General features: G+C 33.8%; 4 protein-coding genes and 1 non-coding gene across 5 annotated transcripts; 3 read left to right on the top strand and 2 right to left on the bottom strand.

The window, feature by feature from the left end:
- Positions 1-12,145: 12,145 nt before the first annotated feature.
- Positions 12,146-13,672, bottom strand: LOC112768992 (cyanidin 3-O-galactoside 2''-O-xylosyltransferase FGGT1). The gene has a single exon (XM_025813374.3). The coding sequence runs from the start codon at positions 13,556-13,558 to the stop codon at positions 12,176-12,178; it is 1,383 nt and encodes a 460-aa protein (XP_025669159.1). The 5' UTR covers positions 13,559-13,672; the 3' UTR covers positions 12,146-12,175.
- A 1,158-nt stretch (positions 13,673-14,830) lies between these two features.
- On the top strand, positions 14,831-15,551 carry LOC112769629 (protein C2-DOMAIN ABA-RELATED 7-like). Its single transcript, XM_025814118.1, has 3 exons — positions 14,831-14,947; positions 15,056-15,151; positions 15,246-15,551. Exons 1-3 carry the CDS (start codon positions 14,831-14,833, stop codon positions 15,549-15,551), a joined length of 519 nt encoding a protein of 172 aa, XP_025669903.1.
- An 11,817-nt stretch (positions 15,552-27,368) lies between these two features.
- Positions 27,369-27,476, top strand: LOC112773337 (small nucleolar RNA R71). The gene has a single exon (XR_003187893.1). It is a non-coding gene; the product is annotated as a small nucleolar RNA R71 (small nucleolar RNA).
- Positions 27,477-31,034: 3,558 nt separating this feature from the next.
- Positions 31,035-32,273, top strand: LOC140181253 (uncharacterized). The gene is made up of 2 exons (XM_072224779.1): positions 31,035-31,038; positions 31,741-32,273. The coding sequence occupies exons 1-2, from the start codon at positions 31,035-31,037 to the stop codon at positions 32,271-32,273; spliced, it is 537 nt and encodes a 178-aa protein (XP_072080880.1).
- Positions 32,274-34,868: 2,595 nt separating this feature from the next.
- Positions 34,869-36,757, bottom strand: LOC112769628 (cyanidin 3-O-galactoside 2''-O-xylosyltransferase FGGT1-like). Its single transcript, XM_072225160.1, has 3 exons — positions 35,941-36,757; positions 35,442-35,854; positions 34,869-35,105 (listed from the first exon to the last, which is right to left on the bottom strand). The coding sequence occupies exons 1-3, from the start codon at positions 36,755-36,757 to the stop codon at positions 34,869-34,871; spliced, it is 1,467 nt and encodes a 488-aa protein (XP_072081261.1).
- Between the last annotated feature and the right edge of the window lie 26,526 nt (positions 36,758-63,283).

Genomic DNA, 63,283 nt, shown 5'->3' with positions numbered 1-63,283 from the left:
TATAAATAATATCTATGCGAGAATTATTCACTTAATTATTTTTATTTTTAAAACTAAATAATATCTTTTCCTATTTTAAAATAAAAAATAATGTTTAAATCAGAATTAATTAAAGCAATTCGTGCGTCTTCAATTGATGAATGTGGACCACTTGCTTCGTAGGAAGGCACGCCTAACTTGGCATGGAGCTGCGCCTTACTTGGATATATCATGCGTCTAACTTGAAAGGAGTAACTTCTCTTGCATGTTGTTGTTGAGCATTGCGCCTAACTTGAGAAATCTCAAGTTAGGCGCAGCCTAGGAAGAGCTTCTTAGGCGTTCTTCTTTCATCCTTGCGCCTAACTTGAGAAATCTCAAGATTTCTCAAGTTAGGCGCAACCTTGGCTGCGCTGGTGGAGAAGAAGTATGAAATATTATACATTGTTGGAAAGCTCTGAAAGTTAGCTTTCCAACACCACTAAAATCATGTTCATTGGACCTCTGTAGCTCGAGATATTTAGGTTTGAGTGCAGAGAGGTCAGGGTTGACAGCATCATTCGCCTTCTCTTTTTCTGCGGAAACTCCATCAAATCCAGCCAAATGCTATCTAAAGTAAACAGAATTTCACACGACTCAAAGTAACATCCATAGTGGCTAAAAGATAATTAATTCTTGATTAAACTCAATAAATTAAATGCAAATTCACTAGGAAAAGATAGGAAAGATGCTCACGCATCACAACACCAAACTTGAATTGTTGCTTATCCTCAAGCAACCAAACTAATATAGGCTTAGGATGTGAATTTGCATGAGAATGAGAGTTTGATTAAGCTCATGTCTCTTCTTATAGTGGGGTTTACAACTGCAATCCTGAATAGTTTTGGCATCTCACCCTCCTTTGAATCAGAAGAATGTCACTGTCATTCGGAATTAGAATCCAGATAATATTTTGAATTCTCTAATCTTTTGTACTTCAATTTAATCCTTGAACACAGTAAATTTCCTTTGATTTTCTTTTCTTTGGTGCTTTGCACCTTGAGCCTAGCCGTGACTTTAAATGTTTTGTCTCAAGCTTCACTTGACACAAAAACACCACAAGCACTTAACTGAGGAACTCTCTTTAAGTTCTGATTTTTCTTTCAGTTACTCCCAGACAGTGGTGCTCAAAGCCTTTGGCATACTGACGATTGGATTGTTGACGGTTTAGAATTTCACAAATGAATCTTCGTTGTAAAGTATAGTTTCTAAACCAAGCAATAATCCTTTCATACAAAAAGTTGTTTGTCACTAGTACAAACCCCTAAAATTTATAAACCGAAGTATTGGACCTCGGGTCGTTCTCCCTAGGACTTACAATGAAATGTCTTGTTATTGGTTATGAGTTATTTTGGGGTTTTGGATAAGGAGCATGAAAAGTAAATGGCAATGAAAATAAACTAAAAACTATAAAAGGCTCTTGGAAAGGTGTGAGAACTAGAAGTCCTATCCTAGTTATCCTTTTCAATTGTGATGAGAATTGTTCATTGCTACCACTTAGTTAACCCTTACTAATTAAAGGAAAGTCAAGTGGATGAATTAACTTGAGCCACAAGTCCTAACCAACTCCCAAGGAAAGACTAGATTTAGTGCACTCCAAACTAATTAGCAATCTCTTCAATTATCAATCAACAAAGGAATTAGATAACTCAAGCGTCACTAATTACTCTACCTAGGCCAAGAGGAACAAAATCTACACTAAAACTAAAAGAGACATTTCAACAAACACATAAAGTGCAAGAGGAGTAAACATTATTAAATGCAAGAATTAAAGGAATCTACAACTACAAAAACAAGAGATCAACAATAGAAAAGCAAAGAAGAACAATTATTATGAATTACCTCTTATTGAATTGGAAGAAAAGTAGAAGGAACAATACTAGATCTACAACAAAATATAAGAACAACATAAAGAAAATTACAACAAGGGAATAGAAGGAGATTGAATGTAGCAACAAAGAATTGAGAGATAGAAGTGGAGAAAAGCAAAGATTAAAACCTAGATCTAAGAACTAAACCTAATCCTAATCCTAATTCTAGAGAGAAGAGAGAGCTTCTCTCTCTAACTCTAACTACTTCTAAAACTAAACTATGACTAATGATTAAAAGTATATTGATTCCTCTTCAATTCTTGGCTTAAATAGCATCAGAAATGAGTTGGATTGGGCCCACAAGGCTTCTAAAATCGCTGGCCACGTGTTGCATTAAGTGGGTCATGTGCCACCATCGGCGCGTCCGCGTACCGTGCGCGTGCGCGCCCCTATGCGCGATGCAACTATGGCAAATCTTATATCTTTTTGAAGCCCCGGATGTTAGCTTTCCAACCCAACTGGAACCGCATCATTTGGACCTCTGTAGCTCAAGTTATGGTCGTTTAAGTGCAAAGAGGTCGGCTTGACAGCTTTTCGATTCTTTCATTTCTTCATGAGTTCTCCAACTTTTCATGCTTCCTTTCTTCATTCCCTTGATCCAATCTTTGCCTCCTAAACCTTAAATCACTTAACAAACATATCAAGGCATCTAATGGAATCAAGGTGAATTAGATTTAGCTATTTTAAGACCTAAAAAGCATGTTTTCACTCTTAAGCACAATTAAAGGAGAATATACAAAACCATGCTATTTCATTGAATAAATGTGGGTAAAAGGTTATAAAATCCCCTAAATCAAGCATAAGATAAACCCTACAAATGGGGTTTGTCACATACTCTTGTCAAATGCATTTGATCTCGACTCTTAGTGTTCTGTCTCAAGCATTACTTGACACAATCACACCACAAGCATATGACCAGGAAAACAAATCTTTGAGCTTTTAATCATGTCTAACCTCCCTAGTCATTGATGCTTAGAGTCTTGGACCTTGCTTTTATTTTTCTTTTGCTGTTTCTTCTGCTTCAAGGATTAAACTTTCACTTATTGCAGAGAATTCATAATAGTTTTCTAAATTCCTGTTCCTTATACATCAACATCTTTTGATTCAAATTCAAATATGCACTGTTCATGTCATGTATTTAGAGTCACAGAAAATACCACCACATTTGGATAAATGAGACTACTATTAAGAATAAACTCAATTTCTCACACATTACATTCTCTTTTTCTTCATTCTTTTTTATTTCAAGCTCAGTGAGTAATACATGAGACACTTTCCAGAATTAAAGCAAATAACAGAAATTTTTAAAAATAACAGACTTAAACTAAAACCTAGGAACTTAAATAATAAAGGATCATGCAGAAACCAAGTAAAATAGCAGAAAACAGGAATATAACATAATAAGAACTGGAAAAAATATAGAACGAAAGGAACTCAACCACCTCAGTTATCCTAGTGGCCGTCTCATTCTTCAGGTTGTGCTCCTCCGTGAAGATAATTCGCCTCCTTGAAAGGAGGGGGCTGTCCTGTGCCTAACTTGGGCTTGCACTGCGCCTTACTTGGAGTCTCCCGAGCCTCCAGGAATCCTTGGCCTTCACCCTTGTGCCTAACTTGAGAATTCTCAAGTTAGGCGCGGACCAGGCAGAGAATAATCTCCATTGTACGCGTCATGTGGCACCTAACTTGAGATTTTCAAGTTAGGCGTCACCCAAATCTGAATCAATATCCTCCCGGGTGTCTGAAACTCTGTATTCAGGAACCTGTTTCTATTTCAATGACTCTACATGATCCAAATACACATAAAACAAAGGAAAAATAGTAAAAACTCAACTAAAACTAAATAAATAACAAAATCAAACCAACAGAAATCAAACTAAAGGATACAAAAACATCGGGTTGCCTCCCGACAAGCGCTTCTTTATCGTGACTAGCTTGACGGTCAGCTCCTCTAGGGAGGAGGATCATAGGGGCTCAGCTCTTCACCCCTCACTTTGAACTTCTTTTCTGTGTCTCCATAAAGTAGCTCAATATGCTCCAAAGAGAGGATTCGATTTACTGTATAAGTCAACACTGGATTGCTAGTCAACACCACCTTCATTCTTGGGGAGAAACCTTCAGTGGGGATCTTTTTGTTTCTCCATCCTCTGGGTACTTTCTTTTTAGGACCCTCCTCCTTGGTGGATGATGCATTCCTGACACCAAACTTAGGTTTGATGTTAGGAAGAATTTTATTGATTGTCACCAAAGGAGGTTTGAGCTGCAGATTCTGCTGTGCAACATCAAGAGGTTCTTGAAGGTTTGGATTAATAAGCTCAATTTGCATGCACCTCTCTTCTTCACCTACTGAATGTATATCTTTGAAGACGTGAAAGACTAGTTGCTCATCATGCACTCTAAGCACTAATTCACCCACTTCTACATCAATTAGAGCTCTCCCAGTGGCTAGGAAGGGTCTTCCTAGAATTATAGAGGCATTCTCATCCTCTCCTGTGTCAAGAATCACAAAATCTGCTGGGAGGAAGAACTTACACACTTTGACCAAGATATTATCCACTAATCCGTATGCAGGCTTTATAGATTTGTCTGCCATCTGTAATGCTATCCTTGTGGATTATGCCTCTTGGATTTGCAACTACTTCATCACAGACAAGGGAATTAAATTTATGCTTGCCCCCAGATCACATAGGGCTTTCTCAAAAGTAGTGCTCCCAATGGTACATAAAATTTGAAAGCTCCTTGGATCTGACATCTTCTTTGGCAAGTTATTCTGAATTATGGCACTACATTCCTTAGTCAGGACCACTGTCTCATCTCCCTTTAAAGGCTTCTTCTTTGACAACAACTCCTTCATGAATTTGACATAGAAAGGCATTTGCTCCAAAACCTCAGCAAAAAGAATATTGATTTGCAACTTTCTGAAGACTTTCAAGAACTTCGAAAACTGCTTGTCCTTGGTCTCCTTTTGAAGTCTCTTAGGAAATGGCATTTTAGGCTTGTACTCATGAGCCTTTGACAATGTAGGATAAGTGTCAAGAGAATCTGGGAATGGGTTGTCTGCACGCTTTGGAGGGACGTGCTCTACTTCTTCCTTTTTCTCCTCTGGAGCTTATTTTTCAACTGGCTCCTCATGAACTTGTGCTTCTATACTTGCCACATGTTCACTTATCAAGGTGATAGCCTTGCATTCCTCTCTTGGATTCACCACTATATCACCAGGAAACGCAAAGCGAGGCATCTCAGGTATTTGCTTGCTCAACTGGCCTACCTGTACCTCCAAGTTTCTGAGAAAAGCTCTAGTTTTCTGCATAAAATGATTCATTACTGCTTCCATATCAGTGTTCTTCTGGGGCTGAGAATTTTCCTGCTGAGGTGGTTATTGATGATGAAACTGAAACTGGCAGTTATTATGATTATTCTGCTGAAAACCGCCCTGAGAATTATTGTTAGAATTTTGTGATCCCTGAGGTTGCTCTCTCCACCCAAATTTTGGGTGGTTTCTCCACCCCTGATTATAGGTCTTAGAGTATGGACCATTATTGGGGTTTCTAGGAGCATTCCCCATATAATTGACCTGTTCAGAAGAAAATTGAGTATAATTATAATTCTCATTTTGCATAAAATTATCTGTCATGTCATAAGGGACCTCTTGAGGTGCATTCTGAGTGTTGACAGCTAAAACCTGCATCCTACTCAATTGTTGAGAAATTAAACTCATCTGCTGACTCAAAATTTTATTCTGAGCAAGGATAGCATCAAGAGCTTCTACTTCCATAACGCCTTTCTTTTGAGGGGTCTCAAAGTTCACAGGATTCCTGTTAGATGAATATAAATATTGGTTGCTAGCAACCAATTCAATAAGCTCAGTAGTTTCCTCCGGTGTCTTCTTCATGTGCAATGAACCACCTGCAGAAATATCTAAGCACATCTTGGACATTTCACCCAAGCCTTCATAAAAGATATCTAGTTGGGTCCATTTAGAGAACATGTGTCCGGAGAGCATTGCCTAATCAGCAACTTGTACCTCTCCCAAGCTTTATAGAGGGTCTCACCATCCTTCTGTCTGAAGGTCTGAACCTCCACCCTAAGCTTAGTCAGCTTCTTTGGTGGGAAAAATGTAGTAAGGAATCCAGTGACAATCTTTTCCCAAGTATCCAAACTCTCCTTGGGTTGGGAATCTAGCCATAGTTTTGCTCTATCCCTCAAAGCAAACAGGAAGAGCATGAGTTTTTACACCTCAGGGTTCACTCCATTTGTCTTCACAGTATCACATATCTGCAGAAAATTAGAAATAAATTGATTTGGGTCTTCTTGGGGAAGACCATGATACTGGCAGTTTTGTTGCACCAGGGTGACCAATTGTGGCTTCAACTCAAAGTTGTTTGCAGCTATAGGAGGCACCACAATGCTTTTTCCATAAAGATCTGTAGTAGGAGCAGTGTAAGAGCCAAGCACTCTCCTAGGTTGTTCATTCCCATTCGGATTTGCCATATTGGCATTAGCAGCATTATTAGGATCCATAGTGGATTCTGCAGTCTTGTAAAGTCTTGCTTGTTGCAAACGCCACCTGAAGTTCTTTCAGGTTTAGGATCAAAGTCTACGAGAGGTTCCTTGTCTCTGTTCCTGCGCATAAACAGACAGGAGACAAGAAAAGATGGAACTCTCTATGTCAGAGTGCAGAGAATTCCAAGTGAAGTAACCTATGTAAAGAGATAAAAATATTGAATAAAATAAATGCTAAAATTCGAACATTATTATTAAAAATTAAGACTAAAATTTTGAAATTATTAGGTAAATTAAATAAAAAAGTTTAAAATAAGACTAACTAGGAAACACCAAACTTAATTTCAAAAATTAAAAAAAATGGTTGAGCAAAATTTCAAAAATTTATAGCTTAAAATTTAAATGAAATTAATAAAATAAAAAAAATAAAAATAATAAAGGAAAATAAGGAAGGAAAAACGAAGATGAACTAAAATAGAACAAAGAAACGAAAGAAGGTGGAAAACAATCACAATTTGAAGTTAAAGAAAAAAAGAAAAGAAACGAAGACAGGGGCTAGAAGAACGAAAAGGAAAGAAAAATGAAAAATAAAAAATAATAATACTAAAATAAAACTAATTAAAAGAAAAATTATCTAATAAACAACAAATAGTTATCAATTATAGTCAATCTCTAGCAACGGCGCCAAAAATTTGGTGTGGAATTTATACTCACAAACTAACCGGCAAATGCACCGGGTCGTACCAAGTAGTACCTCAAGTGAATGAGGGTCGATCCCACGAGAATTGATGGACTAAGCAACGATGGTTGATTAAATTACTTTGTTAGACAAACAGAAAAGAGTGTTTGGGTCTCAATTGCATTAAACAGTAAATTCAGAAAATTAATAAAGTAAGCAGTAAACAAGTTGTGAATAATATATGGAGAAACAGTTAAGGCTTCAGAGTTATCTATTTTCCGGATTGACTTTTCTTACTAACTATTTTAATCATGCAAGACTTAATTCATGGCAAACTACATGTGACTAAACCCTAATTCCTTAGACCTTTTTAGTCTCCTCTAACTCTCATCAACCGCCAATTCTTTGGTCAATTAATTTCAATTAGAGGGTGAAGTTTAATTCTAATTATATGCCACAGAAATCCTAATTACCCAAATATAAGAGGATTATATGTCACGTATTCCGTTAAATCCAGATAATTAGAAATTTAGGAGAATATGTTTTCAAGCTGTTATTCAAGTAAAGAGCTTTTCCAAGTTATACAAGAACTCAATTAGAAAGAGTGTCATACTTCCGTTCCACCCAAATTCATAAGATAAAGAACGAAAATAATTCTTGAAATATAAATCAGTGCATGAATTAAGATAGAAAAAACAATAGAATCAATCCATACAATAGACAGAGCTCCTAACCTTAACAGTGGAGGTTTAGTTGCTCATGGTTCAGAGAGAAAAACTAGGATTCAGGTAAACTGTAATTTATAGAATGAGGTGGAATAATCTCCAGAAGATAAGTTTCTTTTCCCTTTTATATCTGATCCTAATTAATTTTAAATTATAATTTTTAAAACTAAATAATATCTTTTTCTATTTTAAAATAAAAAAATAAAGTTTAAATCAGAATTAAATAAAGCAATCCGCGCGTCTTCAATTGATGAATGGGGACCACTTGCTTCGTAGGAAGGCACGCCTAACTTGGCACGGAGCTGCGCCTTACTTGGATATATCATGCGCCTAACTTGAAAGGAGTAACTTCTCTTGCATGTTGTTGTTGAGCATTGCGCCTAACTTGAGAAATCTCAAGTTAGGCGCAGCCTAGGCAGAGCTTCTTGGGTGTTCTTCTTTCATCCTTGTCCCTAACTTGAGAAATCTCAAGTTAGGCGCAATCTTGGCTGCGCTGGTGGAAAAGAAGTATAAACTATTATACATCGTTGGAAAGCTCTGGAAGTTAGCTTTCCAACGCCATTGAAATCATGTTCATTGGACCTCTGTAGCTCAAGATATTTAGGTTTGAGTGCAGATAGGTCAGGGTTGACAGAATCATTCGCCTTCTTCTCTTTTTTTGCGGAAACTCCATTAAATCCAGCCAAATGTTACCTACAGTAAACAGAATTTCACACGACTCAAAGTAACATCCATAGTGTCTAAAAGATAATTAATTCTTGATTAAACTCAACAAATTAAATACAAATTCACTAGGAAAAGATAAAAAAGATGCTCACGCATCAGTCTCACGAAAATATGGGACAGGAGCTAATTTGTCATTTTTGTTTTACAATTGTCACAATATCCTTTGAAATAAAGGACAGAAATCGGATTAGGTGTTCACTCAAACAATTATTATTCTAATATTTATAAATAATATCTATGCGAGAATTATTCACTTAATTATTTTTATTTTGCCTTCAAAATTCCCAAAATATAGTTGTATATTATGCAAAGTTGCAAACAAATTGATCTATCATCTTAATGAAACAATTTTTTTTTTAAGTTTAATAAACTTTCACAAAACTTTTATTAAATGAATTCATGTAGTTATACAAAAATTTCTAGAATTAACTAGGATGAATTTTTCGGGACCTCGTGATCTTTTTCACACAAATTGAAATTGATGCTTGCAAATATGCTTCCATGTCTAAATGAGTAAATAATTTTTGAAAATGTATTGAGCATAAAAAGTTATGTACCTTTTTTATTAGATTTTGATTTATTTTATAAAATTAATTTTCAAGTTAACGACTTTATGTTTTTATTGGAATTAATTAACTTTATAAAACAAGTCAGAATCTAATAAGAGAAGTACCACTTGAATTTTGCATCATAATTGCTTTGATTTACTCTCTTCAAAATCTCTTTTGCATGATATTCAAGATCTGTTAAGTAGTTGAATTGGTCTCTCGTTTAGACTAAGTACCGAAATAAATTTATAAATTTATATGTAAATAAAAAATATAGGTGAACAATATATATAATAAATAACATAAACAACGAATTAAAAAAATTAAATTAATTTTAAATTTTAACAAATTCAAAATTAATTAATTTTTATCAGATTTTATAGTTTAAAAATTTAAGATTAACATTCATAAATACATTCACATTCGCAGTATATATATGTACGGTTACTCCCAATTTTACTGTAACAGAATTTCTGACGTTCGCTGCGCAACTTACACAGAATCTCTCCGGTCCACATCCATAATTCGATGTCATCATTGGAGGCAGCTTTGTAGCGAGGTGCCTCTCCTTCCAAGAGTGTCGTTGTCTTCCGCACTCTGTGCAGCCATAACCGTAGTTGTTTCACGATCTTGTATTCCTGCCTTCGTTGTGGTTCACGACCCCAGGACCGTTTCGGATGTTTATTTTTCATGCAGATGATTTGCTTACCATTATCAGAAGTGTCGGGGACGGCTTAGGGCTCACGGTGCGACAACGCTAGATGGGTTCCTTCCAAGGGCCGACGATGGTGGCACCATCGATGGTAGGGATGCAGTTGGTGGCGCTGCAGATGGGAAGGGCAGTAGCTCAGGAAAATGGTGATATGGACTAGATGAAGGGTGGCGGTGCTAAGGTCCGGCACAGCAACAATGGCTGCACGACGGGAACGACACAAGGCGATGTTGACGTGCATCTCTGACGGTGAAGATGACGGCGCAACAGAAAAGAAGAGTTAGCGATGATGTAATAGCGCGTCAGAAAAAAATGAGTGGGCATTTGTAAATTGGGAGACTGCTGTAAAAAAAAGTTACAGTTTGATGTGAGTTAGAGGTTTTTTATGATTATTGAGCCTGAAATTTATATAAGGAAAAAGTTGGGTAACCAAAAAGTTTTAGCCATAATTAGCTAAAATTTTCTATAATATACTTCATTTACATCATTTAATAACAGTTTTATTTTTTAGCCCACTCTCTTATCATTTCACTTATCATATTCTTATCAACTCCATTTGTTAATGATATTAATTATAATATCATATTTCTTACTATTAGACATTTTTGTAATCAATACTTAATATTTCTTTTTATAATTTAATTTTTATATTTAAAAATATAATAAAGATTAATAATAATAATTAATAACGGTTATAATTTATCATTGTAATTGATTTTTGCTCTGCTCCTTCGCCTAATGGAGATACGATAATATCACATAAATTCAATAATTGTAATTGATTATTATCATAAACACTTTTTTGTTTTATTATTATTATTATTATTATTATTATTATTATTATTATTATTATTATTATTATTATTATTATTATTATTATTATTATTGTAATTAATTTTCTGTGTTTGTTAAGTCATTTATCATCATTTAATGGAGAGATACAAAATCTGAAAGCTACCCTAATATGATTTTGTTTCCGTTAATTCAATTATTTTCATTCAAAATTCACAACTCTAATACCATTGCAAACACAATTAGAATAGGTTAAGGAATTTTACAAGAAATCATATTTGTCATTACAAATAGTATGTCATTTGAATTCTATCTTAATACGGTACCTATGGTAGAAAGTGCTGAAGAATTTGAACATACAACAGATGGACTCACTCGACCAGGTTGTTGTCAGTCAATCAATTTTCGAGAATATGAAAAACTCAACTAGTTTTGATGAGGTATGGTAATAAACTGATTAATTTTTTTTGTGTGTTTTTATGTGCATTTATAATTATATTGTACTAACTAAGTTCATACACATAACATTCATACGTTTATATACATAACATCCATAATTATATACAACTAACATCTAAAAATTAAATTTATGTTTATTAGATATTACATCCATACACATATCATTTTTTAGTTATTGCTTAAGTAACTATAAAATTAACATATTTATTTTTAAATTTTATCATAATTGAATTTAAAAAACGTCAAATTCTTAAATTAATTTATTCAATTCATAAATTTACTCATAACATCCATAAATTCATACATGTAACACCCATAATTTCATATTAATAACATTCATAATTTTGTACTCATAATTTTCATAATTTCATACATATGATATCTATAATTAATAAATTTTTATAATCAATATTATTAAATTTTAAACTATACGTCTTATTGTATTCTTCAAATTATCTCATATGTGTACTAATATGTCATGATTTTAATTATTTTAATATTTTTATTTAATATTTGTATGTATACTTATTTATTGATTTTAATACGACGAGATCATAATTGTTTTTAAAAATTTATTTTTTTTGTTTATATTTTTTAATAGTCTATATGTAAAATATAAATTATATAGTAGAAGTTGTTAAAAATTTTTAATTTAACTTCTATAATTTTTGTAAAGAATTATTGCATTTTAATGGATAATAATGTGATTGAGAGATGTTAGTGATTTGAATTAGAAAAAACTGAAATTGATTTTGGAAAGAAAATTAATGACTTCAAACATGCAGCAAAATGATAGGTGATAAAAAGAATAAGTAATAAAGAGATGTATATCACTTACTTATCAAGAGAATAAAAATTTTTATATAATATTTTTATATTGTAATTATTTTTTGGTTAACTAGCGCTCCTCTTTATATAAATTATGCAAACTCTACATAGTACATACAAAAATTTATATATATAAAAAAAAGTATAAATAAGTACACACATAAATTTAAACACTTTTTTTATAAATATTAAATTACATATACACTAAAATTAATTATTAATATAAAATAAATATTAAATTATAAAATATATATATTAAAAATAAATTAAACAATAAATATATTTACACATGCATTTTTTAATAGCTAAACATTAGCCTGTTAAAGCACATCCTGAAGCTGACGAATGAAACCATCAACACAAGAAGATTCAAAATGTGGAGCTAAGAAGAGATTCCTAATTTTGCTATGATTTTCTCTCACATCTCTTCCAACTTGATTCTCATCATCCATAACAGTTTTAACAGCTTTGCACACACTTTCTTTGCTAAACAAGCCATCTTCTTGTCCTTTTTCGACTTCAACCCCAACCCTCAACTTCCTTCCCAGAATTCTTGCATTTATCACATGATCTCCGTACGGCCCTGGCAACAACACAAGCTGGCACTTATTCACAAGTGCCTCCGTCACAGAACCCGCCCCGCAGTGTGTTATGAAGCATCCAACACTAGAGTGCCCCAATATCAATTGTTGCGGCACCCATCCTCCGTGTACAACACTTCTTTCTTTTGTCCTTTCTTTGAATCCTTCTGGTAACACTTCTTCAATGGAATCATATCCCATAGGGGGTTTAATTACCGCAAGGAACGGAAAACCTGTTAGTTCAAGTCCAAGTAACAATTCCTGCACTTGGTTTTTCTCCATAGGGCTTTCAGTTCCAAGTGCACAGTAAATAACTGAACCGGATTTAAATTTACTAAGCCATGATTCCCATTTTTCATCTAAGGCAGTGTTTGGTTGTTCAGGTAAAAGAGGACCCGATAGAATAACGGGTTTTTTGTATTGGGATTCAAGATAATCCACGTATGGACCTTCAATTTCTCTGCAACTTTTGAATGCAACTGCATCTGATAAATCCGCACCGGTGCTGAGCCTATCAAAGAAGAGAACACCGCTTCCGAATTCCCGTTTTCTAAATGCAACCATGTTTCGAAGCTCGTGGGCACGAAGATCGATTATTGAAGCTTCAGGGAAATCTGGAGATGGTGGGTTATTGAGATCTGATTCGGTTATGTTTCTTCCTTGGCGCATTCTAGCTGGGGATGCAAGGTAAGCTATAGTTGCAGGGTTAACTACGAAGTATTGGACACATTTTATGCCATGACTTCTTGCAATGTTTGGAAGCCAGTGTTGGAAATCAAAGATAACGATTTGTGGGTTTAGATCCTTGAGGAGAAGCTCTATGACATTGTATGTGAGGTCCATGGCAGTAGCGATGTGTTTGATTGAGGAGAAGGGGACATCTGAAGTGGTTTCAGCTTCATGGGGGAGGCCAGGGCATTGAGGAACAATGATGGGAATGAAGGTGATGAGTTGTGGGTGGAGGTTTAGATGTTGAAGCTTTGATATTGTTCTTTTGGGTATGAAGAAGGAGATTCTGTGGCCTCTGTTTGCAAGCTTGTTGGAGAGGTGAAGAAATGGGGTGAGGTGCCCCATGGCAAGCCATGGATACATTACTATGTGCAGAGAAGAAGCTCCATCCATGGCAGCAGAAAAATGAATTGATTATTTGTTGTATTTGTTATTATATTAAACTTAATTATTCAAAGGCCAAAACAATAAACTATGATAACATGCGCACCAGTTCATAGGGCTCTATTTCTTTTTGGGTGGTTGGACTGCTCGTATTAAAAGGGTAATTTTTCAAATGTTTTTAAAAAAAATTATGTTGACTAATTTAATTTTTAATAAATTTTAATTAACAAATTAATTTTTTTTTCTTTATTTTGTTAAATATATTACTTTTTGTATCCAATTTTAATAAAATGTTAGACAATCAATTTTGTCATTATTATTTAATAGAAGATATAATAATTTGTTTTTAAAAAAATTAATCTCTTAATATAAACGAATAATTTTATAATAAAATTTATTTATTTAATAAAATAAAATTTATAAATTAATTTAGTGATTAAATTTATTAAAAACTAAAATTTCTCACTAAATTTGTTAAGTAATGACTTAAAGTATTACTCATTATTTATATAAAAAAATAGCTAATAAACAAGTCGCCGATTACACCAGACATTATTGAATATTATCTTTCTTCACGTCGTAGTATTGCCATGGCTCCATCTAATTCATTGTGAGGTCAGTGGAGTCCACGTCCACGGTCCACTTTCTCATTAATTAAAGAGGTTAAAATAGATGATGATTTTTTTTCATAATATAGATCCTAATTATCTATTAGCACTTTTTTTAATTTATTTAGGAATATTCTTGCGGTCACCAACTAAATGAGTGTTCAACAATATACAGTACAAATTAAATAGTAAAAAAGAATGCACATTGTCGCATAAGCTAACTATGGACAGTATTCCATTGTGGGAAAGGCACGACCAGAATAACCATTTGTGGAACGACGGACCCATTTTGGCTCAGTCTATAACGGAACTTTTAAAGTTAATATTTTAGATCAGTAAAAATCGGACAAGCAAAAACATTGTATGCACATACATGACACTAATTAGTAACTACATATTCTTTTAGTTGGGTTCAGTTGTTAACGTTTGTATTTTGAGATTCTTTTGCTGAACTGTCAATTCTATTTAAAAGATTAGTGTAACTGTGCAACATATTCTTGTTTAGTCTGTGGTTATCACTTTCTTCTTGATTTTAGTTAATGTTAATATATATTAAAGATAGCTATACGTCAAATTCAAATTATCTCTTGGTAGATAAACAATAGCATCATCATCAAGAACGTAATTATTATCCCTCTGGTGATTTTAAGTGTTGGTGTCTACGACAAGGAATATGTCAGTGGAACATATACTTGGTGCTATCAAACTTAGGATTAAAAGAGGCATTAATCTCGCAATACGCGATACTTATTCTAGTGACCCTTATGTTGTTGTCAAAATGGAAGAACAGGTCAAAAATCTATTTTTTTTTCTCATTGAATATACTTATATACATGCTTAAATAATACAATATTGTAGCAATGCGATAAATTGATTATTTAATTTGATACATATGCAGAAGTTGAAAACCGCGTACATACGGAAAAATATTAATCCAGTATGGAATGAAGAATTGACTCTTTATGTTAAGGATGTTGCAACTCCAATAACTATGGTACGTGTTATACATTCAAGAAAATTAGTGCAGAAGCTTTTTCATTTTTGTGATTTACATTTATGATGATTGTCATATATGTTTGACTATGCAGCAAGTTTTCGACAAAGACATATTCACTGCAGACGATGAAATGGGCGATGCATTTATAGACATAAGGCCGTATATTGGGTGCCATTTGATGGGATTAAAGAGTTTGCCAGATGGATGTGTGGTGAAGAAAATTCAACCAAATAGGACTAACTGTCTAGCTGAAGAGAGCACATGCTTTTGGCGCAATGGGAGTATAGTCCAACCTATGATTTTAAGACTGAAAAATGTTGAGTGCGGTGAAATAGAATGTGAAATTGAGTGGCGTAATATTCCCGGTTGTAAAGGTTTATCAGGACTAAGATCTTGAATCAACTCATTATTATAAAAGGTGTATTATTGTATGAGAAAATATAAAGAGAAAATCTCTACATACAAATGTTTTACGTTTATAAGCTTTACAAGTTTGAAGAGAACAAAATCCACTAAACGCGTTGTTTGTGTTACGTGCTTTTTTAACAGACTTTTAAATTAATTCAAATCAATTAACGCGTAAATATATAACTTCCATTTTTCAAAAGATTTCGTTTCTTTTTTTCGAGTTGCTTGTCAAATTTGTTGGATCTCCTTCGTGCGTTTTCTCTTTGTTTTGTTTTTTTTTTTTTCGATTTTCATGGTTTCTGAAATCAAGCTTTAAAATCGTTTTGAAGATAATGGAACTTCAGAAATATACTCAAACGATTACATAAATACACTCAAACGATTACAGAAATACACCCAAACGGTTACAGAAAGGATTACAGAAATACACCCAAACAGTTATAGAAATACACCCAAAGGATTTAAGAAATACACCCAAAACAGAGGGAGACAGTATATTTCTTCTTGAAATCTTTTAATGTTTTGCTGGTTAAGGATGAGGCATATGACAGAGACAATCTAGAAGAAAAACCTAGAAGAACAGTAAAACAGTACTTTGAATAATGTTTCTTCGTTTTTTCTGGTGATTTTTGATGGAGATTTGTATCTTTTCTTCTTGATTTCTTTTACTCTTCGCGAGGAGTTGGAACGTTTCTGCAGAATCGTAGTTTGTTTCGAATGTCCCTTGAATCTTGACGGTTTGCGTTTTGATTGAGGAAGAAGAGGAAGAGTGAACGTGTTGTGGAAGGGTGATTAAGGCGCATGCGTTGGACGCTTGATTCTAAAAGAGTGGCGCGTGTGTTTTTTTCTTAGACTTAGAACAACTTGTATACCTTGTAAGCCAAAAAGACTTGTATGTATAACAGACCTAAAATATAAAATCAAGATTACTGGACACACCAGTCACACACACACACACACATATATATATATATATATATATATATATATATATATATATATATATATATATATATATATATATATATATATATATGTGGAAACAGTGAAAACAGTGACGTTTGTCCATTTAAATAAATGTTAGAGATTTACTTTTTTATTTGGACAAAAATATTCTTCACACTTCTTTTTAAATAAAGTTTTTGTTGTGTCTAGTAGTGAAGAAAATAAAAATTCTCTTTTGATATATAGATAGTTAGATAGTTATTTAGTTAAATATATTATTTTGTTTTTATTAATTTTTAAGATAGATTATACACTCTTTTCTATTTATACACAAATTAAAGGTGTTTTTATTATAGAATTGGCCAAAAAATTAAATAATAAAACGGATTTGAATTTTTTTTTTATGAATTTATAGATCGATTTTGTTAGGTAGATAATGATCTTTGTAAATAATATGAACAATGAATTTTAGAATTGGTCTAATAAAAGTAAAAAAACACTCTACTCCAAATTATCCCCTAATCCCTAATATTAGGATAACCATCCGCACACCTAGTGAATTGAACATTCAGTCATTGTTAATTGTGCATGAATAAATCGAATCAAAAGAAATAATCATTTAATTAAGAATCAACATAACCATATGCATACCTATTGAATTGAACATCCGGTATATGTTACTAGTAACTACTTAATCAAACCAGCTGCATAAGTATTAGACTAACTATCCGCATACTTAGTAAACTGAACATCTGACTTATTATTCATTGATGACTACGTGTGAATGTGAGGAATTGTCGTTTGTGAATGACAATGGGCATCACAAAACGGTTCATCGAAGTTGAACTCCATTTACGTGCATATGATGGTTATGCACGTATGAAAATGTAGCAACGTATGGCACTGGACGTTGACGACACTACCGCACACAATGTGAGGCTGCGATGGGGCTGCACGGCCGGCGTCGGATGAACAATGGGAAGGAGGATGCACGGGCTGCTGCGGCGCAATCTCACATCACAACAGAGCGCAAAATGAGATAGGAGAGGCTGGTGGGCGGCGTCGGCGGGAGACTGGGCGGCATTGGATCGAACAACAGGGAAGTGCAGCGGGCCGGGATAACTCTGCGGACCGGAGATCGCAAATGGAGAATGGAAGATTAGGAGGTATTGGAAATAATCGTGTCAATTGTGATTCGATTTAATTGAAAATCTCTATTTTGCAAAATCTGAAATTAAAAATAATTAATTAATAATCTGATTTATTATTTTAATTTTAATTTTTTTACTTCATTGTTCACATTATTTAATATTCTCATTGTCTTTTTATACTTTTTTTTTTATCAATTTGTAAAGAATAAAAAATACTAAATAATTTTTTGAGAAAATTTTGCAGTTGATTTATATGTTTCTAGAAGGAAAAATATATTAAAGAAGACCTTGAAAATTTGTAGTATTAGATTTATAGGTCTATGACAAAATAACAAATTACAATTTTTTAAAATTTTATAAAATTTTCAACAATAATGTTAGGTGCATATTAAAATTAACTATTAAAATTAATTATTAGTATAAAATATATATTAAAATATAAAATATATATAAAAAATAAATTAAATTACATTTATATTTATCTATAATAATTTATTTTAGTGACTACTTTTAATATGTAAATTATATTTTTTATATTTAAATTTTTCATAAACTTATTTGATGCTTTTATTTTTCTCGTAAACCTATAGATTTATCTTACATTTTTTTGGAGCCTACTTATTTTATTAATAAAAGAGAATAATCTTTATCTATTGAATTGAATATTTTTCTTTATTTTATATATATTTATATATATATTTTTGGTCACACACTAATACACTCAGTCACTTACACACACATATAATATATGGCTCTTCAATCATCCCCAGACCCCAGCTAGGTTCGAGCCTGGTGTGACATATTAGAAAACAAACACCTTTGCCATTAGTACACAGCCCCAACCACTTTATATTTTGATATTTAAATTAAGCAGAAGCCAAATTGAATATTTTATTTTTTAGTTTTTATTTTTTATTTTTTACTTTTTACATGAATTGAATATTTTATTTAAGTATCTCATCCGTTTTTTTTATTGGACTTGAGTAGATCCGGACAGAGTTGACCCGACCCAAATACAACCATACCAATTCACATGATTCAAACAGTGATGACAAGCACCAACTCCCTGCCTCTCTTAACTTAGATTCACGTCACCTAATCCTCATCAATGTCTAACAGAGCCTTCACTCTCGCCCCTCTATCGAACATGGCAGCTGCATCGTCCTACTGTCCAAGGAGTGCCGATCTGAGGGAAATCGACATTGATCCTTGGTTAAGAGGACCAGTGATTTGATTATTTTATATTTATTGAACTACAAGCATCCCCTATTGGATAAAAATAAGCCAATAATAATAAGTGTTGATTTTGTTGAAGTAAAAAGAGTCCTCTTAGGGAGACAATGAAGTATATATACAATGGCTATAATGGACTGTTTATTTGGCCTAATATCAATAAAAAATGAAAACCAACTCATCTTTCACCTTAATTTTAAAAATCTTTGGTCTATGAATAAAATGAACATCACCCATACTATCCAGAATAACCATCCAGATACTAGGGATAATAAACATCTCATGTCATAAAACCACTCATCCCAAAACCTTAAGCTGATTTTGGAGTTCACCAAGAATCGAACTCTTGACCTTTTGGATCTAGAACTCTAATATCATATCATGAAACCACTCATCCCAAAAGCATAACCTGACAGGACAATGTAACACTAATGGTCATATCTCTAATACTTCCTAAATCTCCATTGTACACATTGTACGCTTAGGCCATTGGCTCCCTATACTTATTCTTAGTTTTATTTTAATTATAACCATCTAGTCCCTAATTCAATTTTTTCCCAATCCCTTTCTTTTTTTAGCACCGACGACAACCCTCTTACCCAACCCTTGAGACCTCTCTTGACCATCCCATAGCAGTGGCGCCGAGTGACCCCGCACCTCCATCAGCGCCGACCAGACCCCTACTGCTCACCCTCCAGCGCGCGCCTCCTACGTCGCCGGTCACAGCCAGTTCGCTCGCCCTCCGCTTTCCGTCGCAGGTCTCGCGTGGGCTTCGCCGGAGAGACTCATCGTCGCCATAGTTGAACGTCGCAGAGCCTGGTTCCCGGCTTGCCTCAGCGCAAATACCGAGACCATTGTGGGCGCCTCTTGCTTCCTGCATCGTTCGTCCTGTGTCATCCCCTTGAAGCCGTGAAAATCGAACGGGTAGACCTCGTTGCTGTTACAGCGGCCAAACCCATTCCGTGGTCGATGAGTTACTGGAGGTTAGTGGGTTGATTTATTGCTGTGATGATATCTGTTTCTCTTGCTACTAGCTGTACATGCACTGAATCTAGCTGAGGTGTTTGATTGTTCATAGTGAAGAACTCTGTTGTTGCAATGTCATTGTGTTGGAACTTGTAGAATAAATTGTTATTATAGATGGTTGCAATGAATTTAGTATGTTCCTGGATGTTTGGTTTCTATTGAAATTATTCAGTTGTTTTTGCTTTAGATACGAGTATCATAACTGCATACCCATATTATAATTCTATGTTTTCAATAATGTTAGGCACTGAACTTGAACCCCAACAACAATTTGACACATCCAACAAGTTAATCAAATCCTTAAAACAACATAATTTCACTCCTGATTTGGTGAATGGCGGGAAAGCTTTACCTGATGAAGAGACTCTACTTTTGGCTTCATGTAACTATGAAACTAACACTAAATAGGGTCAAGAGGTAATAAAGATTAAGAATATCTATGTTTTTTTTTTCATTAACACAGTACCTTTCAGTGTGGTTATTCCTTATTGCAGATTGGATTCTTGTATGGTACTGTATGTGAAGATGTTCACACTGGATTCATGCTGAATTGCAATGGTCGAAATTCAGTTTTTTGTGATTCAGCTAAGCCACAGTTCCTTCGAAACAGTACAACTAACTTGAATGAATTGCTAATTCAAGGAACAAGATGGGGTTCTGGTCTGCTTGACATTGGTTGAAGCAGGTTCTGGCCTCTTATATATGGATTTTAATCAAGAATGTAATAATTGAACAAAAGTTCTTAATTTATTAGATGTTTATTATCAACTAAAGTAGATGTTCATTTTACTATGTATGTAGATGGTTCTTGCAGAGAGTGAAAAGGATTATTCCTCCTCACTACTTGATGCATTGTGACAAAGATGGCTGGTGCACGAAATTATGATGTCCAGGCTCAAACAATCCCTGGCAACGTGAGCAACTTGGTACGCGTAATCGTGATTACACTTTAATTATGTAAAATTCATGGCTCTTTCTTTCCCTGGAAATAGCGCCAAGAACATGGTGCCAATACCATGGTTCACAACTTCGATACAACTAACCAGCAAGTGCACTGGGTCGTTCAAGTAATACCTTACGTGAGTAAGGGTCGAATCCCACGGAGATTGTTGGTATGAAGCAAGCTATGGTCACCTTGTAAATCTCAGTTAGGCAGATATAAATTGATAATGGAGTTTTCGAATAATAATTAATAAAATAGGGATAGAGGTACTTATGTAAATCATTGGTGAGAATTTCAGATAAGCGAATGGAGATGCTTTTCGTTCCTCTGAACCTCTGCTTTCCTGCTATCTTCATCCAGTCAGTCTTACTCCTTTCCATGGCTGGCTTTATGTGATACATCACCACTGTCAATGGCTACTTTCGGTCATCTCTCGGGAAAATGATCCAATGCCCTGTCACGGCACGGCTAATCGTCTGGAGGCATCACCCTTATCAATGGCTTCATCTTATTCTCTCAGTGAATAATATGCTCACGCACCCTGTCACGGCACGGCTATTCATCTGTCGGTTCTTGATCATGCTGGAATAGGATTTACTATCCTTTTGCGTCTGTCACTAACGCCCTGCAATCGCGAGTTTGGAGCTCGTCACAGTCATTCAATCATTGAATCCTACTCGGAATACCACAGACAAGGTTTAGACCTTCCGGATTCTCTTGAATGCCGCCATCATTCTAGCTTACGCCATGAAGATTCTGGTTAGGAGATCTAAGAGATATTCATTCAGTCGAAGGTAGAACGGAAGTGGTTGTCAGGCACGCATTCATAGGGAATGATGATGATTGCCACGTTCATCACATTCAGATTGAAGTACGAATGAATATCTTAGAAGCGAAACAAGATGAATTGAATAGAAAAACAATAGTACTTTGCATTAATCTTTGAGGAACAGCAGAGCTCCACACCTTAATCTATGGAGTGTAGAAACTCTACCGTTAAAAATACATAAGTGAAAGTCCAGGCATGGCCGAGATGGCCAGCCCCTATGGTCTAAGAACAATGCGTTCCAAGATTAAAAGCTGATCAAAAGATACCTAATACAATAGTAAGAGGTCCTATTTATAATAAACTAGCTACTAGGGTTTACATGAGTAAGTAATTGATGCATAAATCCACTTCCGGGGCCCACTTGGTGTGTGTTTGGGCTGAGCTTGAGTGTTACACGTGCAGAGGCCAATTGTGGAGTTGAACGCCAGCTTTTGTGCCAGTTTGGGCGTTCAACTCTGGTTTTGGCTCCTTTTCTGGCGCTGGACGCCAGATTTGGGCAGAGAGCTGGCGTTGAACACCAGTTTACGTCGTCTATTCTTGGCCAAAGTATGGACTATTATATATTGCTGGAAAGCCCTGGATGTCTACTTTCCAACGCAATTGGAAGCGCACCATTTTGAGTTCTGTAGCTCCAGAAAATCCACTTTGAGTGTAGGGAGGTCAGAATCCAACAGCATCAGCAGTCCTTCTTCAACCTCTGAATCTGATTTCTGCTCAAGTCCCTCAATTTCAGCCAGAAAATACCTGAAATCACAGAAAAACACACAAACTCATAGTAAAGTCCAGAAATGTGAATTTAACATAAAAACTAATGAAAACACCCCTAAAAGTAACTAGATCCTACTAAAAACATACTAAAAATAATGTCAAAAAGCGTATAAATTATCCGCTCATCACAACACCAAACTTAAATTGTTGCTTGTCCCCAAGCAACTGAAAATCAAATAGGATAAAAAGAAGAGAATATACTATAAATTCCAAACTATCAATGAAACAGAGCTTCAATCATATGAGCGGGACTTATAGCTTTTTGCCTCTTGAATAGTTTTGGCATCTCACTTTATCCATTGAGGTTCAGAATGATTGGCATCTATAGGAACTCAGAGTTCAGATAGTGTTATTGACTCTCCTAGTTCAGTATGATGATTCTTGAACACAACTTCTTTATGAGTCTTGGCCGTGGCCCTAAGCACTTTGTTTTCCAATATTACCACCGGATACGTAAATGCCACAGACACATAATTGGGTGAACCTTTTCAGATTGTGACTCAGCTTTGCTAAAGTCCCCAATTAGAGGTGTCCAGGGTTAGCCGCTTAGACCAGGATTTTATTCCTTTAGGCCCTCCTATCCACTGATGCTCAAAGCCTTGGGATCCTTTTTATTTGCCCTTGCCTTTTGGTTTTAAGGGTTATTAGCTTTTTGCTCTTACCTCTTGGTTTTAAGAGCTTTTGGCTTTTTCTGCTTGCTTTTCTTTCTATATTTTTTTTCCGCCTATTTTTTTTTTCTGCAAGCTTTGTTCTTTGCTTCTTTTTCTTGCTTCAAGAATCATTTTTATGATTTTTCAGATTATCAAATAACATGTCTCCTAGTCATCATTCTTTCAAGAGCCAACATATTTAACATTCTTAAACAACAACTTCAAAAGACATATGCACTGTTCAAGCATACATTTAGAAAACAAGAAGCATTGTCACCACATCAATATAATTAAGCTAAGTTCAAGGATAAATTCGAAACTCATGTACTTCTTGTTCTTTTGAATTAAAACATTTTTCATTTAAGAGAGGTGGTGGATTCATAGGACATTCATAACTTTAAGACATAGTTACTACTACTAATGATCATGTAATGAAGACACAAACATAGATAAGCACATAACATAGAAAACGAAAAACAGAAGAAATAAGAACAAGGAATGAATCCACCTTAGTGATGGTGGCGTTTCCTTCTTGAGGAACCAATGATGTCCTTGAGCTCTTCTATGTCTCTTCCTTGTCTTTGTTGCTCCTCCCTCATTGCTTTTTGATCTTCTCTTATTTCATGAAGCATGATGGAGTGCTCTTGATGTTCCACCCTTAGTTGTCCCATATTGGAACTCAATTCTCCTAGGGAGGTGTTGATTTTCTCCCAATAGTTTTGTGGAGGAAAGTGCATTTGAGGCATTTCCGGAATCTCATGGTGATGAGCTTCATACGCCTCTTGAGCTCCATGAGTGGGCTCTCTTGCTTGCTCCATCTTTTTCTTAGTGATGGGCTTGTCCTCTTTAATGAGGATATCTCCCTCTATGTCAATCCCAGCCGAATTGCATAGGTGGCAAATGAGGTGAGGAAAGGCTAACCTTGCCGTGGTGGAGGACTTGTCAGCCACCTTGTAGAGTTCTTGAGGTATGATCTCATAAACTTCCACCTCTTCTCTAATCATGATGCTATGGATCATGATGGCCCGGTCTATAGTAACTTCAGACCGGTTACTAGTGGGAATGATTGAGCATTGAATGAACTCCAACCATCCTCTAGCTACAGGCTTGAGGTCCAATCTTCTTAGTTGAACCGGCTTGCCTTTGGAGTCAATCTTCCATTGAGCTCCTTCTACATAAGGACTTGGTCCAACCTTTGATCAAAGTTGACTCTTCTAGTGTAGGGGCGTGCGTTCTCTTCCATGTTTGGCAAGTTGAACGCCAACCTTACATTCTCCGGACTAAAATCTAAGTATCTCCCCCGAACCATTGTAACATAGTTCTTTGGATCCGGGTTCTTACTTTGATCATGGTTCTTGGTGATCCATGCATTGGCATAGAACTCTTGAACCATTAGGATGCCGACTTGTTGGATGGGATTTGTTAGAACTTCCCAACCTCTTCTTTGAATTTCATGTCGGATCTCCGGATACTCATTTCTTTTGAGTTTGAAAGGGACCTCGGGGATCACCTTCTTCTTGGCCACAACATCATAGAAGTGGTCTTGATGGGCTTTGGAGATGAACCTTTCCATCTCCCATGACTCGGATGTGGAAGCTTTTGTCTTCCCCTTCCCCTTTCTAGAGGATTCTCTGGTCTTAGGTGCCATCAATGGTAATGGAAAAACAAAAAGCTTATGCTTTTACCACACCAAACTTAGAATATTGCTCGCCCTCGAGCAATAAACAAAAGAATAGAAGAAGAAGAAGAAGAAATATAGAGAGGGAGAGGGAGATGTGGTTTCGGCCAAGAGGAGTGTAGAGGGGTGTGTTGTGTGAATTTGATGAAGAATGGAGGGCTTTATATAGGGAAGGGATGGGGTGAAAGGTTTCGGCCATATGGGTGGGTTTGGGTGGGAAATTGGTTTTGAATTTTTGAAGGTAGGTGGAGTTTATGAGGTAGGTTTATGGGAAAGAGTGGATGGATGTGAGTGGTGACGAGGTGATGGGGAAGAGAGTTTGTGGGGTTGTGTGAAAGAAAGTGGTGAGAAGAAGTGAGTGGAGGTAGATGGGGATTCTGTGGGGTCCACAGATCCTGAGTGGATCCTGTGGGGTCCACAGATCCTGAGTGGATCCTGTGGGGTCCACAGATCCTGAGGTGTTCAAAGATTTACATCCCTGCACCCATTAGGCATGTAAAAATGCCTTTGCATACAACTCTGGGCGTTCAGCGCCAGGTTGGTGGCCATTTTGGGCGTTCAACGCCCATTTGTGTGCCATTTCTGGCGTTGAACGCCAGAACCATGCCTGTTCTGGCGTTCAGCGCCCAGAAGCTGCCCATTTTGGGCGTTCAGTGCCAGAACCATGCTCTGTTCTGGCGCTGAACGCCAGACAGATGCTCCTCCAGGGTGTGATTTTTCTTCTGCTGTTTTTGACTCCGTTTTCAATTTTTATATTTATTTTGTGACTCCACATGATCATGAACCTAAGAAAACATGAAAAACAATAATAATAGAGTTAGATAAATAAACATTGGGTTGCCTCCCAACACGCACTTCTTTAATGTCAATAGCTTGACAGTGGGCTCTCATGGAGCCTTACAGATGTGCAGAGCTTTGTTGAGACTCTCCAACACCAAACTTAGAGTTTGGATATGGGAGTTCAACACCAAACTTAGAGTTTGGTTGTGGCCTCCCAACACCAAACTTAGAGTTTGACTGTGGGGGCTCTGGTTGACTCTGCTTTGAGAGAAGCTTTTTCTGCTTCCTCTCCATGGATGCAGAGAGAGATCCTTGAGTTGTAAACACAAGGTTGTCCTTATTCCATTGGAGGACTATTTCACCTCTGTCAACATCAATCACAGCTCTTGCTGTGGCCAAGAAAGGTCTTCCTAGGATGATGGATTCATCCTCTTCCTTTCCAGTATCCAGGACTATGAAATCAGCAGGGATGTAAAGGCCTTCAACCTTTACTAACACGTCCTCTACTTGTCCATAAGCCTGTTTTCTTGAACTGTCTGCCATCTCTAATGAGATTTTAGCAGCTTGCACCCCATAGATTCCCAGTTTTTCTATTACAGAGAGGGGCATGAGGTTTATCCCTGAACCAAGGTCACATAGAGCCTTAAAGATCATGGTGCCTATGGTACGGGGTATTATGAACTTTCCAGGATCCTGTCTCTTCTGAGGCAATGTCAGTTGATCCAGATCACTTAGTTCATTGATGAACAAGGGAGGTTCAACTTCCCAAATATCAATGCCAAATAATTTGGCATTCAGCTTCATGATTGCACCAAGAAACTTGGCAGTTTGCTCTTCAGTAACATCCTCATTCTCTTCAGAAGAGGAATACTCATCAGAGCTCATGAAGGGCATAAGGAGGTTCAATGGAATCTCTATGGTCTCCAGATGAGCCTCAGAGTCCTTTGGTTCCTCAGAGGGAAGCTCCTTATTGATCACTGGATGTCCCAGGAGGTCCTCCTCTTTGGGATTCACGTCCTCCACTCCTTCTTTGGGTTCGGCCATGGTGCTTATGTCAATGGCCTTGCACTCTCCTTTTGGATTCTCTTCTGTATTGCTTGGGAGAGTACTAGGAGGGATTTCAGTGATCCTTTTACTCAGCTGGCCCACTTGTGCTTCCAGATTTCTAATGGAAGATCTTGTTTCATTCATGAAACTTACAGTGGCCTTAGATAGATCAGAGACTAAGTTTGTTAAATTAGAAGTATTCTGTTCAGAGTTCTCTGTCTGTTGCTGAGTGGATGATGGAAAAGGCTTGCTATTGCTAAACCTGTTTCTTCCACCATTATTAAAGCCTTGTTGAGGCTTTTGATCCTTCCATGAGAAATCTGGATGATTTCTCCATGATGAGTTATAGGTGTTTCCATAAGGTTCACCTAAGTAATTCACCTCTGCTATTGCAGGGTTCTCAGGATCATAAGCTTCTTCTTCATGAGAAGCCTCTTGAGTACTGTTGGATGCAGCTTGCATTCCATGCAGACTCTGAGAGATCATATTGACTTGCTGAGTCAATATTTTATTCTGAGCCAATATGGCATTCAGAGTATCAACTTCGAGAACTCCCTTCTTCATAGGCGTCCCATTACTCACAGGATTCCTTTCAGAAGTGTACATGAACTGGTTATTAGCAACCATGTCAATGAGTTCTTGAGCTTCTGCAGGCGTTTTCTTTAGGTGAATGGATCCACCTGCAGAAGTGTCCAGTGACATCTTTGATAGCTCGGATAAACCATCATAGAATATATCCAGGATGGTCCATTCTGAAAGCATGTCAGAAGGACACTTTTTGGTCAACTGTTTGTATCTTTCCCAAGCTTCATAGAGGGATTCACCTTCTTTCTGTCTGAAAGTTTGAACATCAGCTCTAAGCTTGCTCAGCTTTTGAGGAGGAAAGTACTTGGCTAAGAAAGCCGTGACCAGCTTATCCCAAGAGTTCAGGCTGTCTTTGGGTTGAGAATCCAACCATAATCTAGCTCTGTCTCTTACAGCAAAAGGGAAAATCATGAGCCTGTAGACTTCAGGATCTACTCCATTAGTCTTAACAGTATCACATATCTGCAAGAATTCAGTTAAGAACTGAAAAGGATCTTCAGATGGAAGTCCATGAAACTTGCAGTTCTGCTGCATCAGAGAAACTAATTGAGGTTTCAGCTCAAAATTGTTTGCTCCAATGGCAGGAATGGAGATGCTTCTTCCATGTAAATTGGAATTAGGTGCAGTAAAGTCACCAAGCATCTTCCTTACATTATTATTATTTTCGGCTGCCATCTCCTCTTCCTGTTCGAAAATTTCTGAAAGGTTATCTCTGGATTGTTGTAATTTAGCTTCTCTTAATTTTCTCTTCAGAGTCCTTTTAGGTTCTGGATCTGCTTCCACAAGAATGTTCTTATCCTTGCTCCTGCTCATATGACAAAGAAGAAGGCACAGAAAAATAATAATAATAATAGAGATCCTTTATACCACAGTATATGGATTCCTGTGTGAGTAGAAGAAGAGGGGGAGACAAAGAATGTAATATAATGGAAGAAACACAACTGTGAGGATGGCAGAGATGTGAGATGAGATGTTAGGATATGAATGAATAAATAGAATAAGATGGGAGAGAGAGAATTTTCGAAAAATATTTTTGAAAAAGAGTTAGTGATTTTTGAAAATAGTTTTTGAAAAATGTTAGTAATTTTCGAAAATTAAGATTTAAAAATTAAAATAATTAATAAATTAAAAAGAAATTTTGAAAAAGGGGGAAGATATTTTCGAAAATGAGAGAGAGAGAGAGTTAGTTAGGTAGTTTTGAAAAAGTTAAGAAACAAACAAAAAGTTAGTTAGTTAGTTGAAACAAATTTTGAAAAGATAAGAAGTTAGGAAGTTAGAAAAGATATTTTGAAAAGATATTTTTGAAAAAGATAAGATAAGAAGATATTTTAGAAACTAATTTTGAAAAAGATTTGATTTTTAAAATCTCAATTAATGACTTGATTCACAAGAAATCACAAGATATGATTCTAGAACTTAAAGTTTGAATCTTTCTTAACAAGCAAGTAACAAACTTCAAATTTTTGAATAAAAACATTAATTGATTATGTTATTTTCGAAAATTTGATAAAAATAAGAAAAAGATTTTTGAAAAATATTTTTGAAATTTTCGAAAATAACTAAGAATTTTGAAAAAGATTTGATTTTTGAAAAAGATTTTGAAAAAGATAAGATTTTTAAATTGAAAATTTGATTTGACTCATAAGAAACAACTTGATTTTAAAAATTTTTGAAAAATTCAACCCAATTTTCGAATTTGATGAGAGAAAAAGGAAAAGATATTTTATTTTTATTTTTTTTTGAATTTTTATGATGAGAGAGAAAAACAAGTAAAATAATGCAATGCATGAAATTTTTAGATCAAAACAATGAATGTATGCAAGAATGCTATGAATGTCAAGATGAACACCAAGAACACCGTGAATATCATGATGAACATCAAGAACATATTTTTGAAAAATTTTATATGCAAAGAAAACATGCAAGACACCAAACTTAGAAATCTTTCATGTTTAGACTCTAATAAACGAAAGATGCACATGTAAAACAAGAAAAGACACAAAACAAGAAAACATCAAGATCAAACAAGAAGACTGACCAAGAACAACTTGAAGATCATGAAGAACACTATGAATGCATGAATTTTTGAAAAATGCAAGATGAATATGCAAGTGACACCAAACTTATGATATGACTCAAGACTCAAATAAGAAACACAAAAATATTTTTGATTTTTATGATTTTCTAAATTTTTTTTTGTTTTTTTCAAAAATTATTTGAAAAACAAAGATAAGGATTTCAAAATCTTTAATATGAATTCCAGGAATCTTGTCATGTTAGTCTTAAAGCTCCAATCAAAGGGTCAGGCATGGCTTAATAGCCAGCCAAGCTTTAATAAAAATATGAGTGTAATTCAGACATGACAAGCCTGACATACCCTATCCAGAAGGATTGGGCATGACTCCACTGAGGTGATTAGCCAATCCCAAAGCAGTTTGGGTATGGCTTTACAGCCAGATAGGCTTCAACATGCTTCATGAAACACTAGAATTCATTCATAAAAATTTTGAAGCCACAGAATAATTTATTTTTGAAAACATTATTTTTAGTAAATTTTTTTTCGAAAATTGGTGAGAAAATTTTGAAATATTTTTGAAAAATTTTTTGAAAAGAAAACAAAAAGAAAATTACCTAATATGAGCAACAAGATGAACCGTCAGTTGTCCAAACTCGAACAATCCCCGGCAACGGCGCCAAAAACTTGGTGCACGAAATTGTGATGTCCAGGCTCAAACAATCCCTGGCAACGTGAGCAACTTGGTACGCGTAATCGTGATTACACTTTAATTATGTAAAATTCATGGCTCTTTCTTTCCCTGGCAATGGCGCCAAGAACATGGTGCCAATACCATGGTTCACAACTTCGATACAACTAACCAGCAAGTGCACTGGGTCGTCCAAGTAATACCTTACGTGAGTAAGGGTCGAATCCCACGGAGATTGTTGGTATGAAGCAAGCTATGGTCACCTTGTAAATCTCAGTCAGGCAGATATAAATTGATAATGGAGTTTTCGAATAATAATTAATAAAATAGGGATAGAGGTACTTATGTAAATCATTGGTGAGAATTTTGGATAAGCGAATGGAGATGCTTTTCGTTCCTCTGAACCTCTGCTTTCCTGCTATCTTCATCCAGTCAGTCTTACTCCTTTCCATGGCTGGCTTTATGTGATACATCACCACTGTCAATGGCTACTTTCGGTCATCTCTCGGGAAAATGATCCAATGCCCTGTCACGGCACGGCTAATCGTCTGGAGGCATCACCCTTGTCAATGGCTTCATCTTATCCTCTCAGTGAATAATATGCTCACGCACCCTGTCACGGCACGGCTATTCATCTGTCGGTTCTCGATCATGCTGGAATAGGATTTACTATCCTTTTGCGTCTGTCACTAACGCCCTGCAATCGCGAGTTTGGAGCTCGTCACAGTCATTCAATCATTGAATCCTACTCGGAATACCACAGACAAGGTTTAGACCTTCCGGATTCTCTTGAATGCCGCCATCATTCTAGCTTACGCCACGAAGATTCTGGTTAGGAGATCTAAGAGATATGCATTCAGTCGAAGGTAGAACGGAAGTGGTTGTCAGGCACGCGTTCATAGGGAATGATGATGATTGTCACGTTCATCACATTCAGATTGAAGTACGAATGAATATCTTAGAAGCGAAACAAGATGAATTGAATAGAAAAACAATAGTACTTTGCATTAATCTTTGAGGAACAGCAGAGCTCCACACCTTAATCTATGGAGTGTAGAAACTCTACCGTTAAAAATACATAAGTGAAAGTCCAGGCATGGCCGAGATGGCCAGCCCCTATGGTCTAAGAACAATGCGTTCCAAGATTAAAAGCTGATCAAAAGATACCTAATACAATAGTAAGAGGTCCTATTTATAATAAACTAGCTACTAGGGTTTATATGAGTAAGTAATTGATGCATAAATCCACTTCCGGGGCCCACTTGGTGTGTATTTGGGCTGAGCTTGAGTGTTACACGTGCAGAGGCCAATTGTGGAGTTGAACGCCAGCTTTTGTGCCAGTTTGGGCGTTCAACTCTGGTTTTGGCTCCTTTTCTGGCGCTGGACGCCAGATTTGGGCAGAGAGCTGGCGTTGAACGCCAGTTTACGTCATCTATTCTTGGCCAAAGTATGGACTATTATATATTGCTGGAAAGACCTGGATGTCTACTTTCCAACGCAATTGGAAGCGTGCCATTTTGAGTTCTGTAGCTCCAGAAAATCCACTTTGAGTGCAGGGAGGTCAGAATCCAACAGCATCAGCAGTCCTTCTTCAACCTCTGAATCTGATTTCTGCTCAAGTCCCTCAATTTCAGCCAGAAAATACCTGAAATCACAAAAAAACACACAAACTCATAGTAAAGTCTAGAAATGTGAATTTAACATAAAAACTAATGAAAACACCCCTAAAAGTAACTAGATCCTACTAAAAACATACTAAAAACAATGTCAAAAAGCGTATAAATTATCCGCTCATCAATGGCCTAACAGCTAATGATGTTTTGGAAATGGAGCATCAGGATATGCACAAAGAGGCAAAGTGCTGGATAAAGGAGACAGCTCCACAGTAGCAGTTCTTGTTGCCGCAGTTGTCTTGGCTGCTGCCTACACAATCCCAGGTGGGAGTGAAAACGGCACACCAGTGTTCTTTGGCTCACGAGTCTTCCTCTTCTTCATTGTCACAGATGTTGTAGCCCTTGTGAGCTCACTTGCCTCAGTGGTGATGTTCCTTTCAATCCTAACATCGCCATTCGAGCTATGGGATTTCTACAAGTCCCTCCCAAGAAAACTCAATCTGGGATTTGCACTGTTGTTCTTCTCATTGGTGTGCACAATGCTGGCATTCACCGCAACCGTTTTGCTGACAATTCAGTTGGAGAACACAAAATGGACTTCTGTTTTGTTCTATTGTGCTGGATTCCTTCCTGTGGCTATATTTGCATGGATGCAATTCCCACTCTATATGACTCTTCAAAAGTTAATTAGGAGGCTTTACAACGGTGTTAAGCAAGTGGTTGCCAATTACATTGATCAATTATTTCAAAAGACATAAATGATATTAATTAATTCACCAATGGCTAGATAGATGGGGACTCTGTTTGGTTAGTAAGTGAATGATGTTATTATATCCAATAAGCTCAACTTTTTTGCTTGAGTTTATGTGTTACCGGATATAAACTAGTATATTTGTAAGGTGTAAATATCGTGAAAGCATATATATATTAGACCTCACCATTGATTCAGAATTAAATTAAACTAGTAGATTTGAAATCATTGTAGAATTGTACTAATTTTTTATTTTATGTTAGATATAGATTGCTCATTTCTAGGGCCATATTTTAATGGATTCCAATTTCATATAATATTAGTTAGATAGTCATAGAATCTGTGTGGATTGCAAAATTTCAATTCTTTTCATTGTTCTTCAAAAGGTCTTGCCAATTTGAACATGTTAAATTTTATTATGGTATTGCTGCATATATTAGAGATCATTAAACTAAATCTAATTCAACCCACATAATAAAAAAATTTGCAGGGCATGTGCAAACAAAATGCAGGAAATCAAGTAAAGGACAAATAATATACCGAAAATAACCACCTATTTTAGAATGGAAAGAACCATCTATAATTATAGTAAAATGAACATCCGACTTAGTTTAAATGGCTAAAGAAAAATACAATCTAGTATTTGTTTTACAAATCTAAATATCACATAACCCTGTTCTAACTTAATCACTTATATCTAATTGCAACAACTCCAAGCATACTTGAACTCAGTGAATGGTACACTAAATCCAATTCTACAATATGACTAAGTTCTGTCTTATCAGTTTCTAGCTCAGTCACGTCCATCACGTCCATGACCTGCAATCGAACACAAACAAAAAACCAACCAAAGGAATTAAGTGACATATGATACTACGACATAAATATCAGCAATATAAACCACCAAGAAAATGACTAACTTAAACAGGATTAAGCGTGTTAGTAAAATTTTAGTTTATAATAGACACCATGTTCACAATATTTTTTTAACAAATTCTTCTAATAAGGAAAAATTATATTAAATTCAATCCAAATCAAATAAACATCCAAATTAGAATGCAAATAACTATCGACCTACCTAGTAAAATGAACATCCGACCTAAACTTTGGTGAGAAAATTGTACTTGGGAAGAGAAGAAGCCTTCGCTAGCATTCTTTGGATGAAATGGCCATTGTGAAAGCTTTTATCGGAAATATCAGAACTAAACTTTTCCAAGGGATAAGAGAGATTGGTATTTTTTCCATCTTTGTAAAGGGCATATCCAAAGACTTATTGTGCATCAATTTCATCCACACAATCTGCAACAACTCATAACATTCATTCTGTTAAGAGCCTTAAATTTGATGAGCAGAGTTAGAGGAATGTGTTCATACCTAAGATTGAAATTCTTCAATAATTTGTCACCAAAAAACCTTATCATCAATCAGGAATTTAACATTGAATAAATTGTATCTACTTAAAATTCAATCCAATCAACTAAACATCTACCTAAATATGAAAATAAGCATCTGCATACCTGGTAAAATGAACATCCAATAATAATGAATCGTTCTCATTCTATTGCAGCTAATTTTCAACCATTGAATTTGGTTAATTTCAATATATTCCATAGTTGTTATTGGCTAGTGTAGTTTAGTTCAATGAAAGAATATGGTGGTCAAAAATATTTTTCTGATGATAGCACTGGTTTAGAACAGAAGGCAAGAACTTTATCATTATGTGATACAACTATACAAGAATTGCCATAAAAATTTCAACTGACCATATTTTTATATAAAACATCAATTCCTGTCCAGTTTGCAGTAAGTATTTTAATGATTAGTTAATCACTTCATCAATGAATATTCATCCACAAAATAAGCAAACAATCCTGATTCGATACCTGTTGGAAACCAAGAGGACCCAAAGACCTTGGCTCTTCTTCAATATCATCCCAAAAGCTTTGGTCTTCTGAAAGTTACAAAGTAATAATTTCTATAAATTTCATCCATGGAAAAAAAATTTCAATGAGTAAATTAAACATCCTACCTCATGAGAAAGAAACCCCAAAACATAGAAAAAATAAAATATTTTAGACTAAAACAATAAAGAAGGACGTTTATTATTCCACAAAATTCTCATGATTTGTTGTGATTTTCTAGAAAGGAAAGAGATAAAGGAAGAAGAAAGAAAGAGACTTCAACATCATTGTGTCTGGGATAAAACAAAAAATGAGCAACAGGACAACAAGCCACAACAAAATTAAGAAAAAAAATATGGTGAATAAAAGATTTATTTTAACGGTTTAAATAGTAATAATTTTGTTCTCTATTCATGGTCGAATTCATATTCATGTTTAGGCAAAAACAAGAACTTATTTGTTGCAAATACAATAATGATAAAAATAATATACAAAAAGATAGATAGATACAGAGACTTACAGAGCCATTAGTAAGAGAGTTGTGATCAGTTGGTCCTTGAGTTCCCATGACTAATCAAAATAATGATAAAAAACCCACAAAATATCTAACAAACTTTTATTCAAATCTGAAAAATTAATGACACTAAAAACATACAAATTGAAATAGCACTACAGAGAGAAGATTATCGTGTTGGTGAGTATCAGTCGCGGAGAGCAGAATCGCAATATGCCCGGTGGTGAGCAGGGGGGAGGCCATCGGGCAGCAAACGGTGGCGAGCTTCAACGCTCGCGCTAACTATGGTCGGGGTCGTTGTATCATGGTGGAGAGAGACATGAGGGAGGACGCGCCCACTGAGGCACGATTGAGGAGGGCGACGCGAGGGGAGCTTGGTGCGGTGGATGATGGCAACATGATGGAGGAAGAGGGGGTGCCGGTGCTGAAAGGAAAGAAGAAGAAGAACACCTTAGAAAGGAAATTAGAATTAGGGCTGCTGTTTGTGTTGAGGTCATTGAGGAGAATCCTAATTTTATTCAAATTTTAAATATAAAATAATTAATTAGTTATCCATAGTTTAATTTTAATTACAATTAAACCCTCCATTATATGCATTGTATAATTAGAGTATTGGCTCCTCATACTTTTCCAAGTAAAAATAAAATGTTTCCATTTATGAACACACATATACATAATCTTAAAGCATATCCTGAAGCCGGAGGATAAAATCATCAAGACAAGAAGACTCAAAATTGGGAGCTAACAAGAGGTTCCTAACTTTGGTATGATTATCTCTGATTTCTCTTCCAACTTCATTCCCATCATCCATTACAATCTTAACAGCCTTGCACACACTCTCTTTGCTAAACAACCCATCTTCTTTGCCTTTTTCCACTTCCACCCTAACCTTCATTTTCCTTCCCAGAATTCTTGCATTTATCACATGGTCGCTGTACGGCCCCGGCAACAACACAATCTGGCACTCATTCACAAGTGCCTCTGTCACAGAACTTCCTCCACAGTGTGTTATGAAGCACCCAACATTAGGATGCCCCAATAACAATTGTTGGGGCACCCATCCACCGTGTACAACACTTTTTTCTTTATTCCTCTCTTTGAACCCTTCCGGTAACACTTCTTCCATGGAATTAAACCCCGCAGGGGTTTTAATTGCCGCAAGAAACAGAAAACCTGTTAGTTCAAGTCCAAGTAACAATTCTTGGATTTTTTTTTCTCCATAGGGCTTTCAGTTCCCAGTGCACAGAAAATAACTGAACCGGATTTGAAATTACTAAGCCATGATTCCCATTTTTCATCCAAGGCAGTGTTTGGTTGTTCAGGTAAAAGAGGACCCGCTAGAATAACGAGTTTTTTGTATTGGGATTCAAGATAATCCACGTAAGGACCTTCAATTTCTCTGCAAATTTTGAATGCAACTGCATCTGATAAATCCGCACCGGTGCCGAGCCTATCAAAGAAGAGAACACCGCTTCCGAATTCCCGTTTGCTTACTGCAACCATGTTTCGAAGCTCGTGGGCACGAAGATCGATTGAAGAAGCATCAGGGAAATCTGGAGATGGCGGTTTCTTGAGATCTAATTCGGTTATGTTTCTTCCTTGGTGCAATCTTGCTGGGGATGCAAAGTAAGCTACAGTAGCTGGGTTAACTATGGCGTATTGGATACACTTGATGCCATGGTTTCTTGCAATGTTTGGAAGCCAGTGTTGGAAATCAAAGATAACGATTTGTGGTTTTAGATCCTTGAGGAGAAGCTCTATGTCATTGTGTGTGAGGTCAATGGCGGTGGCTAAGTGTGTGATTGAGGAGGGGGAAACATCTGCAGTAGTTTCAGCTTCATATGGAAGGCCATGGACGTGAGGAACAGTGATAGGGATGAAGGTGATGAGGTGTGGGTGGAGGTTTAGGTGTTGAAGCTTTGAGATTGTTCTTTTGGGAATGAAGAAAGAGATTCTGTGGTCTCTATTTGCAAGCTTGTTGGAGAGATGAAGAAATGGGGTGAGGTGCCCCATGGCAAGCCATGGATACATTGCTAAGTGCAGAGAAGAAGCTTCAGTCATGAGCTTGCTGTTCATTTGTTTTGATCATTTGGTCATTAGATAAAGTCATATTTATTTTGATGACTTCGAATAAAGTGCAAGTCCTTTATTGTGGTGGTTGTAGTTGGCCATAGGAACGAGAGAAGAGGCCATAGCATGGCGATGAAAAAAAAAGAGGCTAAATAATTTTAATCTGGAAAAAAGAGGTGAGTTTTATTTGAAAATGGAAGTTTTTGATGTATATACAGGTGAATGAATGTTGCAGAGATGCAGGCACAACACGTAGGTAACAAGTTCATTCAATACGCACCTAACGTATTGGACATGTGTCACAATCGCACGCAACACAGGTAACGTGGTTCACACGTGGCAGCATGGCAGGAAACATGCATCTTGCGTGTTGCACACGTGGTGAATGCTGGTTGAATGCGTTGCAACACGCAGCCTGCGAGGTGAGTCTTTTGCCTAATCGTTTTGCTTCATCGTGAGAGAAGTGTTATCCTTCAGGGACGGTACCTATGAAGCACGAACACTTCGCTGAGTTGCTGTGTTTGCGTGTCGGACATATTTTGCCGGTGATGAGGACGAGGACGGCGATGGGGAGGTGAGGCAATGGCGAAAACTTTAGTGGTTTCAGCCGCAGTTAGTCAACCGATGGACGTTCCACCTTTTATGCGTAGCTTGGATATTGACGCCATGCATGCACCAGAGTTTTCCGAATATGCAAACATAGGTACGTGAACAGTGGGTAGTATGTTTACTTGAATTTTGTTTTAACGGATCGATGAGCGACAAATTTGTTTTCTTATAGGTGTTGCCGATCTTAAGGATGGGGAGTTTAGAATCGGAATGGAATACGGTTCAATAAAATCAGTCATTGCGATAATTCGGAATTACACTATCTCCAGAGGAGTCGATTATGTTGTTTATGAATATGAGTCACAGACGTTCTATGCAAAGTTCAAGAATTATGGACGTGGGTGCGACTGGCTTATCCGAGCCATCTTGATACAGAAGAAAGCCTGTTGGGAGATCCGGAGATACAACGGGAGTCACACATGTTCCATGGGAACGATCTCACAGGATTACTCCAAGTTAGACTCGAACACGATTGCTGAGGCTATGAAGCCATTGGTTGAATCCGACCCATCCATAAAGGTGAAATTTATAATTGCAAAAGTCTAGGCATGATTCAATTACACTATTAGTTACCGGAAGGCTTGGCTGGCAAAGCAAAAGTCGATAGCCAAGGTTTTCGGTGGATGGAAAGAATCTTAACAAGCTTTGTTGTTGTGGTTCTTGGCAATGGTTCAGAAGATGCCTGGCTCACAAGTCCAAATAGAAACACGACCCTTGTATAACGGGAGTCAAGAGGTGGACCGTATTAGGATACTTCATCGGGTATTCTGGAGTTTCAATCCATGCATAAGAGATTTCAAATATTGCAAGCCGCTGGTTCAGGTTGACTGGACCCACCTATACGGAAAATATAAAGGTTTCCTTTTGGTTGTAATTGCACAAGATGAGAATTAAAACATTGTATTGATTGCTTTTGCCATTGTAGAGGGTGAAACTACTGATGCATGGTACTTTTTTCTCAGTAATACAAACACATGTTGTAAGAAGGAACGGCGTGGGTATAATCTCCAATCATCATGAGTCAATCCGGGCCGCAATAAATCGTAGTGCAGGTGATTGAAAACCTCCGAAAGTATGGTGAATGTTTTATATTCGGCACATTGGTAGCAACTTCTTAAGGGAATTCAAGGTCCCATACTTGTAAAAACTTGTGGTCAACATCGGATATTCAAGGACAGTAGAGGAGTACAACGTTAATTACAGGAGGTTGCAAGAACGAGGCAAGGCATATGTTCGTTGGTGCGACAACATCGAACGTCCCTAGTGGGTGTTGGCATTTGACAAGGGACATCGATGGGGTCACATGACGACGAACCTTGTCGAGTGCATTAAGTCGGTGTTGAAGGGTTCTCAAAATCTTCCTATCTTGGCGTTCGTCCAAGCAACATATTATTGGTTGAACGAGTTGTTTATGCGGAAGAGTACTGAGGCTTACCAGCGCAAGCGTGCTGGATTTACTTTCTTTGAGTTTGCCACTCAGCGGATAGAGGCAAACATGCAGCATGCAGGAAGCATCGTTGTGCACCGGTTTGATAGAAGAAACGAGGTGTTTGAGGTGCGCGAAATGCCTAGTGAAAAAGTGTTAGTTGTTGATCTCTTGCGCGACGGAGGTGTGACTGTGGGCATTTTTAGGTGGAGCGACTTCCATGTCGCCATGCTATTGCTTGCTGTGCTAACTAGCGACTGGATTGGCAGGTGTATGTCAGCGATGTATACAAGATGCCAGAGATTCGCAAGGTCTCCAGAGTTGAGTTTGACCCGTTGGACGACACAGAGACATGGCCTGATTACCTGGGGCCGACAATGGTCGCGAATCCTGCCTTGAGACGAAAGTCAAAAGGTCGTCCCAAATTGACTCGCTATCTGAATGAAATAGATTCACGGAAAATGCATGGTCTCCGGGTATGTTGTCTTTGTGGGAGATATGGTCATAATCGTAGTGGATGTCTTTAACGTGCTGGACCAAGGGGGGTTGGTGGCAGTGGTGGTTCATAGGGTTTTGTTTCCAATGGTGGTTCGTAGGGTCATAGTTGTAGTAATTTTAATATCTATGTAATTTGAGTTAATGTATTTTAATTCTGAATTTCAATGTACTAATTTTTAGTTAATGTATTTCAATTCTGAATTTCAATATCTATGTAATTTTAAGTTAATGTATTTGAGTTAATACATTCAATTCTAAGTTTAACTCAAACTAAAAGTTAATACAACAAATAGAACGATGAAATCAACGAAGTTCGACTAACTGAAAATTAAAACAAGAATTATAACGATGAAATAAACAAAGTTCAACTAAATTAAAAACTAATACAACAAATGCAACGATGAAATCAACAAAGTTCGACTAACAGCTTACAACTTCTTCTTAAAAAACCCCATCGCCTTGTTCGCTATCCCTTTAACACTTGACGGTGTAAACCTGGTTGGTGAACGGACATCTGTCCGCAGGTTGTTCTGATGGCTTCGACCAACTGCCTGCCCTCTATCGGACCGGACCTACTTCCCTCTGCATGTCCCTCTACTGGACTAGACCTACCTGCCTCTGCCTGTTCCTCTATTGGACCGGACCCACCTGTTGGGGCGGAAGGACTGGGGACATACTCGCCAACAAGCTCCCGTGTCAGCTCATTCAAGTCTAGACCGATCGACGACTGTCAACGAGCATTCATACGACCTCGATCGATCCCAATATGTGACTCGATGCATACACTGGATCGACTATCAGGTGTGGCCGGTTGATGGGTTCGATGAGAGAAACCGTCGACCGATGCCCGGTGGGATTGCGACAACTGCTATGATGGGATGGTTGGGATGAAAGCATCATCAAGAAGAGGACCACCGCTATCAAGGAATTGATGGATGATATCGTAGTCCCCAAATGTATCTACCTGTGGTGAGAATGGGAGAATGTCTGCGAGCTTGAATCCAAGATCGCTATGCTGGCTGTGCTAGCTGTGCTGTCTGTGTTGATTGTGATGTGATCTGTGATGAGACTAAATGGTTATGATACAAGCTGTGATGGCTCGACTGCCTATGATTCGAGTTGTCGTGCTGAAATGGCTGCGGGCGATGATAAGAAAACGGCTGAAACACTACATAAGGCTGTGCTAGCTGCTGGGGGGATGCTGTACTGGCTGCTGGGGTGAATATGGGGTGACTGCTGCAGTGGCTGCTAGGGTGGATGCTGAGGAATGACATCCGACAGCCTCAGATACATCCCATATGATTCAATGTACCAACTCCGATAATCGGCAAATGGGGTGATATTTATATTTTGATGAGTAAAAAATATTTATATTTTTTGTATTTATATGTTTTATATTTTTAATTACGTAAGTTTGATTAATTTAAGTCTTACTAATATAAATAAATATATAATGTGATAGACATGTATTTAGAATTATATTATTTATTTTGTTTTTATAAAAAAAAATATTGAAAAAATAAAAAATTTAATATTTTCATGTATTATATATAATATTTTAAATAAATTATATTTTTAAAATATTTTGATAAAAAATTATATTATATAATAATATCTTTAACAAAAGTAGTTAGTTAATAAATTTTGAATATAATAATCTAATTATTTCTTAAATAATATAAAATAAAATTTTAATTATTTTATATTTTTATGTTATAGTTTAAAATATCATTTTAATATAATTTTTTAATATTATAAAATTTTATTGCATAATAATTAATTTTAATGAATAAAAAATATTCATATATTTTGTATTTATATATTTTATATTTAATTATTTAAAATAAAAGATTTTATTGCCATTTAAAATATTATGTATTAAAGTATTATCATTTAAAGCATTTAATTATGTTATAGGATATTCTGTATTTATTAGAGTTCATCAATGCTCTTTTTTATATTAATCTTTGATTTTTATCTAATATAATCTAATGGTTTATATAAATGTGATATATCTAATAAACATATAATTGTTGTACTGATTTTAGACATACCCAAGTGATAATGTTGAATTATTATTGAAGAAGGTTAGAAAGATAGAGAACTGAAGTTAAGTAGATCTACAACCTGAAAATCAATTGAGATGTGTATCACATGAAGTTGATATTTAACACAAAGACACAAAAGACAAGACTTTTGGTGTAGGATAATAATCCAAAGTGATACTATCTGATGTGTAATGAAGAATCTTTTTAGGACCTTCCAATGATGTTGTTTTGGATATTTTAAAAATTGGCTGACTTTGTTGACTGAGAATGCTATCTCAGGATGTGTGTGAGTTACAAATTGTAACCCCCAACTAAGGACCTATACAATATTGAGTTCTCAAAATTCTCAGTGCCTTGAGACCCAAGTTTGAGTGAGGCCAATATTGGTTGAGACATGCTTCAATTGACTTATTTCTGCACACTTTAGCAAGTCTAAAATATATTTTGTGAAATGTGTAAACTACCAAATGCCAATTGATTGAATTCAAGAACTAGGAAATAATGCAAGCCTCCTAAGTCTTTCAAAAACAATTTAGAATAATGAAATTGATTAATTAGATCATTAACATCAGTTCGATTATCACCAGTGATAACTATATCCTCAATATAAGCGAGTAAATAGATACTATAATTATTAGTGAAACGAATGAAAATAGAGCTATCAGCTTTTGTGTTAGAAAAACCATACTGAAATTAATTTAAACTAGGAGTAGCAAACCAAGCACAAATAACCTGCTCCAACCTGTAAATGACTCTATCTGACTTGCACACAAGGTTGGGATCATTGCTTGTAAATCTAGGAGGCTAATTGTTGAATCATGTACACAGATTCAGTTAATTAATTGGTCATTCAAAAACGCATTATTAAAGTTGAATTAGCGAAGAGGCCAACTCTTATATTTAGAGTAAAGTACTAAATTGGCCCTCTACGTTTGGGCGTAATCCTATTTTAGTCCTTAAGATTTAAAGTGTCATATTTGAATCCAACAAAGTTTCATTTAGCTTCAATATAGTTCTACCGTGAGGTCAAAGTTAAATAATTAACAGAATGTCTAACATAACAGCAGTACAAGAACAAGGTCGATAATCTGAAGAACAAGTACAAACACCAGAAGAGCAAAATCAACTGTAGATGCATCAATACATTTATTTATTAATCAAGATAAAATAATATACTTGTATATTCTCAATTCATCTTCGAGTAATCAAGATAAAATATGGAGTGTGAATCAAGTCACAATTACAATGCTAAATGCTAGGTAACACATACCATTAATTGCCATATTTGTTTCTTCTGGGACCAAATGGCTCTTTGGTGAGCATCGAACAAACTAAGATAAGGACCTGAGGAGTACAGACCATTCTAGTTATGCTGCACTAATCCAAATTTTATAATTTTGCTAGCATAATAAATAAATACTGCAGAAATAATTCTTACATAACCAATTATTGGCTTGCCGAGCATAATAGTCAGAAGAATCTTGCGTGTGCCATGACAATCATAGTTTAGAACAAGCACTTTCCTAAAATTATAAAATAAGATTATTATACCATGATATTACAAAAGGTTAAAAAATAATTAAGTGACAAATCTGCAATTAAAATGATTAATAAACTAATATTACGTACTCAGGATCCAAATTGTTTCCAAACATGTAAGCAATAATAGCCAGTTCTTTATAAAAAAATTTTATCTCTTTAGTTGGCCAAAATAAAAGGTCCAAACACTATAAAAATAATGTGGACAGTAATTATTTAATTAAAATATACACACAAAATTATACATAATACTTGTTTGTGTATAAAAAATAAAAAATTAAAAATTTTGCTAAAACTAACATTATCCTAAATTTAAATACTTACACGTGGCATGTCATTTCCATCCATGTTTGAATTGTAATTGTTGTAGTAAAGCCATGGACGACCTGGAGGAAGCTTCTCCCCAAAATTCAATTCTTTCTACAAATCCAAAAAATATGACAATTAATCAAAATAAAACAATATACTTGTATATTCTCCATTCATATTCAAGTAAGCAAAATAAAATACGGAGTGTGAATCAAGTCACAGTCACAATGTTAAATGCTAGATAGCAAATACCATTGATTGCCATATTTGTTTCCTCTGAACCCCCAAACGGCTCTTTAGTTCGAACAAATAAAGATAAGCGACCTGTGGAGTACAGACAATCCTGGTTATGCTGCACTAATTCAAATTTTATAATTTTGCAAGCATAATAAATAAATACTACAGAAATAATTCTTATATCACCAATTATTGGCTTGTCGGGTATAATAGTCAGAAGAGTCTTACGTGTGCCATGACAATAATCGTTTGGAACAAACACTTCCCTAAAATCATAAAATCAGAGTATTATACTATGATATTAGAAAAGGTTTAAAAATAATTAAGTGAGAAATCAACAATTAAAATGATTAATAAACTAATATTATGGAATTTTGGATCTAAACGTTTTCAAAGATGTAAGCAGCAATGGCCAGTTTTTTACCAAAAAATTTAATGTCTTTAGTGGGCCAAAATAAAAGGTCCAAACACTATAAAAATAATGTGGACAGTAATTATTTAATCGAAGTATACACACAAAATTATATATATAACTTTTTTGTGTGTATAAAAAATAATTTTGCTAATACTAACGTTATCCTAAAATTTAAGCACTTACACGTGACATGTCATTTTCGTCCATATTTAGATTGTAATTGTTGTACTAAAGCCATGTAGGACCTGGAGGAAGTTTATTCCCAAAATATAATTCTTTCTGCAAATTCAAAATATACGACAATTAATCATGATAAAATAATATACTTGTATATTCTCAATTCATCTTCAAGTAATCAAGAGAAAGTATAGATGTTGAATCAAGTCACAATCACCATGCTAAATGCTAGGTAGCAAATACCATTGCTTGTTATTTTTGTTTTCTCTTGGCCCAAATGGCTCTTTGGTGAGCATCGAACAAACTAAGATAAAGACCTATGGAGTACAGACAATCCTGCTTATGCTGCACTAATCCAAATTTTATAATTTTGCAAGCATAATAAATAAATACCGCAGAAATAATTCTTACATTACCAATTATTGGCTTGCCGGGCATAATAGTCAGAAGAGTCTTGCGTGTGCCATGACAATCATCGTTTGGAACAAGCACTTTCCTAAAATAATAAAATCAGTATTATACTATGATATTAGAAAAGGTTAAAAATAATTACGTGACAAATAACCAATTAAAATGATTAATAAACTAATATTACCGACTCTGATCCAAATTTTTCCAAAGATGTAAGCAGTAATGGCCAGTTCTTTTACTAATATAACCGTTATCTTAAAATTTAAGCACTTACATGTGGCATGTCATTTTCGTTCATGTTTGGATTGTAATTGTTGTAGTAATACCATGGACGACTTGAAAGAAGCTTCTCCCAAAATGCAATTCTTTTTGCAAATCCAAAGTATATGACAATTAATCAAGAAAAAATGATATACTTGTATATACTCAATTCATCTTAAAGTAATCAAGATAAAACATGGAGTGTGAATCAAGTCATCGTCACAATGCTAAATTCTAGGTAGCAAGTATCATTGATTACCATATTTGTTTCCTATTGGCGCAAATGGCTCTTTGGTGAGCATCGAACAAACTAAGATAAAGACCTTTAGAGTACGAACAATCTTGGTTATGCTGCACTAATCCAAATTTTATAATTTTGTAAGCATAATAAATAATACTACAGAAATAATTTTTATATCACCAATTGTTGGCTTCCCGGCATAATAGTCAGGAGATTCTTGCGTGTGCAATGACAATGATAGTTTCGAACATGCAGTTCTTTAAAATCATAAAATCAGAGTATTATACTATGATATTAGAAAAGGTTAAAAGATAATTCAATGACAAATCCGCAATTAAAATGATTAATAAACTAATATTACGTACTCTGGATTCAAATTGTTTCTAAAGATGTAAGCAGTAATGGCCAATTCTTTATAAAAAAATTTTATTTCATTATTGGCCGAAATAAAAGGTTCAAACACTACAAAAATAATGTGAACATTAATTATTTAATCATAGAATACACACAAAATTATACATAATACTTTTTTGTATAAAAAAATAAAAAATTTTGCTAATACTAATGTTATCCTACAATTTAAGCACTTACACATGGCATGTCATTTCCATTCATATTTGGATTGTAATTATTATACTTAAATCATAGAGGACCTAGAGGAAACTTATCCCAAAATGCAACTTTTTCTGCAAATCCAAAAAATATGACAATTAATCAAGATAAAATAATATACTTGTATATTCTCAATACATCTTCAAGTAATTAAGATAAAATATGGAGTGTGAATCAAGTCACAGTCACAATGCTAAAAGTTAGGTAGCAAATACCATTGAATTCCCTATTTGTTTCCTCTTGGCCCAAATGGCTCTATGGTGAGCATCGAACGAACTAAGATAAGAGCCTGTGGAGTACAGACAATCCTAGTTATGCTGCACTAATCCAAATTTTATAATTTTGTAGGCATAATAAATAAATACTGCAAAAATAATTCTTACATCACCAATTATTGTCTTGCCGAACATAATAGTCAGAAGAGTCTTGCTTGTGCCATGACAATGATCGTTTAGAATAAGCACTTTCCTAAAATCATAAAATCAGAGTGTCAATTAAAATGATTAATAAACTAATATTACTTACTCTGATCCAAATTATTTCCAAAGATGTAAGCAACAACGGTCAATTCTTTATTAAAATTTTTTATCTCTTTAGTTGGCCGAAAGAAAAGGTTCAAACAGTATAAAAATAATGTGATCATTAATTATTTAATCAAAGTATACACACAAAATTATACATAAATACTTTTTTATGTATAAAAAAAATTTTTCCTAATACTAACGTTATCCTAAAATTTAAGTACTTACACGTGACATGTCATTTTCGTCCATGTTTAGATTGTAATTATTGTAGTAAAGCCATAGATGACCTGGAGGAAGCTTCTCCCCAAAATGTAATTCTTTTTGCAAATCCAAAAATTATGACAATTAATCTATATAAAACAATATATTTGTATATTCTCAATAAGTAATCAAGGTAAAATTTAGAGTGTGAATCAAGTCATAATCATCATGCTAAATGCTAGGTAGTAAATACCATTGATTGTCATGTTTGTTTTCTCTGGGCCCAAATGGTTCTTTAGTTCGAACAAACAAAGATAAGGACCTGTGAAGTACAGATAATCCTGGTTATGTTGCACTAATAAAAACTTTATAATTTTGCAAGTATAATAAATAAATAGTACATAAATAACTCTTACATCAATAATTATTGGCTTGTCCTGCATAATAGTTAGAAGAGTCTTGCGTGTGCCATGACAATGGTCGTTTGGAATAAGCACTTTCCTAAAATCATAAAATGAGAGTATTATACTATAATATTAGAAAAAAATAAAAAAATAATTTAGTGACAAATCAACATTTAAAATTATTAATCAACTAATATTACGTACATATACTGGATCCAAATGTTTCCAAAGATGTTGACAACAATGGCCAGTTCTTTATAAAAAAAATTCATCTCTTTAGTTGACCGAAATAAAAGGTCCAAATACTATAAAAATAATGTGGACAGTAATTATCCAATTAAAGTATACAAACAAAATTATACATAATACTTTTTTTTTGTATAAAAAATAAAAAATTTTGTTAATACTAACGTTATCCTAAAATTTAAGCACTTACACGTGGCATGTTATTTTCGTCCATGTTTAAATTGTAATTATTGTAGTAAAGTCATGGACAACCTGGAGGAAGCTTCTCCCCAAAATGCAATTCCTTCTGCAAATCCAAAACATATGACAATTAATCAAAGATAAAACAATATACTTGTATATTCTCAATACATCTTCAAGCAATCAAGATAAAATATGGAGTGTGCATCAAGTCACATTCACAATGCTAAATACTAGGTAGCAAATACCATTGATTGCCATATTTGTTTTCTCTTGGCCCAAATGGCTCTTTGTTGAGAATCGAACAAACTAAGATAAGGACCTCTAGAGTACAGACAATTCTGGTTATGCTGCACTAATCCAAATTTTATAATTTTAAAAGCATAAAAAATAAATACTGCAGAAATAATTCTTATATCACCAATTATTGGATTGTCGAGCATAATAGTCAAGTGAGTCTTGCGTGTGCCATAACAATGATAGTTTGGAACAAACACTTCCCTAAAATCATAAAATTAGAGTATTATACAATGGGATTAGAAAATGTTAGAAAATAATTACGTGACAAATTACCAATTAAAATGATTAATAAACTAATATTACTTATTATGATCCAAATTTTTCCAAAGATGTAAGCAGCAATGCCAATTCTTTATAAAAAAAATTTCAACTCTTTATTTGACCGAAATAAAAGGTCCAAACAATATAAAAATAATTTTAACATTAATTATTTAATCAAAGTTTACACACAAAATTATACATAACACTTTTTTGTGTATAAAAAAATTTGCTAATACAACCGTATCCTAAAATTTAACCACTCACACGTGGCATGTCATTTTCGTCTATTTTTGAATTGTAATTATTGTAGTAATACCATGGATAACTTGGAGGAAGCATCTACCTAAAATATACAATTCTTTCTGGAAATACAAAAAATATGACAATTAATCAAGATAAAACAATATACTTGTATATTCTTAAATCATCTTCAAGTAATCAAGATAAAATTTAGAGTGTGAATCAAGTCACAGTCACAATGCTAAATGCTATATTTGTTTCCTCTGGGCCCAAATGGCTCTTTAGTGAGCATCGAACAAATTAAGATAAAGAACTATGGAGTACAGACAATCATGGTTATCCTGTACTAATCCATATTTTATAATTTTGCAAGAAAAATAAATAAATACTGCAGAAATAATTCTTACATCACCAATTATTGGCTTGTCAGGCAAAATAGTTAGAAAAGTCTTGCGCGTGCCATGACAATGATCGTCTGGAACAACCACTTCCTTAAAATCATAAAATCAGAGTATTATACTATGATATTAGAAAAGGTTAAAAAATAATTACGTGATAAATCAGCAATTAAAATGATTAATAAACTAATATTACGTACTCTGGATCCAAATTGTTTCCAAAGATAGAAGCAGCAATGACTAGTTCTTTATAAAAAAAATTATCTCTTTAGTTTGCCGAAATAAAAGGTCCAAACACTAAAAATAATATGAACATTAATTATTTATTCAAAGTATACATACAAAATAATACATAATACTTTTTTGTGTATAAAAAATAAAAAATTTTACTAATACTAACGTTATCATAAAATTTAAGCACTTAAACATGGTACGTCATTTTCGTCTGGATTGTAATTATTGAAGTAAAGTCATGGACGACTTGGAGGAAGCTTTTCCCCAAAATGCAATTCTTTCGACAAATCCAAAAAATATGACAATTAATCAAGATAAAACAATATACTTGTATATTCTCAATTCATCTTCAAGTAATCAAGTCACCGTCTCGATGCTAAATGCTAGGTAGCAAATACGATTGATTGCCATATTTTTTTTCTCTTGGCCCAAATGGCACTTTGGTGAGCATCAAACAAACTAAGATAAGAATCTGTGGAGTACGAACAATCTTGGTTATACTGCAGACATAATTCTTACATCATCAGTTATTGGCTGGCCAGCATAATAGTCAAAAGAGTCTTGCGTGTGCCATGACAATGATAGTTCCGAACAAGCAGTTCCCTAAAATCGTAAAATCAGAGTACTATACTATGGTATTAAAAAATGTTAAAAGATAATTACGTGACAAATCTGTAATTAAAATGATTAATAAACTAATATTATGTACTGTGGATCCAAATTCTTTCCAAAAATGTAAGCGCAATGGCCAGTTCTTTATAAAAAATTTCATCTCATTAGTAGTCGAAATAAAACATCCAAACACTATAAAAATAATGTAAACATTAATTATTTAATCATAGAATACATACAAAATTATACATAATACTTTTTTTGTGTATAAAAAATAAAATATTTTGCTAATATTAATGTTATCCTAAAATTTAAGCACTTACACGTGGCATGTCAATTCCGTCCATGTTTGGATTGTAATTGTTGCAGTAAAGCCATGGACGACCTCGAGAAAACTTCTCCCAAAATACAATTCTTTCTGTAATCAAGATAAAAAAATATACTTGTATATTCTCAATTCATCTTCAAGTAATCAAGATAAATTATGGAGTGTGAATCAAGTCATCGTCACAATGCTAAATGCTAGGTAGCAAATACCATTGATTGCCATATTTGTTTTCTCTGGGCCCAAATGGCTCTTTGGTGAGCATCGAACAAAAAAAGATAAGGACATGTAGAGTACAGACTGGTTATACTGCACTAATCCAAATTTTATAATTTTGCAAGCATAATAAATAAATATTGCAGAAATAATTCTTACATCGCCAATTATTAGCTTGCCGGGCATAATAATCAGAAGAGTCTTGCGTGTGCCATGACAATGATCGTTTGGTACATGCACTTCCCTAAAATCATAAAATTAAAGTATTATACAATGGTGTTAGAAAAAGTTTGAAAATAATTACATGACAAATTAGCAATTAAAATGATTAATTACCTAATACTACTTACTCTGATCTAAATTGTTTCCAAAGATGTAAGCAGTAATGTCCCGTTCTTTGTAAAAAAAATTTTGTCTCTTTAGTTGGCCAAAATAATAGGTCCAAACACTATAAAAATAATGTGAACATTAATTATTTAATCAAAGTATATATACAAAATTATACATAATACTTTTTTTGTGTATAAAAAATAAAAAATTTTGCTAATACTAACGTTATCCTAAAATTTAAGCACTTACACGTAGCATGTCATTTCCGTAAATGTTTTGTTTGTAATTGTTGTAGTAAAGCCATGAACGACTTGGAGGAAGCTTCTCCTCAAAATGCAATTCTTTCTGCAAATCCAAAAAATATGACAATTAATCAAAGATATAACAATATACTTGTATATTCTCAATTCATCTTCAAGTAATCAACAGAAAATATAGATGGTGAATTAAGTTAAAGTCATAATGCTAAATGTTAGGTTGCAAATTCTATTGATTGCTAGTTTTGTTTTCTCTTGGCCCAAATGGCTTTTTGATGAGAATCGTACATACTAAGATAAAGACCTATGGATCACAGACAACCTTGCTTATACTGCACTAATCCAAATTTTATAATTTTGCAAGCATAATAAATAAATACCGCAGAAATAATTCTTACGTCACCAATTATTGTCTTGTCGGACATAATAGTTAGGAGAGTCTTGCGTGTGCCCTGACAATGGTCGTTTGTAACAAGCACTTCTCTAAAATCATAAAATCAGAGTATTATACTATGATATTAGAAAAGGTTAAAAAATAATTACGTGACAAATAAGCAATTAAAATGATTAATAAACTAATATTACGTACTCTTGATCCAAACTATTTCCAAGGATGTAAGCAGCAATGACCAGTTATTTATTAAAAAATTTTATCTCATTAGATGGCCGAAATAAAAGGTCCAAACAATTTAGAACGAAAATGAACATTATTTATTTAATCAAAGTATACACACAAAATTATACATAATACTTATTTTGTGTATAAAAAAAATTTTGCTAATACTACCATTATCCTAAAATTTAAGCACTTATACGTGGGATGTCATTTCCGTCGATGTTTGGATTGTAATTGTTGTAATAAAGCCATGAACAACCTGGAGGAACATTCTTCCCAAAATGCAATTCTTTCTACAAATAAAAAAAAATGTTACAATTAATCAAGATAAAATAATATACTTATATACTCTCAATTCATCTTCAAGTAATCAATATAAAATATAGAGTGTGAATCAAGTCACAGTCATAGTGCTAAATGTTAAGTAACAAATATCCTTGATTGCTATATTTATTTTCTCTTGCCTGAAATGGCTCTTTGGGGAGCATCGAACAAATTAAGATAAAGGCCTATGGAGTACAGACAATTTTGCTTATGCTGCACTAATAAAAATTTTATAATTTTGCAAGCATAATAAATAAATACTACAAAAATAATTCTTACATCACCAATTATTAGCTTGCCGGGCATAATAGTCAGATGAGTCTTGCGTGTGCCATGACAATGATCGTTTGGTACATGCACTTCCTTAAAATCATAAAATTAAAGTATTATACTATGGTGTTAGAAAAAGTTTGAAAATAATTATATGACAAATTAGCAATTAAAATGATTAATTACCTAATACTACTTACTCTGATCTAAATTGTTTCAAAAGATGTAAGCAGTAATGTCCCGTTCTTTGTAAAAAAATTTCGACTCTTTAGTTGGCCAAAATAATAGGTCCAAACACTATAAAAATAATGTGAACATTAATTATTTAATCAAAGTATACATACAAAATTATACATGATACTTTTTTTGTGTATAAAAAATAAAAAAATTTGCTAATACTAACGTTATCCTAAAATTTAAGCACTTACACGTAGCATGTCATTTCCGTAAATGTTTGGTTTGTAATTGTTGTAGTAAAGCCATGAACGACTTGGAGGAAGCTTCTCCTCAAAATGCAATTCTTTCTGTAAATCCAAAAAATATGACAATTAATCAAAGATATAACAATATACTTGTATATTCTCAATTCATCTTCAAGTAATCAACAGAAAATATAGATGGTGAATCAAGTTAAAGTCATAATGCTAAATGCTAGGTTGCAAATACTATTGATTGCTAGTTTTGTTTTCTCTTGGTCCAAATGGCTTTTTGGTGATAATCGAACATACTAAGATAAAGACCTACGGAGCACAGACAACCTTGCTTATACTGCACTAATCCAAATTTTATAATTTTGCAAGCATAATAAATAAATACTGCAGAAATAATTTTTACATCACCAATTATTGTCTTTTCGGACATAATAGTTAGGAGAGTCTTGCGTGTGCCTTCACAATGGTCGTTTGGAACAAGCACTTCTCTAAAATCATAAAATCAGAGTATTATACTATGATATTAGAAAAGGTTAAAAAATAATTACGTGACAAATAAGCAATTAAAATGATTAATAAACTAATATTACGTACTCTTGATCCAAACTATTTCCAAGGATGTAAGCAGCAATGACCAGTTATTTATTAAAAAATTTTATCTCATTAGATGGCCGAAATAAAAGGTCGAAACAATTTAGAACGAAAACGAACATTATTTATTTAATCAAAGTATACACACAAAATTATACATAATACTTATTTTGTGTATAAAAAAAATTTTGTTAATACTACCATTATCCTAAAATTTAAGCACTTATACGTGGGTTGTCATTTCCGTCGATGTTTGGATTGTAATTGTTGTAATAAAGCCATGAACAACCTGGAGGAACATTCTTCCCAAAATGCAATTCTTTCTACAAATAAAAAAAATGTTACAATTAATCAAGATAAAATAATATACTTATATACTCTCAATTCATCTTCAAGTAATCAATATAAAATACAGAGTGTGAATCAAGTCACAGTCATAACGCTAAATGTTAAGTAACAAATACCCTTGATTGCTATATTTATTTTCTCTTGCCTGAAATGGCTTTTTGGAGAGCATCGAACAAACTAAGATAAAGACCTATGGAGTACAGACAATTTTGCTTATGCTGCACTAATCCAAATTTTATAATTTTGCAAGCATAATAAATAAATACTGTAGAAATAATTCTTACATCACCAATTATTAGCTTGCTGGGCATAATAGTCAGAAGAGTCTTGCTTGTGCCATGACAATGATCGTTTGGTACATGCACTTCCCTAAAATCATAAAATTAAAGTATTATACTATGGTGTTAGAAAAACTTTGAAAATAATTACATGACAAATTAGCAATTAAAATGATTAATTACCTAATACTACTTACTCTGATCTAAATTGTTTCGAAAGATGTAAGCAGTAATGTCCCGTTCTTTGTAAAAAAATTTCGTCTCTTTAGTTGGCCAAAATAATAGGTCCAAACACTATAAAAATAATGTGAACATTAATTATTTAATCAAAGTATACATACAAAATTATACATGATACTTTTTTTGTGTATAAAAAATAAAAAATTTTTCTAATACTAACGTTATCCTAAAATTTAAGCACTTACACGTAGCATGTCATTTCCGTAAATATTTGGTTTGTAATTGTTGTAGTAAAGCCATGAACGACTTGGAGGAAGCTTCTCCTCAAAATGCAATTCTTTCTGCAAATCCAAAAAATATGACAATTAATCAAAGATATAACAATATACTTGTATATTCTCAATTCATCTTCAAGTAATCAACATAAAATATAGATGGTGAATCAAGTTAAAGTCATAATGCTAAATGCTAGGTTGCAAATACTATTGATTGCTAGTTTTGTTTTCTCTTGGCCCAAATGGCTTTTTGATGAGAATCGAACATACTAAGATAAAGACCTATGGAGCACAGACAACCTTGCTTATACTGCACTAATCCAAATTTTATAATTTTGCAAGCATAATAAATAAATACTGCAGAAATAATTCTTACATCACCAATTATTGGCTTGTCGGACATAATAGTTAGGAGAGTCTTGCGTGTGCCCTGACAATGGTGGTTTGGAACAAGCACTTCTCTAAAATCATAAAATCAGAGCATTATACTATGATATTAGAAAAGGTTAAAAAATAATTACGTGATAAATAACCAATTAAAATGATTAATAAACTAATATTACGTACTCTTTATCCAAACTATTTCCAAGGATGTAAGCAGCACTGAACAGTTATTTATTAAAAAATTTTATCTCATTAGATGGCCGAAATAAAAGGTCCAAACAATTTAGAACGAAAACGAACATTATTTATTTAATCAAAGTATACACACAAAATTATACATAATACTTATTTTGTGTATAAAAAAAATTTTGCTAATACTACCATTATACTAAAATTTAGGCACTTATACGTGGGATGTCATTTCCGTCGATGTTTGGATTGTAATTGTTGTAATAAAGCCATGAACAACCTGGAGGAACATTATTCCCAAAATGCAATTCTTTCTACAAATAAAAAAAATGTTACAATTAATCAAGATAAAATAATATACTTATATACTCTCAATTCATCTTCAAGTAATCAATATAAAATATAGAGTGTGAATCAAGTCACAGTCATAATGCTAAATGTTAAGTAACAAATACCCTTGATTGCTATATTTATTTTCTCTTGTCTGAAATGGCTCTTTGGGGAGCATCGAACAAACTAAGATAAAGACCTATAGAGTACAGACAATTTTGCTTATGCTGCACTAATCCAAATTTTATAATTTTGCTATCATAATAAATAAATACTGCAGAAATAATTCTTACATCACAAATTATTAGCTTGCTGGGCATAATAGTCAGAAGAGTCTTGCGTGTGCCATGACAATGATCGTTTAGTATATGAACTTCCCTAAAATCATAAAATTAAAGTATTATACTATGGTGTTAGAAAAAGTTTAAAAATAATTACATGACAAATTAGCAATTAAAATGATTAATTACCTAATACTACTTACTCTGATCTAAATTGTTTCTAAAGATGTAAGCAGTAATGTCCCGTTCTTTGTAAAAAAATTTCGTCTCTTTAGTTGGCCAAAATAATAGTCCAAACACTATAAAAATAATGTGAACATTAATTATTTAATCAAAGTATACATACAAAATTATACATGATACTTTTTTGTGTATAAAAAATAAAAAATTTTGCTAATACTAACGTTATCCTAAAATTTAAGCACTTACACGTAGCATGTCATTTCCGTAAATGTTTGGTTTATAATTGTTGTAGTATAGCCATGAACGACTTAGAGGAAGCTTCTCCTCAAAATGCAATTCTTTCTGCAAATCCAAAAAATATGACAATTAATCAAAGATATAACAATATACTTGTATATTCTCAATTCATCTTCAAGTAATCAACAGAAAATATAGATGGTGAATCAAGTTAAAGTCATAATGCTAAATGCTAGGTTCCAAATACTATAGATTGCTAGTTTTGTTTTCTCTTGGCCCAAATGGCTTTTTGATGAGAATCGAACATACTAAGATAAAGACCTATGGAGCACAGACAACCTTGCTTATACTGCACTAATCCAAATTTTATAATTTTGCAAGCATAATAAATAAATACTACAGAAATAATTCTTACATCACCAATTATTGTCTTGTCGGACATAATAGTTAGGAGAGTCTTGCGTGTGCCCTTACAATGGTCGTTTGGAACAAGCACTTCTCTAAAATCATAAAATCAGAGTATTATACTATGATATTAGAAAAGGTTAAAAAATAATTACGTGACAAATAAGCAATTAAAATGATTAATAAACTAATATTACGTACTCTTGATCCAAACTATTTCCAAGGATGTAAGCAGCAATGACCAGTTATTTATTAAAAAATTTTATCTCATTAGATGGCCGAAATAAAAGGTCCAAACAATTTAGAACGAAAACGAACATTATTTATTTAATCAAAGTATACACACAAAATTATACATAATACTTATTTTGTGTATAAAAAAAATTTTGCTAATACTACCATTATCCTAAAATTTAGGCACTTATACGTGGGATGTCATTTCTGTCGATGTTTGGATTGTAATTGTTGTAATAAAACTATGAACAACCTGGAGGAACATTATTCCCAAAATGCAATTCTTTCTACAAATAAAAAAAAATGTTACAATTAATCAAGATAAAATAATATACTTATATACTCTCAATTCATTTTCAAGTAATCAATATAAAATATAGAGTGTGAATCAAGTCACAGTCATAATGCTAAATGTTAAGTAACAAATATCCTTGATTGCTATATTTATTTTCTCTTGCCTGAAATGGCTCTTTGGGGAGCATCGAACAAACTAAGATAAAGACCTATGGAGTACAGACAATTTTGCTTATGCTGCACTAATCCAAATTTTATAATTTTGCAAGCATAATAAATAAATACTGCAGAAATAATTCTTACATCACCAATTATTAGCTTGCTGGACATAATAGTCCGAAGAGTCTTGCGTGTGCCATGACAATGATCGTTTGGTACATGCACTTCCCTAAAATCATAAAATTAAAGTATTATACTATAGTGTTAGAAAAAGTTTGAAAATAATTACATGACAAATTAGCAATTAAAATGATTAATTACCTAATACTACTTACTCTGATCTAAATTGTTTCTAAAGATGTAAGCAGTAATGTCCCGTTCTTTGTAAAAAAATTTCGTCTCTTTAGTTGGCCAAAATAATAGTCCAAACACTATAAAAATAATGTGAACATTAATTATTTAATCAAAGTATACATACAAAATTATACATGATACTTTTTTTGTGTATAAAAAATAAAAAATTTTGCTAATACTAACGTTATCCTAAAATTTAAGCACTTACACGTAGCATGTCATTTCCGTAAATGTTTGGTTTGTAATTGTTGTAGTAAAGCCATGAACTACTTGGAGGAAGCTTCTCCTCAAAATGCAATTCTTTCTGCAAACAGGGACGAATCCAGGAATGTTATCATGGGGGCCAATAATATATATAATATAAAAAAATATATGCAAATAAATTATAATGTAAGATGCATTACAAAAATATACTGATAGAGAACATATATTTAAAGTGCAAAAAAAGTGTACTTTTTACTAACGAAGTGGTACACGTCGATTCTTCATATCATAAAATTCATCGATAATAGAATATGTGTCAAATCTTTCAGCAATCTTCTTCTCAATGTAAATCAAAAGACAATTAGCAAGAAATTCATCTTCCATTTTGTTTCTGAGTCTATTCTTCACAATATTCATAGCAGAGAAAGATCTCTCAGTTGTAGCAGTTGAAACTGGGAGAGTTAATACCAAGCGAATCAAACGATCAATCAAAGGGTATGTTAAAGACTTTCCTGTCTTCGTTAATCCTTGACATAACTCCGAAATTGTGCACAAGTTAGTTAATTCAACATGATTAGGAACATCAAGTTCATAATGTTGAGCTTGCATTCTAATGTGAAATTTCTCTTGGTCACTGAAGTCACCTGGATAAAACCGTTCTACTAATTCACATACTTTGTTGACACTGAAGAACTTATAATTATCTCTGGGATCTAAAGTTGAGCTTAAAGTAAGCAATTCCACCATATTATCATTGAATCTTCCATTAAGCTCTTGCAATTGTGTATCAATTACAGCCAGAAATAAATTAACACGGTAATGATGCTCTACTGAAATTTGATCAACAATTTTGCGAGTTCGGCCTCTTCTAGGAATATGCAATGCATTCATATAAGGAACTTCAACTTCATGTTTCTCACAAAATAATATAACTTCTTTTATGAAAGCCTCCCAACTTGATTCTCTCATTCTTTGGATTAAAGTCTTCGTAGTAGAAACCAGAGTTAAAGCATTTAATATGTCTTGATTTTTTCGTTGCAAAGCTTGACAAAGATCATGACTAACTTCCAAAATATTTCTCATCAAATGCAAAACAAAGACAAATTCAAAGGATGTGATAGCATCATAAGCAGCACTAGCATCACCACGAGTGGAGAAATTACCTTCTTCGGTGCTTTTTTCAAGAACTTCACAAGTAGCATCAAACATGCATAACAAGCTACGTACAGAATTCAAATGAGACCCCCATCTAGTATCTCCAACTCTTTGCAAAGTACCAATTTGATTAAGTCCACTTCCTGTCACAATTTGATCATTGGCAATTAAGTTTGCAACATTATTTGCTTGAGCAACCCTTAACTGATCATGACGTTTAGGAGAAACAGTCACAACATTCACAATTAGTGTAAGTTTTGAAAAGAATTGATGAACATAACAAACTTCTTTGGCTGCAGAAACAAGTGCTAATTGTAATCGATGAGCAAGACAATGAATGTAATAAGCAAAAGGGCAATCTTTCAAAAATAGAGCTTGCAATCCATTCCATTCACCACACATATTACTAGCTCCATCGTACCCTTGTCCCCTAATATTTTGGACATCAAGATTATGACGAGAAAGAACTGATGAAATTTCTGTTTTCAATGTCAAAGAACATGTATCAGAAACATGTATAAGATCAAAAAATCTTTCTTGAACACAACCGTGCTTGTCTACAAATCTCAAAACCACAGACATTTGTTCTCGCTTTGACTCATCTCTTGCTTCATCAATAATTATACAAAATTTAGAATCACCAATTTCTTCTCGAATTGTTGCACGCACTTTTCTAGCAAAGATATGCAATATATCTTTTTGAACACTTGGAGATATATATTGAGCATTTCCAGGAGCATTTTCAAGGACAACATTATGAACATTCTGATTAGAGGAAGCTAAAAGCTTAATTAACTCAATAAAATTTTCCCTATTCAAAGATCCAGGACTTTCATCATCGCCTCTAAATGCACATGCTTGAAATGCAAGCCATCGAATAGCATTAATAGATGTCTTCAACCTTAAACGGTTATTTGCAATAGTTTCATCACTATGCCTATCAAGAACTTTGTCTATATGCTTAGATTGAGCCATTAAATCATCACAAGATTTCACACATAAATTATGGGGAGAATTAGGAATAGAACCCTCGTGACATACAAATGCACAATTTACCCCATTATTTACTTTCTTCCAATTACTAAATCCTAACTCTGAAAATGCATTTTTTCCATCATTGCGAGCACCATAATGTTTACCAAACAAGTAGCAAGGCAAACAATAAGTAGCATCTTTTTCTGGTGAATATTCTAACCAACTTGGAAATTTCTTAAACCAAGAAGATTGAAAATATCGACGGTGATTGTTATTACCAGAAGCTGGATAGCTAATATTTGTTGGTTGGTATGGCCCAGCTATTATGTATGCTCTACGAATTTTATCGCGTTCATTGACATTATACTGCCAAATTGGACGTCGCTTTCCTGGATCCCTTTCTAGTAAAGAGATATCAACATCTCTTTCTAATCTTGGTACTTTGGTTTCATGTTGATATGTATTTTGAGTAAGATTAGAGAGCTCACTTACTTGACCTTCTTGTGAAATAGGATTAGAGGGTTGACTTGTTTGAACTCCAACATTATCAATAACCTTTCTCTTAAAAATTGCATCAATTTTACTTTGCTTTTTCATCATAAAATGTTCTAATTTCTTTTTACCTGAAAAAAAAAACTCAAATAATTATATACTTACATGAATAAACAAAGTCTAAGTATATTTTATTAATTAAATATCAATAATAATAATTTTTCATTAAATCACTATCAATTTCATTAAAAAATAAAATAAAAAAATAAGAGAGAATAAATCTTAAAAATAAGTCAATAATTTGCCTATGTAAATACAAAAGAATAAAATTAAATTATTCCATAATAAAATAATGTACTTTGTTAATTAATAATTTTATGTAATTATATAAAAGAATTGAAAAATAAAATAAATACCTTGAGTCCTTGACTTCACTAAAGACTGGAAATGGACAATGGCAGTGTCGCAGTGATATGACCTACTGAGAACTGAGGACGGCGCGTGTTACGATGTTAGGAAATAAAAGGATTAGAAAAGAATAGAAAAAGTGAAGAAACAGAATTAGTTTTAGGGATTTTTTTAAATTTTAATGTTTTATTTATGTTAGGTTGGGCTTCTAACTAGTGACTACTACTTTTTTTTTTAAAAGCTGGGGGGGCCCAGGCGTCTACTTGCCCCCCATGTATCCGTGCCTGTATAAAAAATAAAAAATTTTGCTAATACTAACGTTATCCTAAAATTTAAGCACTTACACGTAGCATGTTATTTCCGTAAATGTTTGGTTTGTAATTGTTGTAGTAAAGCCATGAACGACTTGGAGGAAGCTTCTCCTCAAAATGCAATTCTTTTTGCAAATCCAAAAAATATGACAATTAATCAAAGATATAACAATATACTTGTATATTCTCAATTCATCTTCAAGTAATCAACAGAAAATATAGATGGTGAATCAAGTTAAAGTCATAATGCTAAATGCTAGGTTGCAAATACTATTGATTGCTAGTTTTGTTTTCTCTTGGCCCAAATGGCTTTTTGATGAGAATCGAACATACTAAGATAAAGACCTATGGAGCACAGACAACCTTGCTTATACTGCACTAATCCAAATTTTATAATTTTGCAAGCAAAATAAATAAATACTGCAGAAATAATTCTTACATCACCAATTATTGTCTTGCCGGACATAATAGTTATGAGAGTCTTGCGTGTGCCCTGACAATGGTCGTTTGGAACAAGCACTTCTCTAAAATCATAAAATCAGAGTATTATACTATGATATTAGAAAAGGTTAAAAATAATTACGTGACAAATAAGCAATTAAAATGATTAATAAACTAATATTACGTACTCTTGATCCAAACTATTTCCAAGGATGTAAGCAGCAATGACCAGTTATTTATTAAAAAATTTTATCTCATTAAATGGCCGAAATAAAAGGTCCAAACAATTTAGAACGAAAACGAACATTATTTATTTAATCAAAGTATACACACAAAATTATACATAATACTTATTTTGTGTTAAAAAAATTTTGCTAATACTACCATTATCCTAAAATTTAAGCACTTATACGTGGGATGTCATTTCCGTCGATGTTTAGATTGTAATTGTTGTAATAAAGCCATGAACAACCTGGAGGAACATTCTTCCCAAAATGCAATTCTTTCTACAAATAAAAAAAAATATTACAATTAATCAAGATAAAATAATATACTTATATACTCTCAATTCATCTTCATGTAATCAATATAAAATATAGAGTGTGAATCAAATCACAGTCATAATGCTAAATATTAAGTAACAAATATCCTTGATTGTTATATTTATTTTCTCTTGCCTGAAATGGCTCTTTGGGGAGCATCGAACAAATTAAGATAAAGACCTATGGAGTACAGACAATTTTGCTTATGATGCACTAATCCAAATTTTATAATTTTGCAAGCATAATAAATAAATACTGCAGAAATAATTCTTACATCACCAATTATTAGCTTGCCGGGCATAATAGTCAGAAGAGTCTTGCGTGTGCCATGACAATGATCGTTTGGTACATGCACTTCCCTAAAATCATAAAATTAAAGTATTATACTATGGTGTTAGAAAAAGTTTGAAAATAATTACATGACAAATTAGCAATTAAAATGATCAATTACCTAATACTAGTTACTCTGATCTAAATTGTTTTCAAAGATGTTAGCAATAATGTCCCGTTCTTTGTAAAAAAAATTTCGTCTCTTTAGTTGGCCAAAATAATAGGTCCAAACACTATAAAAATAATGTGAACATTAATTATTTAATCAAAGTATACATACAAAATTATACATGATACTTTTTTTGTGTATAAAAAATAAAAAAATTTGCTAATACTAACGTTATCCTAAAATTTAAGCACTTACACGTAGCATGTCATTTCCGTAAATGTTTGGTTTGTAATTGTTTTAGTAAAGCCATGAACGAGTTGGAGGAAGCTTCTTCTCAAAATGCAATTCTTTCTGCAAATCCAAAAAATATGACAATTAATCAAAGATATAACAATATACTTGTATATTCTCAATTCATCTTCAAGTAATCAACAGAAAATATAGATGGTGAATCAAGTCAAAGTCATAATGCTAAATGCTAGGTTGCAAATACTATTGATTGCTAGTTTTGTTTTCTCTTGGTCCAAATGGCTTTTTGATGAGAATCGAACATACTAAGATAAAGACCTATGGAGCACAGACAACCTTGCTTATACTGCACTAATCCAAATTTTATAATTTTGCAAGCATAATAAATAAATACTGCAGAAATAATTCTTACATCACCAATAATTGTCTTGTCAGACATAATAGTTAGGAGAGTCTTGCGTGTGCCCTGACAATGGTCGTTTGGAACAAGCACTTCTCTAAAATCATAAAATCAGAGTATTATACTATGATATTAGAAAATGTTAAAAAATAATTACGTGACAAATAAGCAATTAAAATGATTAATAAACTAATATTACGTACTCTTGATCCAAACTATTTCCAAGGATGTAAGCTGCAATGACCAGTTATTTATTAAAAAATTTTATCTCATTAGATGGCCGAAATAAAAGGTCCAAACAATTTAAAACTAAAGCGAACATTATTTATTTAATCAAAGTATGCACACAAAATTATACATAATACTTATTTTATGTATAAAAAAATTTTTGCTAATACTACCATTACCCTAAAATTTAAGCACTTATACGTGGGATGTCATTTTCGTCCATGTTTGGATTGTAATTGTTGTAATAAAGCCATGAACAATCTGGAGGAACATTCTTCCCAAAATATAATTCTTTCTGCAAATCAAAAAAATATGACAATTAATCAAGATAAAATAATATACTTATATACTCTCAATTCATCTTCAAGTAATCAATATAAAATATAGAGTGTGAATCAAGTCACAGTCATAATGCTAAATGTTAAGTAACAAATATCCTTGATTGCTATATTTATTTTCTCTTGCCTGAAATGGCTCGTTGGTGAGCATCGAACAAATAAGATAAAGACCTATGGAGTACAGACAATTTTGCTTATGCTGCACTAATCCAAATTTTATAATTTTGCAAGCATAATAAATAGATATTACAGAAATAATTCTTACATCACCAATTATCGGCTTGCTGGCATAATAATCAGAAGAGTCTTGCGTGTGCCATGAAAATGATAGTTTCGAACAAGCAGTTCCCTAAAATCATAAAATCAGAATATTATACTATGATACTTGAAAAGGTTAAAAATTAATTAAGTAACAATTCTGCAATTAAAATGATTAATAAACTAATATTATGTACTCTGGATCCAAATTGTTCCCA

This window comes from Arachis hypogaea, chromosome 18 (assembly GCF_003086295.3).
Source record: "Arachis hypogaea cultivar Tifrunner chromosome 18, arahy.Tifrunner.gnm2.J5K5, whole genome shotgun sequence".
NCBI lineage: Eukaryota > Viridiplantae > Streptophyta > Magnoliopsida > Fabales > Fabaceae > Arachis > Arachis hypogaea.
This window is presented reverse-complemented; position numbering and strand designations above follow the sequence as displayed.

Bases quoted from the DNA above. Each gene is read 5' to 3' on its own strand.
- LOC112769628 (XM_072225160.1), bottom strand. From the start codon at position 36,757: ATGAACAGCAAGCTCATGACTGAAGCTTCTTCTCTGCACTTAGCAATG. The intron at 35,855-35,940 runs GTTCAGTTATTT...TTGAACTAACAG, and splicing joins GCTTAGTAATTTCAAATCCG to GTTTTCTGTTTCTTGCGGCA. The intron at 35,106-35,441 runs GTTAGGAACCTC...CTTTCCTTTCAG, and splicing joins TCAGAGATAATCATACCAAA to CACCGGCACCCCCTCTTCCT.
- LOC112768992 (XM_025813374.3), bottom strand. From the start codon at position 13,558: ATGGATGGAGCTTCTTCTCTGCACATAGTAATGTATCCATGGCTTGCC.
- LOC112769629 (XM_025814118.1), top strand. From the start codon at position 14,831: ATGTCAGTGGAACATATACTTGGTGCTATCAAACTTAGGATTAAAAGA. The intron at 14,948-15,055 runs GTCAAAAATCTA...ATACATATGCAG, and splicing joins TTGTCAAAATGGAAGAACAG to AAGTTGAAAACCGCGTACAT. The intron at 15,152-15,245 runs GTACGTGTTATA...TTGACTATGCAG, and splicing joins TTGCAACTCCAATAACTATG to CAAGTTTTCGACAAAGACAT.